Genomic DNA, 72,089 nt, shown 5'->3' with positions numbered 1-72,089 from the left:
AGCGCAGAGAGCCCAAGGCCACGCATGCGCACTATGCTCTGACTTGCTCACTTACCGGGACCCATAGTGGAGGATCCAGGCAGCAGAGGAGGACGGCGAGGGAGCGATCAGTCTGCTGGTATGTGTACATTTTCTTTTTTAAATCATCTCAGGTTTCCTTTAAGCCACCAGCAAGCATAAAAATACTCTGAATAACTTTGGCAGTACTTTTTCACCTACTTTTCGGTACTTTTTCAATTGCTGAGTGCCAAAAAAGTTATTTCAAAGAGAAGATGAAAATTATCTCCTAGGAGAAAACCTAGGGGGAAAAATGTAAACTGAATAAGGTCCAAGGTCTGCTGCTGGTCCATTGTCTGGAGGGGGCAGCAGCAGACCAATGGACATGATGGTCTTATTCATGGCACTTTTCCTCCTAAGTTTTCTCCTAGGAAATAACGTTTCATCTCTTGTTTAAAATACTTCTTCAGCACTCTGCCATTGAAAAAGTACCAGAAAGTAGGTGAAAAAGCACTGCCAAAATTATTCTGAGTACTAAGTATTTCCTTGCTTGCTAAAAAGGCATTTTATTGAAAATATGTGAAAATATCACCTAGGAGAAAATGTATGATGCTCATTCACCGTACAATAAAAACGTTCGATTTTACCGTTTATTCAACCAAAACGATCAAATCGAAAATAATCTTTTTTTTTTCGATGAAAAAAAATGAACGATTATCCCTTTTTTTCAATAAAAATCCAATCGGACTTGTTGGAAAAATCTTTATATTTGATCAAATGGAATAATCAAACAAAATTATCTAATCGAAAAAAAAATGAAAAAATTGTACCATGTATGGGCACCATTATAAGGAAAAAGGGGATTGAATAAGGTCCCGAAGATGGGACCCGTGCTTTCCTGTGGGCACGTTGCTCTTACACAGCGGTGCTCAGCAAGATTTCGGATATCCGAACTACCCAGATAATCTGAACTTTTCCACTACCCGAACTTCAAATAGCAAGTCACATATTTTTTAAAATCCGAATAGAGTATCCGAGCAAACTCGTATTTCCCATCTGAAATCCGGGCGGATAGTTTCTTCAGATATCCGAGCAGAAGGCAAAATTACTTTGAATTGCAAAGAGAAAGAGAGAGAGAGAGAGAGAGAGCTGTATCATGGGAGACATCATATGCTCACTGTAACCTGAATAATAATAAATATCTTCCGTTTTAAGGGCTGGTTCAGACGGACGTTTGCAGAGCGTTTACTGCCAGCGTTCGGGGCTTGGCGTTAAACGCTCCCATTCAAGTGAATGGGAGCGTTTGTACCAAGCTTTTACGCGCGTTTGCACAAACGCGGCGTTCGGGTCCCGATTTTCACTGGCGTTCAAGGAGCCCCTGGAAGCTACATGTTGCTTCCAGGGGCGGTTAACCGCGACGGGTAATGTCCCTCTAGGGGAAGAAAAAACGCGACCGCAACCGAACGCAATGCGAACGCTGCTGAAAGCCTGAACGCATCACGAACGCAACGCCAACGAACGCGACGCCTCCAAACGTCCGTCTGAACCAGCCCTAAGAAGGCAAACGTATGTTTTGCACAGGCCTGAATTTACCTAATGGGAGCCTATATGCACAGATGTCCTGGTGCTTTAGACTTCATGCTCCATGAACCTACAATCATTCGCCAAACCGCACCACAAGTGTGCTGCCTGGCCCAGCTGTCACATCTCCCTTACTTCCCTTCCCATCACAGGTGTCCCTTAGTATTAGATACACAGAAGTACCCTCAATATTAGGTACCAAGCAGAACCTCAGTATTAAGCAGCTAGAGATGCCCCTGACTGAAGGGAGATCTTGTCGGTGAAAGACAAAGTGCTGGGTGAGTAACCTCTCATTTACACTCTCATTGGGACTCTGCATAGGGAAGAATGGAGGGAGGGACTTAGGGAGGGGAATGAGCCGCCCTTCCATCATCAGGCGCCTGTAGGCACGTGCCTACAGTGCCTTATGTTAAATCCGGCCCTGGTTTTGTATAGCTTTTTAGTAAGAGGGCTTTTTGATCTCTTTCAGCCCATTACACACTCCTAGGAGTTCTGGTTCACCATGAGCTTGCTGGGAAATCTAGTTTAAAAGAATCCAAAAGGAAAATTCCACATTTTCTTACAACATTTTGCTCAAGCACTAGGATGTTAGTTGTGTGGGTAATTTATGCTACTTTTTGTATGCTTCCTTAAGCTTTTTAAACCACTATGCCCCTTGCAGGTGGCTATTGGCCTGAACAACTGAGTTGACCAATGTGGGGCTCTTCCACCTGAATAATACCATTTGATAAGGAACTTCACATTGGAGAATACTCTGAAAGAAGGTGCTGGATTCCCCCTTACCCTTTCTCACACCCAGGGCCGGGCCGAGGCATAGGCTGGAGAGGCTCCAGCCTCAGGGCGCAGAATTCATTCAGCTTTCATTCCTAATTGTGTTTGAAGCAGAAATAAATAAGAAAAGGGCATACATGGCAGTGACTGCAAGCCAGATAACTAGATATTAAGGTGTTGGGGAGGTTGTGGGCCCTGTGGCGCCTCTAAGTCTAATAGCAATCAGTTTGTGATGGCTGGGGTGGCAGGGATGGAGGGGCGCACTTTGGTGTCTCAGCTTTGGGTGCTGGAGGACCTTGTCCCGGCTCTGCCCACACCACCAGCTCCTTGCTTTCAAAGCACCAATGTTTAGTGTTAAGGACAAAGAACAATAACCCCTGGTAGCCAGTGAGAGGTGCACTGGGAGTACACTGCTCAGTATACTGGGTGGAAAGAACCACGTGTCCAAGTTTAATTTATGTGTTGGTGCCCAATGCTGATCTATTCAGCTGTTCTGGTCAAGACCAGCCTGCATAGGGAATAGGGATAAAAAGGTCTGGGGGTTTGTAGGCAAAACATGAAGGTTAAACTCAGTTTGCTGCTGCTGCAAAAAAAAAAAGAAAAAAAGAAAAAAAAAGCATCTTGAGCTGTAGAATAATTCTTAACACCAGGTCAGGTGAAAAAAACAAAAAGACAACTGAGTGAGGGAGGGACAAGTGAGAGGGATATGGAGGCTGCCATAATTATTTCCTTTTAACCTCCTTGCCGGTTATCCCGAGCTGAGCTCGGGGTAACCCGCCGCCCAGGCCCTGGTGGGCCAATTTGCATATTTTTCTTTTTTATACACGCAGCTAGCACTTTGCTAGCTATGTGTATTATGTGATCGCCTCTGCTCGTCGCCGATTCGACGCTACTCGCCACGCAGACCCCCCCCTGCAGACCCCTTGCACAGCCTGGCCAATCACCGCCAGGCTGCGCTATGGGTGGATCGGGACTCCCTCTGATGTCATGACGTCAATGACGTCGATGCCGTCAGGCCGATCGTCGCCATGGCGACGGGGAAGCCCATACAGGAAATCCCGTTCAGAACGGGATTTCCTGTTGGGATTTTGCGCCGGCAGGGATCGGAGGGGTGGGTGGGATAGCGAAGGGAGGGGGGAAGCATGTAGCTAGCGCTAGGCTAGCTACATGCTAAAAAAATTATTAGAAAAAAAAACCCTCCCGCGGCCGTGCAGAATCAAAACGGCAGGGAGGTTAAGCAATACCAGTTCCCTGGCTGTCCTGCCTCTGCCTCTAATACCTTTAGCCATGGCCCCTGAACAAGCATGCAGCAGATCAGGTGTTTCTGACATTATTGTCAGATCTGACAAGATTAACTGCATGCTTGTTTCTGGAGGTGTTCAGGCACTCCTGCAGCCAAATACATCAGCAGGGCTGCAAGGCAACTGGAATTGTTTAAAAGGAAATAAATATGGCAGCCTCCATATTCTTTCCACTTCAGTTGTTTTTTAAAGGGACCCTGAAGCAACAAAAAACTGCCCCAGGGGGTACTTACCTCACGAGTAGGAAGTCTATGGATCCTAAAGAGGCTTCCCTTGTCCTTCAAAAAAGAGCTTTTTGGGGAACCCCCAAAAAAGAGCTTGTCATTGCCTGTTCTTGCTGCTGCACAGGTGCGAGCCATCTGCTCCTGCTCCCGACCAAAGACCAGATCAGGCTCGGCTATTTCTGCTGGAGCCTAAGCAGGACGGTGCTGCTGTGCCGGGATGCCACCCTTTGAGGGTCCCAGCGCTGGAATGGGGCTGAAGTACGTGGAAGTAGTTTCATCCCTGAGTACTTTGTTTCAAAGACCAGCAAGTACTTATTGTGCACATGTGAGTTCGAACTCGCGTAAGGATGGGTCCATCTTTGGAAGCACTCGGGGACATGAGTGCTTCCGAAGCCTTCTCAGGAGGACATGGAGAGAGGACCAGGAGGGCTCTATGAGATCCAGAGCCTTCTCTCTACATAGTTAACTAACTTTTTTTTAGTTTTGCTTCAGATTTGCTGTAACACCTTAAATTGTTGCAACTGAATCAGGCCAATTATGTATTGTAACAACGCTGCATTACGGTGACAGACCTATGATTACTCTGTCTTGTGTTCCATAATATCTCCTCTGAACCTCTCCACATGCTTCACTGGGAAAGATGCTTTGCACAGCTGCAACTGAGAAAAAAGTGAGTAGAGTACACTCATCTGCTATGTATGTGTAGCCAACAGTCCTGTAGATCTGGTGAGCCCTCCCTCCTGTGGAATCAATGTGTCATTGCAGAGAACAATACATTAATATCCTGTACTCATGCAACAGAGAAGGGAAATCTAGGTAGGCAGCTTTAGCACCAAGTTGTACACAGTCGCCATGGTTTTGAGGAAGATTCCTGAAAAAAAAAAAAGTTATAGCAGTTGCAGGCTAAAAGCTAACAAGCAAGATGACTTTTTAGTAATTAATGATATATTACATAGATGTTTGTACTAAGAAATATCTCTGCAGGGCCCTCTCACTGTGGTGGGGTGCGTCGTGGCAATTTACAGCACTGCTACCGCTGGACAATGAAAATCTATGGGTGCTTTCATACTACCTGCGGTGTGGTGTGCCGGAAGTGCACCACTACTACGCAGGTGCAGTACACGCCTGATGACGTGGACGCACAGGCACAGAAGACCCGACCCGCCAACGGGGTCACGATCATCACAGACGGCCAGCGGGACAACGCGGAGGACCGGGGCTGCAGCGAGGGTCTCAGACTGGGGCTGGATGAAGCCCCAGGTGAGTAAGAAATAGATTTTAATGTTGGCCTCTAAAGTCCTTTAACCACTTCGGGACCACAGTCTTTTCGCCCCTTAAGGACCAGAGCCTTTTTCTCCATTCAGACCACTGCAGCTTTCACGGTTTATTGCTCGGTCATACAACCTACCACCTAAATGAATTTTACCTCCTTTTCTTGTCACTAATACAGCTTTCTTTTGATGCTATTTGATTGCTGCTGCGAGTTTTACTTTTTATTATATTCATCAAAAAAGACATGAATTTTGTCAAAAAAATGACTTTTTTAACTTTCTGTGCTGACATTTTTCAAATAAAGTAAAATTTCCTATACATTTGAGCGCGAAAGTTATTCTGCTACATGTCTTTGATAAAAAAAAAAACATTCAGTGTATATTTATTGGATTGGGTAAAAGTTATAGCGTTTACAAACTATGGTGCCAAAAGTGAATTTTCCCATTTTCAAGCATCTCTGACTTTTCTGCGCACCTGTCATGTTTCATGAGGGGCTAAAATTCCAGGATAGTACAAATACCCCCCAAATGACCCCATTTTGGAAAGAAGACATCCCAAAGTATTCAGTGAGAGGCATGGTGAGTTCATAGAAGATTTTATTTTTTGTCACAAGTTAGCGGAAAATGACAGTTTGTGACAAAAAAAAAAAAAAAAAAAAGTTTCCATTTCTTCTAACTTGCGACAAAAAAAAATGAAATCTACCACGGACTCACTATGCTCCTCTCTGAATACCTTGAAGTGTCTACTTTCCAGAATGGGGTCATTTGTGGGGTGTGTTTACTGTCCTGGCATTTGGGGGGTGCCTAATTGTAAGCACCCCTGTAAAGCCTAAAGATGCTCATTGGACTTTGGGCCCCTTAGCGCAGTTAGGCCGCAAAAAAGTGCCACACATGTGGTATTGCCGTACTCAGGAAAAGTAGTATAATGTGTTTTGGGGTGTATTTTTACACATACACATGCTGGGTGGGAGAAATATCTCCGTAAATGACAATTTTTTTATTTTTTTTACACACAATTGTCTATTTATAGAGATATTTCTCCCACTCAGCATGGGTATGTGGAAAAATACACCCCAAAACACATTATACTACTTCTCCTGAGTACGGCGATACCACATGTGTGGCACTTTTTTGCACCCTAACTGCGCTAAGGGGCCCAAAGTCCAATGAGTACCTTTAGGATTTCACAGGTCATTTTGAGAAATTTCGTTTCAAGACTACTCCTCACGGTTTAGGGCCCCTAAAATGCCAGGACAGTATAGGAACCCCACAAATTACCCCATTTTAGAAAGAAGACACCCCAAGGTATTCCGTTAGATGTATGGTGAGTTCATAGAAGATTTTTTTTTTTTGTCACAAGTTAGCGGAAATTGATTGTAATTGTTTTTTTTCACAAAGTGTCATTTTCCGCTAACTTGTGACAAAAAATAAAATCTTCTATGAACTCGCCATTCTCCTAACGGAATACCTTGGGGTGTCTTCTTTCTAAAATGGAGTCATTTGTGGGGTTCCTATACTGCCCTGGCATTTTAGGGGCCCTAAACCGTGAGGAGTAGTCTTGAAACCAAATGTGGCAAAATGACCTGTGAAATCCTAAAGGTACTCATTGGACTTTGGGCCCCTTAGCGCACTTAGGGTGCAAAAAAGTGCCACACATGTGGTACCGCCGTACTCAGGAGAAGTAGTATAATGTGTTTTGGGGTGTATTTTTACACATACCCATGCTGGGTGGGAGAAATATCTCTGTAAATGACAATTATTTGATTTTTTTTACACACAATTGTCCATTTACAGAGAGATTTCTCCCACCCAGCATGGGTATGTATAAAAATACACCCCAAAACACATTATACTACTTCTTCTGAGTACGGCGATACCACATGTGTGACACTTTTTTGCAACCTAGGTGCGCTAAGGGGCCTAACGTCCTATTCACAGGTCATTTTGAGGCATTTGGATTCTAGACTACTCCTCACGGTTTAGGGCCCCTAAAATGCCAGGGCAGTATAGGAACCCCACAAGTGACCCCATTTTAGAAAGAAGACACCCCAAGGTATTCTGTTAGGAGTATGGTGAGTTCATAGAAGATTTTTTTTTTGTCACAAGTTAGCGGAAAATGACACTTTGTGAAAAAAAAAACAATACATATCAATTTCCGCTAACTTGTGACAAAAAATAAAATCTTCTATGAACTCATCATACACCTAAAAGAATACCTTGGGGTGTCTTCTTTCTAAAATGGGGTCACTTGTGGGGTTCCTATACTGCCCTGGCATTTTAGGGGCCCTAAACCGTGAGGAGTAGTCTTGAACCCAAATGTCTCAAAATGACCTGTGAAATCCTAAAGGTACTCATTGGACTTTGGGCCCCTTAGCACAGTTAGGCTGCAAAAAAGTGTCACACATGTGGTATCGCCGTACTCAGAAGAAGTAGTATAATGTGTTTTGTGGTGTATTTTTACATATAACCATGCTGGGTGGGAGAAATATCTCTGTAAATGACACATTTTTGATTTTTTTTACACACAATTGTCCATTTACAGAGAGATTTCTCCCACCCAGCATGGGTATGTGTAAAAATACACCACAAAACACATTATACTACTTCTCCTGAGTATGGCGATACCACATGTGTGACACTTTTTTGCAGCCTAGGTGCGCTAAGGGGCCCAACGTCCTATTCACAGGTCATTTTGAGGCATTTGTTTTCTAGACTACTCCTCACGGTTTAGGGCCCCTAAAATGCCAGGGCAGTATAGGAACCCCACAAGTGACCCCATTTTAGAAAGAAGACACCCCAAGGTATTCCGTTAGGGGTATGGTGAGTTCATAGAAGATTTTATTTTTTCTCACAAGTTAGTGAAAAATGACACTTTGTGAAAAAAACAATAACAATCCAATTTCCGCTAACTTTTGACAAAAAATAAAATATTCTATGAACTCATCATACACCTAACAGAATACCTTGGGGTGTCTTCTTTCTAAAATGGGGTCACTTGTGGGGTTCCTATACTGCCCTGGCATTTTACGGGCCCAAAACTGTGAGTAGTCTGGAAACCAAATTTCTCAAAATGACTGTTCAGGGGTATAAGCATCTGCAAATTTTGATGACAGGTGGTCTATGAGGGGGCAAATTTTGTGGAATCGGTCATAAGCAGGGTGGCCTCTTAGATGACAGGATGTATTGGGCCTGATCTGATGGATAGGAGTGCTAGGGGGGTGACAGGAGGTGATTGATGGGTGTCTCAGGGGGCGGTTAGAGGGGAAAATAGATGCAATCAATGCACTGGGGAGGTGATCGGAAGGGGGTCTGAGGGGGATCTGAGGGTTTGGCCGAGTGATCAGGAGCCCACACGGGGCAAATTAGGGCCTGATCTGATGGGTAGGTGTGCTAGGGGGTGACAGGAGGTGATTGATGGGTGTCTCAAGGTGTGATTAGAGGGGGGAAATAGATGCAAGCAATGCACTGGCGAGGTGATCAGGGCTGGGGTCTGAGGGCGTTCTGAGGTGTGGGCGGGTGATTGGGTGCCCGCAAGGGGCAGATTAGGGTCTAATCTGATGGGTAACAGTGACAGGTGGTGATAGGGGGTGATTGATGGGTAATTAGTGGGTGTTTAGAGGAGAGAATAGATGTAAACAATGGATTTGGGAGGTGATCTGATGTCGGATCTGCGGGCGATCTATTGGTGTGGGTGGGTGATCAGATTGCCCGCAAGGGGCAGGTTAGGGGCTGATTGATGGGTGGCAGTGACAGGGGGTGATTGATGGGTGGCAGTGACAGGGGGTGATTGATGGGTGATTGACAGGTGATCAGTGGGTTATTACCCGGAATAACAGATGTAAATATTGCACGGGCAAATTGATAAGGGGGGGGGTCTGAGGGCAATCTGAGCGTGTGGGCGGGTGATTGGGTGCCCGCAAGGGGCAGATTAGGGTCTAATCTGATGGGTAACAGTGACAGGTGGTGATAGGGGGTGATTGATGGGTAATTAGTGGGTGTTTAGAGGAGAGAATAGATGTAAACAATTGATTTGGGAGGTGATCTGATGTCGGATCTGCGGGCGATCTATTGGTGTGGGTGGGTGATCAGATTGCCCGCAAGGGGCAGGTTAGGGGCTGATTGATGGGTGGCAGTGACAGGGGGTGATTGATGGGTGGCAGTGACAGGGGGTGATTGATGGGTGATTGACAGGTAATCAGTGGGTTATTACAGGGGAGAACAGATGTAAATATTGCACGGGCGAATTGATAAGGGGGGGGTCTGAGGGCAATCTGAGCGTGTGGGCAGGTGATTGGGTGCCCGCAAGGGGCAGATTAGGGTCTAATCTGATGGGTAACAGTGACAGGTGGTGATAGGGGGTGATTGATGGGTAATTAGTGGGTGTTTAGAGGAGAGAATAGATGTAAACAATGGATTTGGGAGGTGATCTGATGTCGGATCTGCGGGCGATCTATTGGTGTGGGTGGGTGATCAGATTGCCCGCAAGGGGCAGGTTAGGGGCTGATTGATGGGTGGCAGTGACAGGGGGTGATTGATGGGTGGCAGTGACAGGGGGTGATTGATGGGTGATTGACAGGTAATCAGTGGGTTATTACAGGGGAGAACAGATGTAAATATTGCACGGGCGAATTGATAAGGGGGGGGTCTGAGGGCAATTGAGCGTGTGGGCAGGTGATTGGGTGCCCGCAAGGGGCAGATTAGGGTCTAATCTGATGGGTAACAGTGACAGGTGGTGATAGGGGGTGATTGATGGGTAATTAGTGGGTGTTTAGAGGAGAGAATAGATGTAAACAATGGATTTGGGAGGTGATCTGATGTCGGATCTGCGGGCGATCTATTGGTGTGGGGGGGTGATCAGATTGCCCGCAAGGGGCAGATCAGGGGCTGATTGATGGGTGGCAGTGACAGGGGGTGATTGACGGGTGATTGACAGGTGATTGACAGGTGATTGACAGGTGATTGACAGGTGATCAGGGGGGATAGATGCATACAGTACACGGGGGGGGGGGGGGGGGGGTCTGGGGGGGGGTCTGGGGAGAATCTGAGGGGTGGGGGGGTGATCAGGAGGGAGTAGGGGGCAGATTAGGGACTTAAAAAAAAAATAGCGTTGACAGATAGTGACAGGGAGTGATTGATGGGTGATTAGGAGGGTGACTGGGTGCAAACAGTGGTCTGGGGGGTGGGCAGGGGGGGGTCTGAGGGGTGCTGTGGGCGATCAGGGGGCAGGGGGGGGGGAAATCAGTGTGCTTGGGTGCAGACTAGGGTGGCTGCAGCCTGCCCTGGTGGTCCCTCGGACACTGGGACCACCAGGGCAGGAGGCAGCCAGTATAATAGGCTTTGTATACATTACAAAGCCTATTATACACTGTTGCAGCGGCGATCCGGATGCCAGTAACCCGCCGGCGCTTCCGAACGGCCGGCGGGTTACGGCGAACGGGGGGCGGAGCCAGTCCCCGGCGGCTGATCGCGTCACGAATGACGCGATCGCCGCATAGCCACTCCCGCAGCCGCCCCCGCCGATGGGCGTATTGCGGTCGTTTGGGACCGGTCTTTGCCGCCGCCCATCGGCTGGGGGCGGTCGGCAAGTGGTTAAAGAGAATCTGTATTGTTAAAATCGCACAAAAGTAAACATACCAGTGCGTTAGGGGACATCTCCTATTGCTCTCTGTCACAATTTCGCTGCTCCTCGCCGCATTAAAAGTGGTTAAAAACAGTTTTAAAAAGTTTGTTTATAAACAAACAAAATGGCCACCAAAACAGGAAGTAGGTTGATGTACAGTATGTCCACACATAGAAAATACATCCATACACAAGCAGGCTGTATACACCCTTCCTTTTGAATCTCAAGAGATCATTTGTGTGTTTCTTTCCCCCTGCAGCTATCTTCCACTGAAGTGTCAGACTGTTTCTTCCTGCAGAGTGCAGACAGCTCTGCCTGTATGTAATTCCTCAGTATGTGAAAGCCCAGCCAGCTCAGAGGAGGCTTTATCCAGCTTGTAAAAGATAAGAGAGAAGAGAGAAGCTGCTCTAATCCTAAATAACACACAGACAGTGTGCATAGAGGGGCCTGGAAGGGGGAGTTCATAGCAGAACCACAACACTGAAGAACTTGGCGGCCTTCCAGACACAGGCCGACAAGTCTGATATGGGAAAGATACATTGATTTATTACAGAGACAGTGATAGTATAAAGTGCTGCAGTAAGCCAGAACACATTAGAATAGCTTTTGGAACTTGTAGGATGATAAAAAACAGGATGCAATTTATGTTACGGAGTCTCTTTAAAGATGACCTAATAGTTATTTACTTATCTCAGTAGTGGAATCTTCCCCGATCTTCCTTTACTCCTCCTGCGCTGGGCTGGGCCACTCAAAGATTGCTCATGGCTGTGCTCCCCTCCATGTACGAGCGCAGGCACAAAGCACGGCCCATGTCTGTGCAGTAGCAAAAAGCTACTCGTACACAGAGGGGAGTGCGTTTACGAAGATGAAGAGAGTTCGAGCTAGTAGGGGAAGGGTCACTAAGGGACAGGGAAGCCTTTAGAGCATCCAAAGACTTCTCCCTAGTGGTTTTTGGGTCACCCCGAGTTGTTTGGGTATTCTGCTGTACTGCTCCAAGCCCTATCCCATAGAGCCATATACCTGCCACGCACTGAGGAGGAGGACCAACAGTCTGAAACAGGCTGTCTGCATGTTGGTTTCATGTGGCTCTGTAACATGTATAAGCTAATGGTTCACTATACACCAGCGGTTCTGGATATAAGCCTGGCTTCAGGGGCATAAAGAGATCATTAGCATATTCAGTAGTGATGCTCAGTGTCGGCTCCAGCTTCAAATTTATTTTTATTTTGGGGGGGCACGATGGCTGGCTGGTGAGGCCCATTTAGGTGATCAAAATCGATGTTTGTATGGCAAGCTTTAAATAATTTTTTTGCCTAACTCAGGTGATAAAATTGGCTACATCATGGCTCATTTGCTTTAATCTTTACTTACTTACTTTACTTACTAGCAAGATGCTCCTGTGTGTACAGATCACAGACAAATCACTCCAGCCCTAAACCTGTGTCTCACGACTCTACCAGCAAGGGGAGGGGGAAGAGGCAGGAGAGAAATAAACACTGTGGGCTTGATTCACAAAAGAGTGCTAACTGTTAGCATGGACGTTTTCGCGGTTTTGCGCGATCGCGAATTTCCGCGTGCAGTTAAACGGTTTCACGTGAAACCGTGAATTTCCACGCAAAATCATTGTTGTTTTAGAGCAAAAATTTGCGTTTGCGCATGAAAACGATAACGATTTTCCGTGAAAATTCGCGTTTGCACACAGAAGCGTTTAATTGCGCGCGAAAATTCGCGATCACGTGAAAACGAAAACGGCCGTGCTAACAGTTAGCACTCTTTTGTGAATCAAGCCCTGTGTGTGCAATTCCTTGTATTAGTAGCTAAGCATTGCTGGAAACTAATCAGTAAGCTTTCAGCTTGTAAGCCTTCTTCAGACTCTATTCCTGTTGACTAACAATGTTAGAGCATACAGTCAGGAGGAGGTAGAGAGATTTATTTTTCAAATATAAGGATCATCCACATACATTAATTACAAGGGATCTTGTAAGGATTGTAAGGTATTTATGGCAAACAGATAACACCCTTGGTTTACTTAACGGCTGCATAGACTCAGGCTGACATGGAGAGTTTTTTACAGACCCAATCCTCTTAACTGTACGCTGTTGGAGCCTGGTAACAGTTAACTGTATGTTACTGAACAGGGGGCACTCAGGGGTGGCACAGTGATTCCCAGGGGGGGGGGGGGGCAGTGCCTCAGCATGCCCCAGTATGCCCCAGTGTAGCGCTGCCCATTGTGATGCTGAATTATCGCAAATACCTTCTGTTTTAAGAAGGCAAACCACGTTGAGTATTGCTTTTAGTAGGAGTGTTTTTCAGTCTCTTTTAGTCCCCTATACATTCCTAGTGGTTCTGGGTCACCCCGAGCTGCTTGGATATTCTGCTCCCTACTGAAATAAGTATGATTTTTGTTTTCTTTTTAAAGTTACATGTTTACTTTAACTTAGATTCGCCATTTAAAAATTAGCAGGTGTTTTATGTGGTCTGTGAAAAAAAAAGCTGTTGCTGTTTGGATGAAGGTCAGTGTCCCTTTATCACCACCCTTTATCCAGCCTATTAAAGCACATTAGGGAATGAGGAAAGGCAGGGGCGTTGCTAGGATCCTAAGAGATCCGGGGCACTTTTGGGCACTCCAGCCAAACAAATGGGTGTGGCTATGCAATGCACCAGAATGTGGGTGTGCTTATGGGTGGAGCCAAATTTACACAAACTTAACAGCGGTCTAAGTAGGCCTGCCCAGCAAAATGTTGGATGAAGCTCCACTCATCCATGCTGGCTGGTCTGGCTTTCTGCTATAAGGGCTGGCCTGCCACTAGGTTGTCTGCCAGTCCACCCATAGCATTCCCTGACCCACCATTAAGGCACCACAGCTCCCTGCATGACCCAATAATGGTATCACAGCACTCAGCATGGCACCAAAGCTCCCAGCATGTCCCCAATTGATTCACCACAGCTGCCAGCTCCCTGACTCTGCCTGGGGGACATCCAGGGCACTGCAGAATAGATCCAGGGCACGTGCCACTGATCTTTGGGTCTAGCAATGCCCCTGAGGAAGAGGATTCCTAGGAGTAAGTGTGGATGCAGGATCCTGCAGACTGGCTCTGGGGCCCACTACAGGGCTTTCTGATTGCCTGCGGTCGAACAGTGGAATCCTAACACAGTGGTTCTGCTTGCAGCAACGTGGTTGAAAAGCACTGCATGCAACCTTTTCAGGTTTGATCCTGCAGTGATCGCATACAATGGCTGCAGGTCCAAATCTTGATCGCTCCTGTAATCGTGTTTAAAGAGAACCAGAGATGAAGCACCCTCTTGAATTTTACCTTATAAATCAGTGGGAACATGACAGTAAACACCTAATCTGCTCTTTGTTTCATTGTTCTCTGTTTAATCTGACTGTTATCACCTCTGATAAGAATCCCCGACTGAGCACTCAGTCTAGCTTTGCTACAGAAAGATTATAGCTGAGTCTGTCTTCTCTGGTGTCTTTTCAAGCCCAAGCCTGCCCCCCTGTGGCTCTGCTGTAATGACTCAGCCATAATTATTCCCTGCAAAGCCAGACTGAATGCTCAGTCCGGGATTCTTATCACACCTGATAACAGACACTTTTAGCAGTGAGGATGAAACAGAGAGCATGGTAAGTGTTTTATCTAATGTTCTTACTGATATATATGGTAAAATACACAAGCGTGCTTCATCTCTGGTTCCCTCTAAGACAGGGGTCTCAAACTCAATTTACCTGGGGGGCCGCAGGAGGCAAAGTCAGGATGAGGCTGGGCTGCATAAGGAATTTCACAATCGCGGTGCATCGCCGCCTCTGCCCACCCCTCTCACTCTTTCTTCACAGAGAGGGGCGGGGAGAGGCGGCGATCTGTGCGGCAATTGACGTCAGGAGGGGCAGAGCTGAAGCTGAAAGCTCTTCCCCTTCCAGGAAATGCCGGCGGATTGCCCCCCGGTGGATTTGGGAGCTCTGCAGCCCTCGTTTAGCGGCGGGGATGCGGCGAATTACTTGGGAGCACTGAAGCGAACTATAAGGAAGCTTTTGCCGGCAAGGGCCACAAAATATTGTATCGAGGGAAGCAAATGGCCCGCGGGCCGCGAGTTTGAGACCCCTGCTCTAAGATCATGGTACTTTGGAGTTTCTTGGGCAAGTCTCCTTAACACTGCTACTGCCTACTGAGTGCGCTCTAGTGGCTGCCTCGCAAGCGCTTTGAGTACGACAGGAGAAAGGCGCTATACAAATACTGCTATTATTATTATTATTACTCTACCTTCACTTCTCTCCCCAGACCTCCAGGTGGTTGTTTAGAGAAGGTATAAATTGTTATAGACTGTATTTTTTGGACTATAAGACTCACTTTTCTCCCCCCAAAATGGGGGAAAAAAGTCACTGTGTTTTATAGTCCAAATGTAGGGAGTCCCTGACTTGTGAACACCTGCCAATATGAACCTCCAACCCGCCGCAATGTCGGGTACTCCCTGTACTGTGCCCATGCTGAGGAGGACACAGGGGGACAAACAGAGGACACAGGGGGCACAAAGAGGCATAGAGGAGGACACAAGGGGGCACAAAGAGGCATAGAGGCGGACACAAGGAGGACAGAGGCGGACACAAGGGGGACAGAGGAGGATACAAGAGGTACAAGGGGGCTTAAGGTACAAAAGGGGCATAATCTGCAAGATGCCCCTTCACCATGGATGCACCAGGTTTAGAATTTTTTTTTTCTCCTGTTTTTTGTCCTCTAAAAACTTAGGTGTGTCAGGAGCATCTTATAGACTGAAAAATATGGAATGCAATTGTACAGTATCACTCTCCACTACCTTCACTACTCTTCCAGGCCTCTGAGAAGCTATAATAGTGTGCCCTGTAAACTTATAATTTCTTTTAACCTCTGTGGGTCAGCATTCCGAAACCCCCATTTATTTCATGTTTTGGGTTTGTCCAGTTGAGTTTGCATACATAATTTCTTATTTAAAGCTCACATTCACTATCTGAATAATTTGAGGTAAAGAGGGCAGACAGGGCCTTTCCAATGCCTTGCACCTTTGTGGCCAGTTAGATGTTGGCAATCAGTAATCTTTCTGTATTAGTCAGGTATAATGTCCAGGCCTAGATTCACAAGAGCCAGGCTTGGGTCCATAGTAATTCTCTAATAAACCGAAAACATTGTGCCCATAGTCTTTTAATAAAGGACTGCTCCACCACACATGCAATAATAGTCCCTGCTTTGGACTTATTCCTCCAACATCTGTCAGAATGAGAGGCAGATATTAATGAGAGTTTCCTTGGGGTAAAATACCATCTCATTAGAACCTTCTGAAAGAGGTCTCTATGGTTAAAGTGTGCCTGAGAGGGGAGGAGGATATAAAAATGTATATATACCTGGAGCTTCCTCCAGCCCCCTCTGGCCTGATCCCTCTGGCCTGATCCCTCCCTTGCCGTTGTCCTCCGCTGCCTGCAGCCATCGCAACTGGCGGTGAGAAGTTACCAGGCAGCAATGAGCCGTTACCAGGCGGCAGTGAGCAGTTGTGAGAGTTTAAAGAGAATCTGTATTGTTAAAATCACACAAAAGTAAACATACCAGTGCGTTAGGGGACATCTCCTATTACCCTCTGTCACAATTTCGCCGCTCCCCGCTGCATTAAAAGTGGTTAAAAACAGTTTTAAAAAGTTTGTTTATAAACAAACAAAATGGCCACCAAAACAGGAAGTAGGTTGATGTACAGTATGTCCACACATAGAAAATACATCCATACACAAGCAGGCTGTATACAGCCTTCCTTTTGAATCTCAAGAGATCATTTGTGTGTTTCTTTCCCCCTGCATCTCTCATGCACTGAAGTTTCAGGCTGCTCTTTTCTTCCTGCAAACAGCTTTGCCCTTGTCTGTAATTCCTCACTATGTGAAAGCCCAGCCAGCTCAGAGGACGATTTATCCAGCTTGTAAAAGATAAGAGAAGAGAGAAGCTGCTCTAATCTAAATAAAACACAGGCAGTGTGCATAGAGGGGCCTGGAAGGGGGAGTTCATAGCAGAACCACAACACTGAAGAACTTGGCAGCCTTCCAGACACAGGATGACAAGTCTGACAAGAGAGAGATAAGTTGATTTATTACAGAGACTGTGATAGTACAAAGTGCTGCAGTAAGCCAGAACACATTAGAATAGCTTTTGGAACTTGTAGGATGATAAAAAACAGGATGCAATTTTTGTTACAGAGTCTCTTTAAGAGGCATTTCACTGCCTATCAACAGTCTGTCGAAAAGAGGCCTGAAGAAGAAGATTAGATAGAACAAGATTAGCTATAGTGGAGTTAGGGCTGGTTAACATGCCGTCAAGCGTTCGGGACTCGTCAGTTAAACGCTCCTATTCAAGTGAATGGGAGCGTTTAGCATCGCGCGGTTACTGTCGATTACCATCGATTGTGCAAACGCGACGTTCCGATCCAATTTACCGCGTCGTTTCAGCTGGCCCTAGAAGCCGCAGGTGGCATCCAGGGTCACCTACCCACCACGGCTTCATGTCCCCTTGCAGGGACGAAAAACGCTGATCGCGACGGGAAGCAAACAATTGCCATACCGCCGCCCCCCGAATGAGACGTCACAGGAATCTGGTATCTTATGTCTGTCTTTTCATGTCTCAAAAGGCACTATCCCTTCTTAATTAAAAAGATGATGAATATGTTTAATTACTTTCTTATACCAGTTAAGTTTTAAACAACACCAGTTGCTTGGCAGTCCTGATTGATTGATGTTGCTGATTGATCTCTCTGATGTCCTGCTGATTGATCTCTCTGGCTGTAGTAGAGTCTGATTCACACCCCAGAAACAAGCATGTAGCTAATCCAGTTAAACTTCAGTCAGAGCAGCTGATCAGCATGCTTGTTCAGGCCCCGTTCACACTCGGGAACGTAAAATCAACATTGCCTAGTGATTGCGATTTTGTGTTGTGCTATTGTACGATTTTTCGGCATCTGTGATTCTCATTCCAGTGAACCGCCAGGAAAATGCTGCATGTAGCATGTTTGCAATCGGCAACAACCGCAAACATGGTACAATCGCTGCAGTGAGTATATCCCCATAGGATTAATTGTGCAGCAAAGTGTTAATTGTGGGAGCAAAGTAGCCGAGTGTGAATGCTCCCTCAGGGTCTATGGCTAAAATTATTAGAGGCAGAGGATCAGCAGAACAGCCATGCAACTGGTATTGCTTAAAAGGAAATAAAAATGGCACCCTCCATATCAGGGCTGGCTTTGCCATAGAGACAAAGGGGGCTTTTCCCCAGGGCCCCCAATCTCTGCAGGGTTCCTGTGCCGCAGACCCTGCCAAATGCTGCTCGCACTGCTCCCCGGGGCCCTTGCTCCCTTCTCTGACTCCTTCTCTGTGACCAGGTGCATGTTTAAACATAACACGTGCCGGGTCAAAGTAGGAGTACAGAGTGGCTAGAGTGCCCACACTGTGCAGCCGCTGCCCGCCGGGAGAAGTGAGTATTTACTGCTGCTACTTCACTCGCAAGGGCCCCGAGTGCATTTAGGTAATAGCTGCGGGGGTGCAGATCCGGTTTAAGCAACAATGGGGCCCCAGGGCAAAATAAACCTGGGGGGCCCCCTCAACAGATACCCCGGAGCAAAAATTGGCATTAAGGGACCTTTTTTGCAGCTGGTATAGTCAGTCGGTCGGAGCTCCACATTCTGGCTACCCCAGCCTGCATGGGGGACAAGGGGTTAAAAAGTTTCAGGAGGGGGGACCCCACATAATTTTTAAAAAAAAATTCCCACACTCTAAAAAAAATAAATTGGGAAAATAGGAAAAAAATGCCAGGGATCTTCATACAGCCATATTGCGGCTGTATAGCGATCCCCGGCCAAAGCGCTGCGGCTGCGTATGGACTAGAGTTGGGCCGAACGGTTCGCCGGCGAACGGGGTTCGCGCGAACTTAGGTGGTTCGCGTGCGGGTACCGCACGCGAACCTTTTGCGGAAGAAGTTCGGTTCGCCCCATAATGCACCTGAGGGTCAACTTTGACCCTCTACATCACAGTCAGCAGGCCCAGTGTAGCCAATTAGGCTACACTAGCCCCTGGAGCCCCACCCCCCCTTATATAAGGCAGGCAGCGGCGGCCATTACGGCCACTCGTGTGCCTGCATTAGTCAGAGTAGGGCGAGCTGCTGCAGACTGTCTCTCAGGGAAAGATTAGTTAGGCTTAACTTCTTCCTGGCTGCATACCTGTTCTGTTCAGTGAGCCCTCAGCCCACTGCATACCTGTACTGTGATCCTGCCACTGCATAGCTGTTCAGTGATCCTGCCACAGCATACCTGTTCTGTTCAGTGAGCCCTCAGCCCACTGCATACCTGTACTGTGATCCTGCCACTGCATAGCTGTTCAGTGATCCTGCCACAGCATACCTGTTCTGTTCAGTGAGCCCTCAGCCCACTGCATACCTGTACTGTGATCCTGCCACTGCATACCTGTTCAGTGATCCTGCCACAGCATACCTGTTCTGTTCAGTGAGCCCTCAGCCCACTGCATACCTGTACTGTGATCCTGCCACTGCATAGCTGTTCAGTGATCCTGCCACAGCATACCTGTTCTGTTCAGTGAGCCCTCAGCCCACTGCATACCTGTACTGTGATCCTGCCACTGCATAGCTGTTCAGTGATCCTGCCACAGCATACCTGTTCTGTTCAGTGAGCCCTCAGCCCACTGCATACCTGTACTGTGATCCTGCCACTGCATACCTGTTCAGTGATCCTGCCACAGCATACCTGTTCTGTTCAGTGAGCCCTCAGCCCACTGCATACCTGTACTGTGATCCTGCCACTGCATAGCTGTTCAGTGATCCTGCCACAGCATACCTGTTCTGTTCAGTGAGCCCTCAGCCCACTGCATACCTGTACTGTGATCCTGCCACTGCATACCTGTTCAGTGATCCTGCCACAGCATACCTGTTCTGTTCAGTGAGCCCTCAGCCCACTGCATACCTGTACTGTGATCCTGCCACTGCATACCTGTTCAGTGATCCTGCCACAGCATACCTGTTCTGTTCAGTGAGCCCTCAGCCCACTGCATACCTGTACTGTGATCCTGCCACTGCATAGCTGTTCAGTGATCCTGCCACAGCATACCTGTTCTGTTCAGTGAGCCCTCAGCCCACTGCATACCTGTACTGTGATCCTGCCACTGCATACCTGTTCAGTGATCCTGCCACAGCATACCTGTTCTGTTCAGTGAGCCCTCAGCCCACTGCATACCTGTACTGTGATCCTGCCACTGCATAGCTGTTCAGTGATCCTGCCACAGCATACCTGTTCTGTTCAGTGAGCCCTCAGCCCACTGCATACCTGTACTGTGATCCTGCCACTGCATAGCTGTTCAGTGATCCTGCCACAGCATACCTGTTCTGTTCAGTGAGCCCTCAGCCCACTGCATACCTGTACTGTGATCCTGCCACTGCATACCTGTTCAGTGATCCTGCCACAGCATACCTGTTCTGTTCAGTGAGCCCTCAGCCCACTGCATACCTGTACTGTGATCCTGCCACTGCATAGCTGTTCAGTGATCCTGCCACAGCATACCTGTTCTGTTCAGTGAGCCCTCAGCCCACTGCATACCTGTACTGTGATCCTGCCACTGCATAGCTGTTCAGTGATCCTGCCGCAGCATACCTGTTCTGTTCAGTGAGCCCTCAGCCCACTGCATACCTGTACTGTGATCCTGCCACTGCATACCTGTTCAGTGATCCTGCCACAGCATACCTGTTCTGTTCAGTGAGCCCTCAGCCCACTGCATACCTGTACTGTGATCCTGCCACTGCATAGCTGTTCAGTGATCCTGCCACAGCATACCTGTTCTGTTCAGTGAGCCCTCAGCCCACTGCATACCTGTACTGTGATCCTGCCACTGCATACCTGTTCAGTGATCCTGCCACAGCATACCTGTTCTGTTCAGTGAGCCCCCAGCCCACTGCATACCTGTACTGTGATCCTGCCACTGCATACCTGTTCAGTGATCCTGCCACAGCATACCTGTTCTGTTCAGTGAGCCCTCAGCCCACTGCATACCTGTACTGTGATCCTGCCACTGCATAGCTGTTCAGTGATCCTGCCACAGCATACCTGTTCTGTTCAGTGAGCCCTCAGCCCACTGCATACCTGTACTGTGATCCTGCCACTGCATACCTGTTCAGTGATCCTGCCACTGTATACCTGTTCTGTGAACCCGCCACTGTATACCTGTTCTGTTCAGTGGACCCGCCACTGTATACCTGTTCTGTGAACCCGCCACTGTATACCTGTTCTGTTCAGTGGACCCGCCACTGTATACCTGTTCTGTGAACCCGCCACTGTATACCTGTTCTGTTCAGTGGACCCGCCACTGTATACCTGTTCTGTGAACCCGCCACTGTATACCTGTTCTGTTCAGTGGACCTGCCACTGTATACCTGTTTAGTGAACACGCCACTGCATACCTGTTGTGTTCAGTGAACCTGCCACTGCATACCTGTTCTGTGAACCCGCCACTGTATACCTGTTCTGTTCAGTGGACCCGCCACTGTATACCTGTTCTGTGAACCCGCCACTGTATACCTGTTCTGTTCAGTGGACCTGCCACTGTATACCTGTTTAGTGAACACGCCACTGCATACCTGTTGTGTTCAGTGAACCTGCCACTGCATACCTGTTCTGTGAACCCGCCACTGTATACCTGTTCTGTTCAGTGGACCCGCCACTGTATACCTGTTCTGTTCAGTGGACCTGCCACTGTATACCTGTTCTGTTCAGTGGACCTGCCACTGTATACCTGTTTAGTGAACACGCCACTGCATACCTGTTGTGTTCAGTGAACCCGCCACTGTATACCTGTACTGTTCAGTGAACCCACCGCATCAGTGCGCATACCTGTGCAGTTAAGTGAACCCACCTACCTACGTGAGTGCACGCAGTGTGATATACCACTCCGTGCATACCCGATATGGACAAAACAGGTAGAGGAAGAGGTAGTGCCAGAGCCAGAGGAAGGCCACCCGGCAGGTCTGCGCGAGGTCGTGTAAATGTAATTTCGTGTGGACCTGGCCCACAGTACAGTGCTCGGAAGAAGGCACGTCCCATCACCTCCCAAGATTGTCAGGACGTGGTTGAGTATTTAGCGACACAGAACACCTCATCTTGCTCAGCCACCAGCGCTACTACTAGCACCACTTCCGCTGCATTTGACACTTCGCAAGAATTATTTAGTGGTGGTGAAATCACTGATGCACAGCCATTGTTACAGCCAGATGAATTTTCACCAGCTCATATGTCTGCGTTACGCGACAACACTATGGATGTAACGTGTAAGGAGGATGAAGGACCTACACATTTGGATTTTTCTGAGGCAAGCGAAGCTGGGCAGGATGATTACGATGATGACGATGATAGGGATCCTCTGTATGTTCCCAATAGAGGAGATGAAGAGGGGGACAGTTCAGAGGGGGAGTCAGAGAGTAGTAGGAGGATAGAAGTTGCTGAAAGAAGCTGGGGCAGCTCTTCGTCAGAAACAGCTGGTGGCAGAGTCCGGCACCATGTATCGCCAGATTCGCCACCTATGTACAGCCAGCCAACTTGCCCTTCAGCATCAGCTGCTGAGGTGCCCACATCCCAGGGTGGCTCAGCGGTGTGGAAATTTTTTAATGTGTGTGCCTCAGATCGGACCAAAGCCATCTGTTCGCTCTGCCAACAAAAATTGAGCCGTGGAAAGGCCAACACTCACGTAGGGACAAGTGCCTTACGAAGGCACCTGCAGAAAAGGCACAAACAGCAATGGGATGGCCACCTGAGCAAAAGCAGCAGCAGCACACAAAAGCAAAGTCACCCTCCTTCTCCTCTTCCTCCTTCAGGTGCATCATCTGCTTATGCCGCTCTCTCCCTTGCACCTTCACAGGCACCCTCCTCCACTCCGCCTCTGCCCTTGAGCGGTTCCTGCTCCTCTGCCCACAGCAGCAGTCAGGTGTCCGTGAAGGAAATGTTTGAGCGGAAGAAGCCACTTTTGGCCAGTCACCCCCTTGCCCGGCGTCTGACAGCTGGCGTGGCGGAACTGTTAGCTCGCCAGCTGTTACCATACCGGCTGGTGGACTCTGAGGCCTTCCGTAAATTTGTGGCCATCGGAACACCGCAGTGGAAGATGCCAGGCCGCACTTATTTTTCCAGAAAGGCCATACCCCAACTGCACCGTGAAGTTGAGAGGCAAGTGGTGTCATCTCTTGCGAAGAGCGTTGGGTCAAGGGTACACCTGACCACGGATGCCTGGTCTGCCAAGCACGGGCAGGGCCGCTACATTACCTACACAGCCCATTGGGTGAACCTGGTGGTGAACGATGGCAAGCAGAAAGCGGCGGACCAAATTGTGACACCTCCACGGCTTGCAGGCAGGCCTCCTGCCACCTCCTCTCCTCCTGCTACATGCTCTTCGCTGTCCTCCTCCTCCTCCTTGGCTGAGTGGCAGTTCTCCTCTCCAGCTACACAGCCCCAGCTCCGCAGGGCCTATGCTGCATGCCAGGTACGACGGTGTCACGCCATCTTAGACATGGCTTGTCTCAAAGCGGAGAGTCACACTGGAGCAGCTCTCCTGGCTGCTCTTAAGAAACAGGTGGATGAGTGGCTGACCCCGCACCACCTGGAGATAGGCAACGTGGTGTGCGACAACGGCAGCAATCTGCTTGCCGCTTTGCATATGGGGAAGCTGACACACATACCCTGCATGGCACATGTCATGAATCTGGTGGTTCAAAGATTTGTGGCAAAGTACCCTGGCTTAGCGGATGTCCTGAAGCAGGCCAGGAAGTTCTGTGGGCATTTGAGGCGCTCTTACACAGCCATGGCACGATTTGCAGAAATTCAGCGTAAAAACAACATGCCGGTGAGACGCCTCATTTGCGATAGCCCCACTCGCTGGAACTCGACCCTCCTCATGTTCTCCCGCCTGCTAGAACAGAAGAAAGCCGTCACCCAGTACCTCTACAACTGGAGTAGAACGAAACAGTCTGGGAAGATGGGGATGTTCTGGCCCGACAACTGGACAATGATGAAAAATGCATGCAGGCTCATGCGGCCGTTTGAGGAGGTGACCAACCTGGTGAGCCGCAGTGAGGGCACCATCAGCGACTTAATTCCCTACGCGTACTTCTTGGAGCGTGCTGTGCGTAGAGTGGCGGATGAAGCTGCGAATGAGCGTGACCAGGAACCGTTACGGCAGGAACAGGCATGGGACCAATTTTCATCAGACCCAGCTGTTTCCTCAACACCTGCGGCAGCACAGAGGGGGGAGGAGGAGGAAGAAGAGAGGTCATGTGCAGAAGATGAGTCAGACTCAGAGGATGATGAGCAAGGTGTTTCTTTGGGGGAGGAGGAGGAGGAGGAGGGGACAGCGGCAGGAGAACAACCGCAGCAGGCGTCGCAGGGGGCTTGTGCTGCGCAACCTTCCCGTGGTATTGTTCGCGGCTGGGGGGAGGAGGTTGACTTACCTGACGTCACTGAGGAAGAGCAAGAGGAGATGGAGGGTACTGGATCCGACTTTGTGCAGATGTCGTCTTTTATGCTGTCCTGCCTGTTGAGGGACCCCCGTATAAAAAACCTCAAGGGGAATGAGCTGTACTGGGTGGCCACACTACTAGACCCTCGGTACAGGCACAAAGTGGCGGACCTGTTACCAACTCACCGGAAGGTGGAAAGGATGCAGCACATGCAGAACCAGCTGTCAACTATGCTTTACAATGCCTTTAAGGGTGATGTGACGGCACAACGCCAGCAAGGTACCACTGCCACTAATCCTCCTCCCGTGTCCACGCAGTCAAAGACAGGACGCTCCAGCGATCTCATGGTGATGTCGGACATGCGGACGTTCTTTAGTCCAACGCCTCGCCGTAGCCCTTCCGGATCCACCCTCCACCAACGCCTGGAACGGCAGGTAGCCGACTACCTGGCCTTAAGTGTGGATGTAGACACTGCTGTGAACAGCGATGAGGAACCCTTGAACTACTGGGTGCGCAGGCTTGACCTGTGGCCAGAGCTGTCCCAATTTGCCATCCAACTTCTCTCCTGCCCTGCCGCAAGCGTCCTCTCAGAAAGGACCTTCAGCGCAGCTGGAGGCATTGTCACAGAGAAGAGAAGTCGCCTAAGTCACAAAAGTGTTAAGTACCTCACCTTTATAAAAATGAATGAGGCATGGATCCCGGAGGGCTGCTGCCCGCCCCAAGACTAAGTCAGTCCCCGCACATACAGCATCTCTGCCTGCACGCCGTGTGACTGGCTGCCTGGCCTGCCCCAAGAAGACTAAGTCGCTCCCAGTCCCTCCACACAGCATGTCTGCCTGCAGGCCGCTTCACTACCTTCTCCGCCACCACCAACAGGGTCCGGGACTCCAGGCGGATTGCTGAATTTTTTAGGCCGCTGCTAGCAGCGGCCGCTGTAATAATTTTTCGGGTGCGTGTACATGACTGCCTAATTTTTCTGGCTGCACTGCGGGCAGCTGCAACAACAAAAGAAAAGGCATGAACATGCGTCATGCGCCCATTCCCCTTCGTGATCATTACCTTGCCGTGGTGAAGGGGCTTGCGTATCACAATGGAGCAATGACCGGCGCCTAGATGAGTGTCTCAGGGGGCACACCCACGATAATAAGGTCGTTGCCTCATTGTGGTCAGACCAAATTTGATCAGCTGGACAGTCACTGTTCTGTCATTCAGCTACATTAGCCAGGTGACAGACCATATGGGCTGTAAAGCCACCAAAACCTGCACTCTCGCCATGGTGCGCACCAGTCCAGCACGGCCGTCACTACACAAACAGCTGTTTGCGGTGCGTTACACGATGAGTTTGGTGCGTCAGTGTGAAGCAGTACCTTAATTACACTACCTGATTGATGTATACACATGCAAGATGTTTGAAAGCACTTTAGGCCTGTCATTTAACATTCAATGTGATTTCTGCCCTTAAAACGCTGCTTTGCGTCAAATCCAGATTTTTCCCGGGGACTTTTGGCATGTATCCCACTCCGCCATCCCCCCCTCCAGGTGTTAGACCCCTTGAAACATCTTTTCCATCACTTTTGTGGCCAGCATAATTAATTTTTTTTTTCAAAGTTCGCATCCCCATTGAAGTCTATTGCGGTTCGCGAACTTTAACGCGAACCGAACCTTTCGCGAAAGTTCGCGAACCCGGTTCGCGAACCGAAAATCGGAGGTTCGGCCCAACTCTAGTATGGACCCCCTGGAAACCCTGTCAGGAAATGTATTGCTCTTTCTTTTGATACATGTAAAATTACACTACCGTTAGGTACTAAAAGTGACATTTACCGCATTTAAAAGTATACTTTTTTCCTTCGAAACTTTAAAATCGATTTTCTCAAAAACTATAAACTCTTTTTGAAAAATCGTTTTTTCCTCTTATTCCCAATGATCTCCTTAACATATCCTGCAAATTTAGGGTTTCTAGCATTCAAGGTAGATTTGCTATTAACCATTAAATTCGGCTGGTTTTTAAATGTGTATTTTTTTTCCTTTGAAAGTTTAAAATCGATTTTCTCAGGAACTATAAGGTTGATTTGAATTTTTTTTTTCCTCTTGTAGCCACTGGGGGCCTCTAAAAGCTCTGGGGCCCTGGGGCAGCTGCCTTTGCCTCTATGGTAGCATCTGCCCTGCGGGGGTGGGGGGTTTGGAGGTGTTTCAGTTTGCCCCAGGGCCCCGTCGTAGCCCCTTAAACCGGTGCTTCTCCATATCCCTGTCACTACAGTGCCTCTTTAAATCCCCACAATGTACTGTATATAGCGGACCTGCAATGTACTGTTTATTTAGGGAATCTGCAGTTACACTTTAAATGGGCTTGTCATGTCAGAGTCTTTCTGTACTGCAGCCACACTGGGAACATATCATAATAAGGTTAATGAAACAACTTGCCGTCGCAAGGCGTTTAGCCTTTTGAGCATATCGTTTAATCTCAATTAGCAGCCAGAGTACAGTAGATGGACGTCATCCAATAAGCGTTCTCATAATCCAATCACAGAGCGGGGAAAGGCTCTTGTTTTATATTCTGGGGGGATAAGATGTGGCGGTCCTGAGGTTTGCCAGAGATGTTGGGTATCAGGAGATGTAATATAAGAAGACCGAGATACGATACGCAATCTGTAAACAGGAATTAATGCAGCGATCCGATTCCCGGGAAATATCTCACTAGAGGCTCGCTAACTGTGTTCGGGATGACCGCCTTGGGCTCGGACGCCTCCCTTATCGCTGCAGATAAGATTAGGAAGCTGAAACCGACCAGCTTCTGCCACCAGGGCCCTATGCTTTCTTACACTATAAAGAGAGGTTAATAAAACATGAGGCTGCGGTCCCGGGGCGAGTGATTATGTGTGTGTTCTTTGGCTTACACCAATCCTGCAGACAGAAAGTGCAAGTGTCGGAATGGAGGAGAGCAGAGCTGGTATTGCACTATTCGCACATTAGCTGTACAAGGCGTGTCACCCGGAAAGGGAATCAGGATTGAGCCCTCGCGGGACATTGCAAGGCCATGGCTGTACAAACGTGTACAAATTGTGTCAGGCCAAGCGATTGGGGAGAACAATGCTCTGCTGGATTTTGGGGGGCATCGAGGGCTGTTGTATATAGCGTTAGGTTCTTGGCAGAGGCGGCTGAGTTTAGATAGGAACTGTAGTAAAAATAACGTAATGAACAGGCACAGGGATAGCCTGTGCCTGCATGGTAGAAGCCAGCCCCTGGAGGGTTAATCTTCCTCCCGTACTGGCTCTCTGTCTAATTTTTGCAGGTGCGTACCCAGGTGACTGGGAGAAGAAGGGAGAGGGGCGCCGCTGATTGGCCACAGGTTCGCGGGCCCCCGCTGGACAGCCTATCGGGGCCAAGCAGGAGGGATAAAAGGGCCGGCTGCATGACGCAGATAGCCGGCTGAAGAAAGAAGCTCCTACCTTCCCCCCCCCCCCCCCTTTTCGTTTTTCCCGTCATGGTCATTAGTGGGGTACCAGTCATGGGTAATGTCACCCTGTGGGCGGACATTGTGTTTATATTGTTATTATGTTTACAAAGTCTTCTGGTGTGTGTTAACTTCAATAAAATTTATCATTATATGATTTATTTAATGTCTGAATGAGGTAATTCAGACCCCCCTTATTTTGGTGTACCCCAATAAATGGCCGCGGCCTTTTGCCAAATAAAAGTTTGTGATTATTATTAGATAAGTTATGTAGTAGATAAGTAATAGTATGGTTAAATTCTGGTAAGTGCTTATCCGATTAGGGGGTGTGCAATACCATGAATAAAATTGCTTCTACTTTTTATTTTTTTTACAATACATATTTATAAATGATTTAGCCAGCGTTTGCCCATTGTAATATCTTTCTTCACCCCAATTTACATTCTGAAATTCAGGGCAGGTGCTAGGTTAAATAGCTCCCAGGGCGAGGGTGTAAAAATGATACCCCCCCCCCCCCAAACATTATTTGCGATGCGGTATTTAAGCCACCAGTATAGGGATCCAGGCGTAGGTGCCCCAGTATAGATAGAAAGGTATTTGCCCCAGTATTGGTAGCCAGGTATATGTGTCCCCAGTATAGGTAGCCAGGTATATGTGTCCCCAGTATAGGTAGCCAGCTATAGGTGCCCTAGTATAGGTAGCCAGCTATAGGTGCCCTAGTATAGGTGGCCAGCTATAGGTGGCCAGCTATAGGTGCCCCGGTATAGGTAGCCAGCTATAGGTGCCCCAGTATAGGTAGCCAGCTATAGGTGCCCCGGTATAGGTGGCCAGCTATAGGTTCCCCGGTATAGGTGGCCAGCTATAGGTGCCCCGGTATAGGTGGCCAGCTGTAGGTGCCCCGGTATAGGTAGCCAGCTATAGGTGCCCCGGTATAGGTGGCCAGCTATAGGTGCCCCAGTATAGGTGGCCAGCTATAGGTGCCCCAGTATAGGTGGCCAGCTATAGGTGCCCCGGTATAGGTGGCCAGCTATAGGTGCCCCGGTATAGGTGGCCAGCTATAGGTGCCCCAGTATTGGTAGCCAGGTATATGTGTCCCCAGTATAAGTAGCTAGGTGTAGGTGCCCCAGTATAGGTAGCCAGCTATAGGTGCCCCGGTATAGGTGGCCAGCTATAGGTGCCGCAGTCAGAGCTGGGACAAGGTCCTTTGGCACCCAAGGCTGAGACACCAAAGCACGCCCCTCCATCCCTCCCACCCCAGATGTCACACACTGATTGCTATTAGACTAAGAGGCGCCCCAGGGCCCCCAACACCTTACTCTCTAGTTAGCTGGCTGTAGTCACTGCCATGTATCCTCTTATCTTATTTATCTCTGCTTCAAACACAATAAGGGAATGATATCTGAGTGAGTTATGTGCCCCCTCCTACACTGCGCCCTGAGGCTGGAGCCTCTCCCACTTTCACCATACCAGCAGGTCTATGGCTGTAAAGTGCGCCGTTCCATAGGGCACCGTGCTGCGATCCGGCGGGAGGGCAGAGGGGGGTGGCGAAGCACACCACAGCGCGTGACGCAGGCCTATGCCAACACGTTTCACCCCGCCCAGGGACTTCCTCAGGACGTACTGCGCAGTCTGTCGGATCGACGGAGGAGGTGGTAACTATAATAAAGAGTAATACTTAAGCAGACTTTACAATCTTGCAATCTATACATATGACCAGCTGGTCCAAAGATGGGACCAGAATGTCATTTGCAGTGAGTTTCCATCGTTGAGATACACGGCTTAGATAAGCGACAAGCTGTGTTAAGAGGTCTCATATAAGCAAGACAAACCGTGATTAAATAATAAGGAGACCTTGTGAACTTTGGCTTTTGTTGCCTTGGAAGGAGAGACTGTTGAAATCTTTCATCTGGAAGGAATGTATTGTTTCCTCTGTTTGGAACTTTGTTTTTCTCTCTTATGACCACTGGATATAGTATAGCCTGCTAAACTTTTGCGCATTACATTAATAATTTTTTCATTACGTTTTTTGAGTGCCACTCACATCGATCTGGCTCTGCCATATTGGGGTGACGACCCCTTTAGATCAGGGGTCAGGAACCTTTTTGGCTGAGAGAGCCATAAACGCTACATATTTTAAGATGTATTTCCCTGAGAGCCATACAATATGTTTCAAACTGGGACAGCAGAGGGCTCACGTCCCTGTTGCTATGGTGATGGGTATACAGTTGATCTGCCGGGCAGCGTAAGTGTCAGACACGTTCTTCAGCTTCTCTTGGGTTTCAGGAGCTTTAGCAATTTCCCCGAGAGCCAGACATGGGAAATACCAACGAACAGCTTGTACAATTAGCTAACTGACTTGGGGATTGATTCACTTTGTAGAACGAACGAGATCCCCGAACTTTGGCCTAATAGGCTGCCTGTCAAGTGACAGGCAGCCTATTGGGCCAATCAAAGTGCAGGGATCTCATCCTACAAAGTCACTGAACCTGACAGAGCCCAGGGTAGGACAATTGGAGCGGCCATTGGCTTTGGGGGAGCAGGATTAAGTTAGTAGTGTACGCTACAGCAGTAGCATGCCCACTTTGAAAATTTGACTTGCGCTGCCACACTAAGCTGCGCTGCTTGAGCAGTGTAGCTTAGTGAATCAACCCCTACTGATTTGGCTAAGAGCCAGATGCAGCCATCAAAAGAGCCACATTGAGAAGATTTGTGTATATTAGGGGCATGGCGTTGTGATTGCGTGGGGGCATAGGGGGGTGGGGGAGTGCATTTTTAAGTGTCTGATGACCACCATTACCGCTTGCACATGGGGGATAGTGGGAGCATGGAGTAGTAAGTGGCATGATAGGTGTCCTTATGTTTTTCTAAGGTGGACCATGTCCACTTTTTCCTCTGTGCAACCCTAGTATATGTATAATTATTAATCTTGTAACTAATTTTGTATTGTGCATGATTGTCTTGAATATTTACAGCTAAGATAAGTTAGGGCATCGCCTGTTCAGTGATAACCCATGTGCATATATAAGTCGAAAGCTCACTGTTTATCCATCTCTAAGTTAGCCAATAAATGGTATCATCCTGATTCAAAACTTCTTGCATATAAATATATGTAACAGTTATGGTCCAATAATAAGCTTTTTTACAACCTTTAAGCAATACTATTTACTAAAATAATAAATAACAGGTGGTTGAACAGCATATACTGGTAGTATGTTGATTTTTGTAATCTGAGAACCAGCACTGCGTAATATGTTGCCACTTTATAAATGCAATAAATAAATAAATGTACTCAATTGGCTAGTGCACACTTGAATGTGTTTTCCCCATGCAGCTATAAACTGACAGCAGTGAAGCCCTGCACGCATTTTCTCTATCATTTACATTAGTTTCTGTGATAAAACATGCATGTTTTCACACATAGACACACATTGGGCTTGATTCACAAAGCGGTGCTGTTAGCACACATGTGAAAAGCCCCTTAGCAAGCCTAAACATACTTTGCGCGCGCTAAGTTTTGCGTTCGCACGCTAAGTTTCGCGCTGCCCAGCGCGCAAGAAAACGGCGCACCCGATGCGCTCAAACGGCGCATTAAATGCGCCCTAAACGGCGCACCCATGCGACGTTTAGGGCGTATCCAATGTGCCGTTTTGGGTGCATCGGGTGCACCATTTCGTTTCGCGCACCGCAGGCAAGTAACGCTAAACTTAGTGCGCGAACGCGAAACTTAGCCGGCGCTGTATACAAGAGCCTGCTAAACACTGAATAGGGACTGTCCACAAATATTTGTCTGCAAAACTTTTGTATGATTTCTTATTAGTGACTGAGCAGATACAGTCATTAGAACAATTGTTCAGAGAACAGAACGTTTTTTCTCTCCGTGCCCTTACTTGTCAGTCTCTCAGGACAGGGCCCCCTTTGACTTCTGCCCCCCCTCCACGGCTGCATCCCTTGCAGGGTCTATTGTTACGTCCCAGCGAGGGACCAAGAGGACTACAGGGGGCTATAAGAAGCCCTAAGTAAGTTAAAGGACATACGAGGTGAACGTTTAAATCTATCTTTACTTACCTGTGGCTTCTTCCAACCTTCAGGCCCCATTCACACTTACAAAACGCAAAACGCCGGCGATTTTTGCCGGCGTTTTGCAGGAGTGATTTTTAATGCGGAAAAATCACTGAACACTGCGCGGATTTTGCCGCGATCGTGTTTAGCGCTTCTATAGCACTGGAACGCGATCGCTGGGAAATTGCCTGAAAATGGTACAGTCGATGTGTTTGCGTTTCACGTTTTTGCCCGGTTTTGGGCGATTTGTGGCAATTAGCGCAAATCGCCCAAGTAAGAACGGGCCCATAGGGTTTCATTACGCTAGCGCTTTTAAAAAGCGCTAGCGTTTGAGCATTTTGCAGAAATCATGGCAAAACGCTCTAGTGTGAATGGGGCACCACACCACAGCTCTGGTCCTCCCTGGTGTCCGCAGGCCGCCCATAAGGCACGCCGACTCAACGGCGAATCAGCACTTGCGAGCGACATTACGTAATCGGGCGCGTGCTGCACCTGCGCAGACTGCTCCCAGCCAGGGAACATGATAGAGGACGCATGCGGCATGGGGCTGCGCATCCAGCGTTGGAAAAGGACACTGGAGGAACGCAGGATGCAGGATGATGGCGGAGGACCAGGAAAGCTTCAGGGGCCTGGAAGAAGCCCCAGGTCAGGTGAGTAAAAGAGCAATTATTTTTTTCAATTTAGGTTTCCTTTAAAAACTTGGGACATATTTTCGGAGTGCCTTTTATGGGAAAGAAAAGTGAAAGGAAAGCTTCTTCCATAGAGATGGATGGAGCAGCAGCGCCCCCGTGTGGGGGATGGTGTTACTGCAGCGTGTGCGGAACTCTATGCGCTGTGTGTGTGGCAGAAGCTGCCGCTTTGCATGCTGGGAGGAGCACATGGCGCCTCAGACTGCTGTATGCTGGTGACAGAAGAGTCCGCAGAGCTGCCGCTGTGCGTCCCCGTGCAGAGGGCTGGGAGCCCGGGTGATGTGCGATCTGAGCTGGTTTGGCCCCTCCCGGCAGCCGTAGTCATTAGTTCAGAGGAACCTGAGAAAGTTGAGAACACTTTTCAGATCAGCTGAAATGGAGCCTCCGATCTCCCTCAGTGCTGGTGAGCCCCTCCCCATCATCCTAATCTCCCCAGTGCTGGTGAGCCCCCTCCCTGCCATCCTAATCTCCCCCAGTGCTGGTGAGCCCCCTCCCTGTCATCCTGATCCCCTCAGTGCTGGTGAGCTCCTCCCCCTATCATCCTGATCTCCCCCCCCACCATCCTGATCCCCCACAGTGCTGGTGAGCCCCCTCCCTGTCATCCTGATCCCCTCAGTGCTGGTGAGCCCCCTCCCTGTCATTCTGATCCCCCTCAGTTCCGGTGAGCTGTCACCCTGATCCCCTCAGTGCCGATGAAATAATTCGGCTTCCAGCGATTGCTGGAGGCCGAATTATTATGTTTTTAAGCAACCTCGGCTCCATCTTCTGACGGCTCCTACGTTACTGAGCGCTGCAATAGGAGTGATACCTATTGAAGTCTATGGAGGCGCCGGCTGCGCCCAAATCTAGCAGCGCTGAAAAGCACTGCTCCGCATCCTGATCCCCCTCAGTGCTGTTGAACTCCCTCTCTGTCATCCTAATCCCCCTCAGTGCTGTTGAGCTCCCTCCCTGTCATCCTCATCCCCCACAGTGCTGGTGAGCCCCCTCCCTGTCATCCTGATCCCCCTTAGTTCTGGTGAGCCCCCTCCCTGTCATCGTGATCTCCCCCAGTGCTGGTGAGCCCCTGTTCCAACATTTTAGCATACCCGACAGAATAGCATACAAATGCTACTGAGCATGTGCAAAGTCATGCAGGGCAGACATTAACCCCATAATACCCATCAGCAGCATTAACCTTTTCAACCCCAGTTAGCTGCCTGTGTGCTGATGTGCAATCTCCACTATCCAAGTGGACATAGAGTTAGAATAAAAAGTTGTCCGAGCGAAGCGAGGACCGAGCCCGCAGCCCAGCGAGCGAAGCGAGCGGGCAAGGGGACACTGATTCTACTAACAAGGGGTATATCACTTTAAATGTATGCTATTCTGTCAATGTATGCTAGTTAGTTGGAACACCCCCTCCCTGTCATTCTGATCCCCCTCAGTTCTGGTGAGCCCTTTCCCTGTCATCGTGATCTCTCCTAGTGCTGGTGAGTCCCCTCCCTGTCATCCTGATCCCCATCAGTGCCGGTGAGCCCCCCTCATCATTCTATTCCCCCCCAGTGCTGGTGAGCCCCCCTGGTTCACCCCTGATTTTGCATCTGGTCTAACATCCGATTTGATAATTATCAAATATCAAATCGGATCAAAATGTGACCTACAAAATGCATGCCTCATTGATGATTCAATCGATTTCAGGCTGCAATTGGTCTAATGTGTTGATTGGAAATGCTGGAAAATATCAGACCAATGTGGTAGACTGGAAGCGCAGTGGCCGTGCGTGTGATGCAGTACCCCCATACCGTTGCCCCCCCCCCCCCCCCGACAAATGTTATATGAGACCCCTGATGCCCGTAGATTAAAATATCTCTCCTGTCCGCTGTGCCTCCACATTTGTGGCCCATGTGCTGCCGGGAAATAGCATGTGGGGTGCGTGTGGCAAGAGCCACGTGGGGCGCCAAGGCAGAAGTACAGCAGACACTAGCAGTGTAACAGGTATTTTAATACAAGGCACTGGGGGCACATATAACATTTAGGGGGACAGCGGGCAAGCCGGCGTCACAAGGCCGATTCCCGAAAGATTTTATACTGAAGTCCATCAGGAATTGGCCTGTGGTGTATGGGCAGCCGACAGATCTCTCACTGATCCTAAAGGTGGCCATACACTGGTCGATTTGCCATCAGATTTGACCAACAGATAGATCCCTCTCTGATTGAATCTGATCAGAGAGGGCTCGTATGGCCACCTTTACTGCAAACAGATTGTGAATCGATTTCAGCCTGAAACCCCCCCCCCCCCGCATACATTACCTGTTCCGGCCGGCGCGAGTCCCCTGGTCTCAGCTGTCTTCTTCTCCGCTCCGGGCTCAAGACCGTTCCTGCAGCTACTGAACTTCCTGTCCAGGGGAAGTTTAAACAGTAGAGGGCGCTCTACTGCTTAAACTTCCTGCCGGGACAGGAAGTTCTGTGTAGCTGCAGCAGGTCCGGAACCCAGCGCGGAAAGAAGACAGCAGGGTCCAGGGGACTCACGCAGGCCGGAACAGGTAATGTATACCCGCTGTATTGCGTCGGTCGTCGGGCATTCGAACGCTGCTATCGACGCACTCCCGACCCGCTGGCGGTCAAGAAAAATCTTCCGCACGGACAGCTCGACGGGAACAATCGATTTCGGACGGAAATCGATCGTTTTGTCAGCGGTGTGTGCGACGATTTCACAGCCGATTCGATCACTGTGATCGAATCGGCCGTATATCGGCGGGAAAATCGTTAGGTGTATGGGCCCCTTTAGTCCGGGTGAGTCCATCCTGACGTATATTCAGTGGGCTGCTTGTGCAGTTGAGGGGACCCAGTGAGAACACCTATGAGAAGGGAAGACCAGGAGGACAGCCTGGCAGCTTCAGGGCCTGTTTCCACTACATAGACGCATCACACCGCAGTTTCCATTGTGTGCTGGTTATGCGGAGCGATCAGAGAACCTGCAGCATGCACGGCCGCATCTGCCTGCCATCTCCTCCTATAAACTTCCAAATCAGGAGAGGCAGAAGTGATGCGACACAACACAATAGTCGCATCTCAATTCTTCTGCCAGTGGAAAAGGGCCCATAGAAGGGACAGTCTCACATTTTGGGGAGCAGGACAACAGCTGCTCATCAAACACTTCATGGACTGGCTGTAGAAAATTTACACTTAATCAGATGCTCTCAGTAGTAACTGAAAGAAAACTGTTTTTCAAAGTAATGCCCATGTTTTCCAATGGCACAGTTCCCACAATATTTGTTTTAACTGAAAGCTTTTTCAGAATGCGCTGCTATGTAAAAAAAAACAGCGTACGAACGCATTAGGTGTAAAAAAAGGCCCTTACAAGTCCATCCTTGCAGCCATTCCAGAGGAATATTGAATAACGGTAGGTCCGTATCTGCGGCAAGATTTCATCAGTCAAAATAACCGATGAATGATTGTTCCAACCGACGTTGTGTATATTTTGGTTACTTTTTGGCACCCAAAATGTAAGACGTTTGTAAATGGAGCTATTTCTATTCAATGCGAATTTCTGGACCCGATGTAAAAATCTGACTGGTATGCTGCAATTTTTCGCATTCCGTGGCAATCTGTATGCGAATCGCGGCTAATGTAAGTCAGTGGGGCCGCGTATAATTGTGCTACAAATGCGGAAATTTGCATTCCGAATGCAAATGTACCCAGCATGCACAGCTTAATTTCCTTGCTTTCTACACAGGAAAGGCCTACACAGGAAGTTAATGCTAATGCGTTGCTGGGCATGTGATGTTGCTAGGCGGTTTTAAAATCACAACGTGATTCACGCGTTTACTGATGCAATTCACAATGCCCTAAATCTATGGGGGAACTTCGGCCTAAACAAACACACTGGCCTCAATTCACTAAGCTTATCTCCTGTCTTTAATAACTCTTCTAGAGTTGTTACCATGGTGATAAGGCATGTAGTATTCAGGAAACATTTTACCTCAGGCAAACCTAAAGTTAACTCTTCTGTCTTTAAGTTAACTCTTTAATCCTTAAAATAACTCCAGAGTTAAAGACAGGCTGTTCATTAACTGTGTGTAAAAATAACTACAGAGGAGGTAACGTAACTACAGAGGAGGTAACTTAACTACAGAAGAGGTAACGTAAGGAATGAAGAGATAAGATAACTCTCTTACTAGTGGAGGTAAGTTTTCTCTTGCCTTATTATCTCCAGCATGATCTTAGTGAATTGAGGCCATTGTCATTAAGTTACATTAGCTATATTAATTAAAATAGATAGGTAATAAATTCTCTTACCCACCCTGTTTTAAAAGAACAGGCAAATGTTTGTGATTTCATGGGGGCAGCCATCTTTTTGGTTGAAAGGAGGTGACATGGAGCATATGACACCGTTCCAACTGTCCTGTGTCTTGATCACCCATCCCAGCTGCCCGCACTAGGCTTCAAATCTCAAATTTAAAAAAAAAAAATTTGCACCAAACCAGCAGAACGAGAACAACAATATCAGAAATCCCATCATGCTTTGCACAGCATCAGGGGAAAAATGCCTGGGCAGCTTTCTTCTGTGCAGCTAAAAATGAGTTTTAGATAAGAAAAACAAAGTTCTAATGCTGTGAAACTGTCCTGATCTGAAGACCGGTTATTAACCCTTCTTTGTCTTCTTTTTAGGCTGCAGTAAGCAGGACATCAGGCAAAAAGTTTGGGATTACATAGAGGACAATAATCTTGCGAATTTCCCCAGACCAGTCCATCACCGCATCCCCAACTTCAAGGCAAGTTTCCCATTGGTGATTTTCTGGTCTGTCCCTTTTTATGTGGCTTGTGACCTGTGAAATACCTATAACTACATCACTGCTTTACAGCAAGCTTTCTGCTTTATCTCGGAATTGGGGACTTAGGCCTCTTGCACACTGCAAGCGATTCCGTTTCAGATTCCGCTTTTTAATCAGTTTTTACCTCCGATTCAGATTCCGATTTGCAGTGTGCAAGGAGCAAACTGCAAATCGGAATCGGAAGTAAAAACAGATTAAAAAGCGGAATCTGAATCTGAATCACTTGCAGTGTGCAAGAGGCCTTAAAGTGGAACTGCCTTGAAAACTGTCTATCAGAAATCAGTGTGTTAAATGACATGTGCCTTGCAACACTGGGTCCCCGGTTCAAATCCCAGCCAGGTCAACATCTGCAAGGAGTTTGTATGTTCTCCCCGTGTCTGTGTGGGTTTCCCCTGGGCACACCAGTATCCCAAAAACATACAGATAAGTTAATTGGTTTTCCCCTAAATTGGCCCTAGACTATGATACATACACTACACCATAGGTTCTCAACGTGTGGTACGCGTACTCCAGGGGGTACTTCTGAGGGTTCTAGGGGGTACTCGGGCTTGATATACTTAACCAAAAATAACAAATTTAGAGTTTTAAAAAATGATAAATCTTATTTAAACACCACCAAATTAGTATTTTAGCTAATTAAAAGCAATAGTAAATGTTTGGAAATTGTTTAGAGCCAGTTATAATGTACTAGGATTAAATCTATATTTGTCAAGGGGTACGTGTGATAATGTTTACCATGCTAGGGGGTACTTGGTGAGTACAGGGTTTTAAAAGGGGTACATACCAATAAAATGTTGAGAAACACTGCACTACACTATACATACATAGACATATGACTATGGTAGGGATTAGACTGTGAGCCCCTCTGAGGGGCAGTTAGTGACAAGACAATATACTCTGTACAGTGCTGCGTAATATGTCGGGACTATAGAAGTTCTAAATAATAATAATGTGCATCCTATCTAATAATAGGCAAGTGCCTCTGCGTCCCATGTCCCTGTGTGCGTTTTATTGTGCATGTGCAGAGACACCTAGCTGAGTTTTTAAACGGACAAAGCTCACTAGTGTTTATATAAAATGCTTTGGAAAATTGCTGGAAGCATTTCGGCTGTAGAAAACACCAGAAGCATGAGGCGTTAAAACAATCAGTTATTTCCAGGCCACCCCCCCCCCCCCCCCCCTTCCTAAGGTGCGTACACATATCCAATTTTGACTGCATCACGCCAGACCGGTTACAAGTGAAGGACAGTCTCTGTGTGGAAGCTGGGATTTTATGCCAGTTCCTACTATACTTCCTGCTCCCCCCCCCCCCCCCCCTCATATATAGTAGATTTCTATTCGGATACATTACAACCAAAGTGCCCGTTTCCACTACACGCGTTGCTGTGCGGAAACCGCAGCACAAATAAACTGCAACCAATTCACATCAATGGAGTAGTTTCCATTGACGTGAATTGACCTACGCGATCCGGCATGATGCGACGCGGGGGAATTAATGGATAGCATGCTGCAGTTTTCCGCAGCACGCATCCAATTCCCCATAGCCACCGACGGGAAACAGCATGACGCCGCATCTTGTTGTATGGAAGACAACCGGAAGCACCTGCCCGATGTGGAGATCGTCTCGCTTCAACAACGCTAGTGGAAAGGTGCCCTTAGGGATACCTCCAGTAACGAGGGGGAGAAGATTGGGATGTTTTCAGGCTACACATACAATTTTGTTCTACACAACTGGCCATTCTATATTGGTTTAGCTTTATGTCTAAGGTAGATGGTTTATTTATTAATTAAGCACTTATGAGACTATATGATCGTTAAACAAGAACTTTGGGTTTCTCTGAAATACCCGGAGTGGAAATAATAATTTATCTATATGTCAAGAGCCGAACAACTCCTGAAGACGTGAGGTGTTCCCAAAACGCGTCGAGCCAAGTGCTCTCACAATACGATATTGTACTATGTCTGATGACTGTATGAAGTGTATATACCTCTAATCATTTAGACAACGATTGTATTCAACCTGATAGGCTGATAAGCTGTAACCGTTCATTAATATTTCATGGTACATGTTATATGCAATAAGCAATTAATAATTGGAACCGTGGGTTCTATTTTTTTTTTTTTTTTTAAATGTGTGTTATTTATATATTTTAATGGTGAAATAAAATATGTTTTTTTATACGTTGAACAATGACATGTAACTATCTGTTCATTTGATTCAATATTTGTCCCCATTAAAGAGAACCCGAGGTGGGATTTAATTATGTTACTGGAGCACCGAGGTTGGTTGTGCACACTAAGACCAGCCTCCGTTGCCCCATGGTGTGCCTCCATGTCCCCCCTGCGCGCCGCTATACCCCCCGCAGTGCTGGCGACATGCAGCGCGTCGCCAGCACAATGTTTACCTAAGCGCTGTCTGTAAGCGCCGCTCCCCTCCTCCTCCGCATCGGCGCTACCCGCCTGTGTCCCTTTCCTCCCGCTGATAGGAGGGAAGTGACGTGGGCGGGTAGCGCCGAGGCGGGGAAGCGGCGCTGACAGACAGCACTTAGGTAAACATTGTGCTGGCGACGCGCTGCGTGTCGCCAGCACTGCGGGGGTATAGCGGCGCGCAGGGGGGACATGGAGGCACACCATGGGGCAACGGAGGCTGGTCTTAGTGTGCACAACCAGCCTCGGTGCTCCAGTAACATAATTAAATCCCACCTCGGGTTCACTTTAAACTCCCATAGAGTCCTCTATTCGTTATTTCATATACAAGGGAGGTGGGGCAATTAAAAGTTATTGGGCTTAGCCCAGGGGTCTCAAACTCAATTTACCTAGGGGCCGCAGGAGGCAAAGTCAGGATGAGGCTGGGCCGCATAAGGGATTTCACAAAAAAAGTCAATCAGCAGCACTAGCCCCCAAACCCCCCCCCCCCCCCCCCCATCCCCCCGTTCCTTGCATTGATTTTTATTTCAAAATCAAATTCACACTGAAGCGAACTATTTTGCCTATTTTACCTTCTAGTTCGCTTCAGTGCATTCAGTGCTCCCATTACAAGTAATCCGCCATGTCCCTGCCGCGAAACGAGGGCTGCAGACCCACCAAATCGCCCAGGGGGCAATCCGACAGCATTTCCTGGAAGGGGCAGAGCTTTCAGCTTCAGCTCTCCTGACGTCAATCGCAGCGCATCGCCGCCTCTCCCCGCCCCTCTCTGTGAAGGAAGAGTGAGAGGGGCGGGCAGAGGCGGCGATGCGCTGCGATTGACGTCAGGAGGGGCAGAGCTGAAGCTGAAAGCTCTGCCCCTTCCAGGAAATGCCGGCGGATTGCCCCCCCCCCCGGGCGATTTGGGGGCTCTGCAGCCCTCGTTTAGCGGCGGGGATGCGGCGGATTACTTGGGAGCACTGAAGCGAACTATAAGGAAGCTTTTGCCGGCGAGGGCCACAAAATATTGTATCGAGGGCCGCAAATGGCCCGCGGGCCGCGAGTTTGAGACCCCTGGGCCTTAGCCGATTTACTAGTGCCTGATCATTCATGAGTCTCCAATTTGAATAGTCACTTTCTGCTCTGTAATCTGAACTTTTGCTCAGCTATTAGAAAAACAATTAGCTTATAACCAACACAAAATCTTCCCTTTGTTTACCTATGCTAAACATGGAAAACGAGTGAATTCATGAGCTGATAACAGAGTTCATCTGTGCCTAAAAAAGAAAATACACACCATTTGAGTACCTCAACGTGAAATTCCTTAACTTCGCATCTGGCTTCCTGTTCAGTGCACAGTGACAGAGCCGGGACACCGTTAAATGTATATTACTCAGGGAAGGGGATGGACCCCAATCACTGCGGGCCCCTTACAGGGCTACTGGTTGTGATGCCCTGTCAGCAGCTCTGGTTGAGAAGCAGGGTTGCTAATAATTCCAAGTAATTATTTTTTTTTTGGGGGGGGGGGGGGGGGGTTCATGTCTGCAAATTGATGGACTTTGAAATGGACCAATTAAAGTATACCTGAGACGGAGGGAAAACGTTCTATTTTACTTACATTGGGCTTTTCCCAGCCATCTAGTGCTGAAATCCTGAAAATTACTGTAAAATTGGGTTCCTGAATAATACTGCTTTCTGCTATTCACTACAGTGCTTCTTTAAGAGAAACCGTGACCAAGGATTGAACTTCATCCCAATCAGTAGCTGATACCCCCTTTCCCATGAGAAATCTATTCCTTTTCACAAACGGATCATCAGGGGGTTCTTTATGGCTGATATTGTGGTGAAACCCCTCCCACAGTGTGATGTCAGCACCATGGTTCTGACCTCACTCTGTGGGAGCCTTGTTGCATTGTGGGAAATAACAGCTGTTTCCAATTGCCAAAAAAACAAGCAGCATCACCTGCCAGCAGTATAAATGTCACCATATGATAAATGTCAGAATGTAAATCAGGGAGAGGAAAGATTTTTACAATGGGCAAACACTGACTAAATCATTTATACATAATTATCTTAAAAAGTAAGCACTTTTTTATTACATTATTTACACTGGAGTTCCTCTTGAAGTCTTTTTTAACAGAGTTTCATGTTTTATGTTGGCATTGATGTCAGTTTTGCTGTAGTACTGTGTCTCTGACCTCCCCCCCCCCCCCCCCTCTCTCGGTGTGCAGGGAGCCGGACAGGCATGTGACAGGCTTATGTCCTTGGAGGAGTTCCAGCGGGCCGCCACCGTTAAGATAAACCCTGACACGCCGCAGAAGAACGCGCGCTTCCTCACTCTGGACGTAAGTAACCCTTTCTACTTCTCTGTTTAGAACGCCCACCAGGCCTGCCAGAATATCTCCTCCCTGGAGGTCTTCCGCACAGCGCCGGAGGTGAAAGTGGACCCTGACAAACCCTTGGAAGGCGTGAGGCTGGCGGCATTGCAGGTATTGTGAACCCCTCCTTGGCAGCAATATGTTAAGTGTCACGCTGCATGTGCACACTGTAACCCAAAACAAACATTCATGATTGTTATTGGTGACAGTTTAGGAATGATCGCTGTACGGATATACTACTCTGCTACAGCGGAGCAGCCTGCTTGTTTTACGGAAAGGGAAGTTGGGAGGATGGGCGAGTGGTTACCCTCTGCACTTACGTTCATTATGAATAAACATGGCTCCTAAATAGAGTCATGTTCATTCATTCCTAGGCACTTCGATTGGCTCGAGAAACACATGTTCCCCTTCACTAATCCCTGAAACCGTGAATTGATTGACAGGATGTACCAGTAGGTCCTGTTTGTGTTAGTGAAGCAGAATATGGACATACCGGTATGTCCAAATTGCGGAAATGGGTTAATTTTTAAAAAAAATGTTTTTTTTGCTCACCCCTTGAGGTCACGGGAGGCTGCTTGCTCTCCTTTTGGGGCATAGGCGTGTTTGATTAGGAAAGGATCCCATCCATGGTCTGCTGGTGATGGGTGTTGCATGTGCAATTGTTTTTGGATTTTTTGTTTTCTATTGACACTATCTGATTTTATTATACTGTTGCTATTGTGTATCTTAATGTTATCTTACATTTTTCAAATAAACACAATTTTTAGGGCCGGTTCACACAGCTGGCAGCTGATTTTGGTTGCATAAAAGCGTTTGGCACAGTTTCCTGATGATTCGTTGTCAGGTTTTGGACCCCAAGGGAGGGAGGGGGAGGTATGCGGAGCCGCAAATGCAGCCATCACTTGAAGCTACTAACAGCATCTCAGAAAATTCAATTGACCGTGCTTCTGGTCTAATAATAAATGCGCATAAATATATCTAGACAGCGCTAGTATAGTATTGAAAACTATTTCATTAGCAATCCTATAATAGTATTAAAAACATATAATTGCACAATAATGATATTGTATGATTCTATTCAGGACATATACAATTCCCATCCAAGACACTACTGCAGTAGGTAAAAATAAAAATCTCAATATAAAAATATGAAAATATATAAAAAAAAAGTATCCTTGCATGTTTATTTTGACTTTTTATTTTCAGTTCAGGTTCTCTTTAACCCTCCCGGCGGTCTGTTAAAACCGCCAGGGGGCAGCGCATTTTTACATTTTTTTTTTTTAATCATGTAGCGAGCCCAGGGCTCACTACATGATAGCCGCTGTGCAACGGCATCCCCCCACCCGCTTCGATCGCCGCCGGCGATCTGCGATCAGGAAATCCCGTTCTAAGAACGGGATTTCTTGGAGGGCTTCCCCCGTCGCCATGGCGACAGGCGGGATGACGTCATCGGCGTCGTGACGTCATTTGGAGTCCCGATCCACCCCTCAGCGCTGGCTGGCACTGATTGGCCAGGCAGCGCACAGGGTCTGGGGGGGGGGGGGGGGGGCACGGCGAGCAGCGGCGATCGGAGTGCACACGCAGCTAGCGAAGTGCTAGCTGCATGTTGCAAAAAAGAAAATTATGCAAATCGGCCCAGCAGGGCCTGAGAAATCCTCCTGTGTTGCTTACCCCGAACGTATACCGCCAGGAAGGTTAAGGGATGGAGCCAGTGCAGTACACATATCGTATTCTGGTCATATACAGCTTAATAACAGCTGATCTTGCAAGAGATGGATGACTCCCTGATGAGATGAGCAGCAATGATCGATGTACCTCACTTGATCTCAGTCCGATTTCAACACTAATCTGATCAAACCATTTACTCTGGTGTTGTACAATTGATGCAGTACAGCCTAGGTTCTCAACGTGTGTTATGTGTACCCCCGGGGGTACTTCTGATGGTTCTGGGGGATACTCGGGCTTGATATATTTTAAATAAGAATAACAAATTTAGAGTTTTAGAAAATGATAAATCTTATTTAAACAACACCAAATTAGTGTTTTAGCTAATTAAAAGCAATAGTAAATGCTTGGAAATTGTGTAGCACCAATTACCATGTACTATGATTTAAATATAGATTTATCAAGGGATACTTGTGATAATGTTTACTATGCTGGGGGTACTTGGTGAGTACAGAGTTTTAAAAAGGGGTACATACCAATAAAATGTTGAGAAACACAGCATTATGTGGTCACTCATATGCTTTTTCTCCCCCCACCATCGAATTGTGGAAAATGTGTTGCCACACCCAGTCACCCTTTCAAGTTGATACACTGTCTCAAACTGATCAGAAGTTGATTGATTGGTCATGTTGGGGGCAATAGATCACCGGAGTAACCAAATCTGCTGTAAAAAAAAATTAAGCCACAGGTGGCCAGCTTAAAGAGTCACTGAAGCGAAAAAAAATATATGATATAATGAATTGGTTGTGTACTATGAATAATTACTAGAAGATTAGCAGCAAAGAAAATATTCTCATATTTTTATTTTCAGGTATATAGTGTGTTTTCTAACATTGCATCATTCTCTAATATGTGCAGATTACACAACACTCAGCATTCAAAATGATTCTTTCAGAGCAGTCTGTGAACTAATGACCTCTCCTCTGGCAGAGGAAAAGTAAATAGTTAACTAACAGTTGAGATAATAAAAGTCAGATAACAGCCCTCTCCACACTTTGAAAGTCGTAGAGATAATGGCTTTTTTGCATAGAGATAACAACTGTAGTTTCTTAACTCTTCCTGTACTGGAAACAGTTAGACTGATGTATCTGATCTTAATGTTTTATTTCTTAGCTGTCCTACACATACATGTCATAATATCATAGTTTTTTTTCGCTTCAGTGTCTCTTTAAAGGACATCTGAAGTGTGAGGGTTACAAAGGCTGCAATATTTATTTACTTTTAAACCATGCACATTGCCTGATGTCCTACTGATCCTCTGCCTCTGATATTTTTAGCCATTACCTCTGATCTGACTGAAGTGTGGCTGCGTGCTTGTTTCAGATGTGTGATTCAGACACTACTGCAGCTAAATAGATCAGCAGGACTGCCTGGGAACTAGTATTGTTTAATAGGAAATAAATATGGCAGCCTCCATATCACTCTCACTTCAGGTGTCCTTTAATGATTAAATGGCCAGTCGTGCATCCATTTTCTGAGACTAGGTTTTTCTTTCTATGGCATTCTTTGCATCTTCTGCATCCTAACCTCTGACGATACCCGACATGGCTGTGTGTATTATAACATTATCACAGCTTCAATGGGGCAGCAGGGCCGGATTTACCATAAGGCACTGTAGGCACGTGCCTTCAGGCACCTGATGAGGGAAAGGCGGCTTACTCCCCTCCTTGAGCGCCTCCCTCCTTCCCTATGCAGAATCTCTAGCAGAGTGTAAATGAGGTTACTCACCCGGCTCTCAGCATTACACTAATAAGCACTCAGTCAGGAGCACTTCTAACTGCTTAATACTTAGTGCACCTCTGACTACCTAATACTAAGGGACACCTGTAGCTGTCTGTGATGGGGAAGGGAGAAGTGACAGTTGGGCTATCCAGCAGACTTGTGGTGCGGTTGGGCCGGGATTTGTAGGTTGTTGTGGCTGGATAGTGTACTGGTTAAGGGTTCTGCCTTTGACATGGGAGACCAGGGTTCGAATCCTGGCTTGGTCAAGTACCTATTCAGTAAGGAGTTCAAGGCAAGACTCCCTAACACTGCAGAGGGGCCTCTTGAGCGCGTCCCAGTGGCTGCAGCTCTTGAGCGCTTTGAGTCCAACAGGAGAAAAGCGCTATACAAATGTTCGGATTATTATTATAGGTTTATGGAGAGCAAAGTGTAGGGTGCCAGAACATTTGTGCCTATAGGCTCCTTTGATGTAAATCCGGGCCTGGTAGGCAGTGCAAGTTTAGAAATGTACATTTCATAAGGTTGTACTATACAGATACAGAGATGAGAAGATGTTCATAAACAGGGTTGAAATAGTTTCCCATGTGGGGATCAGAAATAAACAGGTATGAATAATATTAACAAACCACTATTACATTGTACAATGTTTAGGTTGATTTGAAGGGTAAAGCAGTGGAGGAGAGGCACAAGGGGGATGCAGGCTTCTGCCAATCAAGCTTAGGGGTCTGTGGGGAGGAAGAGAAGTTTAAAAGATTAAGGTAGAACAGTAAAGGTACCCACACATCAGATGATGTATGGGCAGATCAGCCAAGAGACAGATCTCTCTCTGATCGAGTCTGATTGGAGAGAGAGAGAGAGAGAGAGAGAGATCTGCCAGCTGTCCATACACCGCAGGCTGATTCCCAATCAATTTCATGTTGAAATCGATCCGGCCCATACACATGCCCCACATGGTTGCGGAAGTAACGTGTGTGTGTGTGTGTGTGTGTGTGTGTGTGTGTGTGTGTGTGTGTGTGTGTGTGTGTGTGTGTGTGTGTGTGTGTGTGTGTGTGTGTGTGTGTGTGTGTTATGTCACATGCGCTCACGTGTATGGCGGCAACCACATGGGGTGCGTGTATGGATGGAGGACACAGCTCTGAGCCAGCAGCTGATGGACGCAGACAGGTAATGTATAGTGCACTGGCCACGGATGGAGGCAAATTGAACATTAGGGAGGACAGCATTGGGGTGTTCGTCGCTCGTCCCAAAATCGTTCGCCACACACCCGACTGACCACGGCAGCCCGACATCTTGCAGCATGTCCGATCCAGATGCTCGGCCCAAAAGTGGTTGCATCGTCGATCGTGCGTGCACTTGGTGGCACCGATTGTCATCAGATTTTCTAATTGTTGAATCGGATGGTCGATCGGCTGCCAAGTAGCTAGATGTACAGTATGGGTAACTTAAGACCTCAGTAGTGCCAGCTTAGAGTTTTCTGTGTCAGAGCTGAGAACAGAAATGGTGTGTTCCTCCCATGGGGGGGCATAGACAGAAATAAAAATTTGACTAGCTGTCTCGAACTTATCCTATATAATAATCTGCCTGTTTCCTCCTGTGTGCCTGTGTCCGTGCGTTTAGGCCAGCACACATGCACGGCACGTGGGCAGATTTTAGATAGCACAGGAGGACGGATGCAGGGGGCTTGCATGCACTTTGTGGCAGGCGTGCGCATCGTGACGGTGTGTTGTGCGAGCATGTATGCATAGTGGCCACGTACGCGCAGGGCCGGGCCGAGGCATAGGCTGGAGAGGCTCCAGCCTCAGGGCGCAGTGTAGGAGGGGGCGCACAATTCATTCAGCTGTCATTCCTAATTGTGTATGAAGCAGAAATAAATAAGAAAAGGGGATACATAGCAGTGACTGCAAGCCAGATAACTAGATATTAAGGTGTTGGGGAGGTTGTGGGCCCTGTGGCCCTCTTAGTCTAATAGCAATCAGTGTGTGACAGCTGGGGTGGGAGGGATGGAGGGGCGCACTTTGGTGTCTCAGCCTTGGGTGCTGGAGGACCTTTTCCCTGCTCTGCGTACGCGTTGCGGGTGTGCGCATGCATGCTGACCATCCGGGTGATGTTGCAGCAGCGGAGGCGACGGGGGGAGGGGGTTTGAAGGGCGTGACGGCCAAGCCCTAGCGCCCGTTATTGTAACGGGCCTAAAGTCTAGTATTTTTATATTAATGGTGGGAGTTTCTTGCATTTGACTTAACATTTTTGAGGCACACAGTATTCATATCTTGGACAATGTTTGTGTTTGTAGCACCCGTCTCATTAGGGATTGTGTCTTGTTTTTGGTAGGCCAAGAAAACCTTGCTGGTTCCCACACCTCGCCTCCGCAGCGGACTTTTCAACAAGGTCACGCCTCCTCCAGGCGCCAGCAAGGAGGTCCTGAGGATCTGCTCCACCTCTCAGGTCAGTCCTCCGAAATCTCCTGAAATCCAGGTGGTGTTCCAGCCCAAGAATTAATGACATTGAAGTCAATACCACTGACATTTTGTTGCAAAACATCACCAAATTTGCAGGGTATGTTGAGGACAGGTGAGAACAAGTCAAAAAATGTTTTTTTTTCAAAAATGATCTTATTAAGGCTTCCAAAGCTAAACATGTTTCAAAAAGTATTTTATTACGAAGTGTACCACGGCCAAATGTCCCTTTACCCGGTCAAAAAGCATTTTTTCTTTGAACTTTTTAAAATGTATTTTTTTAAACTACACGGTCTTCTTGAACAAAATGTTTTTCACTTGTTCCCACTATTCTCCCTAACATACCGTGCAAATTTGGTGACGTTAGAATGTATGGGGGGTGGGGCTTTGCAGTTCCACGGAATATCGCATTCTGCCATTATGAATTCCTAAATCCGATTTGGAATGACGAATTCTGATGCAAAACTTGAAATTCGGAACCCCACAGAATTGGATTGCTCATCCCAATGTACACGTACCACACGTTTATGTACATGTAGCTTTACAATACATTCTTCCCTACAAGATCCCAATGTATTTGTGTACATGCAGCTATACACTACTTTCTTCCCTACACGACAGAAAATGTTGGGATTGTTTTCCCTTTACTCTGCTTTTCTTCTCCTAAATTTGTACTGTGTGATTCCTTTGTCTGCAGGGAGTGAGGGATTTCAGCGCCCCCTTGGGACTGGATGCCGCAGTGCAGGTGGATCTAGTAGTTGTTGGTTCAGTGGCTGTATCAGAAAAAGGTATTTTGCTTTACATTTCAGTAATGTGTTCTTATGGTGTAATCTACTCATTTAGACAGTAAAGGACGCCTGAGGTGAGAGGGATATGGAGGCTTCTATATTTCCTGTTAAACAATGCCAGTTGCCTGGCATCCTGCTATGTGTTTGTATGTTCTTCCCATGTTTTGGATTCTTCTGTGCACTCTATCTTTCCTTCCCACAACCTAAACGCATTGCAGTGAGTATAACCCCTAAATCTAGGCAAGTAAGGCAAACCTTTTTACATATCCTGACAGATTCCTTCACCTATGGCAAACACTTCAGTTGTAATAAAGCAGCTTCATACCTTATTGATCAGGTCACACAAGCTCAGTTTTCCGTTTTGCCAAATGATGCTATCTAGGAGGAGATGGACTGTGTGTGCAGCCAGCAGGCAGCTCCTGCATCTGTTTCAGTCTGGGAATGGGGCCGAATTTTCAGGCTGCTATATACTGTCAGTCACAAAACTGATTCATAAGCAACTGCCCCCTGTCCTCTAGATATCCCAGTGTTTTCCCCAGGCACTGTAAGCAGAGTTGCACACAGAAGCACCGGCCCTGCATTCTCTCATCTCACCTCACCCGGCTACTTTTTTATGCCACTCGGCTACTATTTCATTCCACCTGGCTGGAAAAATTGTCTGGGTGAGAACACTGTATCCCACTCCTATTATGGTTTGCAATGCAACAACAGTGTGACACCGCTACAGTAAATTCAGGTTTCACAAGTCTTGGAGTTGTGGAGAGGGAATGGTTGAGACATCGAGGAAACCTTAACCTTTGTAATTCAAGCAAGTTTGACACTCTTATTTGGCCCGCAGAGCCATCAGATTAGGCTCAGAAGTGGTTTCTCCACTTTGCATTATGTTTGTCCCACTGTAGACCACCAGGGAAGCTATATTAGAGAAGAAGTCCTAGATCACCAGGGAAGCAATGTGAGGGAGGGGTAAATCACTAGACAACAGGAATCAGTATAGGGGAAGGAGGGGTGTCACTAGACACGAGGGAATTTTCAGTGGTACGAAGGGAGATCACTAGGCATTAGGAACTGTATAGGGAAGAGAAAGGAACACTAGAAACCAGGAAACTGTATGGAGAGGGATGGGGGTTAATACACCAGGATCTGTTTCGGGTTGGGAGGACCACAAGACACCAGGAAACTGTATGGTGCAGGGAGGGGGACCATTGACACTAGGGAACTTGTAAAGGGAGGGAGGAGGCCACTAGACACCAGGAACTGTATAAGGAAGATAAAGGACCACATAACACCAGGAAATTGTATGAAAAAAAAAGTGGGATCAGCGCATCACCAGGCCGCCTCTGAATGGCCCCAGCTCAGAGATGCGCTGAGCCCCCCCAGAAACTGCAAACGCACCTTGAACCCAAACAGAGGCTCTGCATATACACCAAAGGAAAACTATTAAGTGGGAGCAGCTGACCAGAAATAAATCAATCAAACATAGCAAAGAAATGAACAGCGCTACTTAAAAACAGATGAGTGCTTACCTACAAAAAAGTGCACACCCCACTCATGGGATTCAAATACACAATGAGCATACACATGACCTGTCTACCACTTGGAGGATGTTAGTTTCACTAACAATTTGCAATTTGTTAGGTACTTGTCCCTCCCACTGTCGAAGAAGTCTTTCCTCCATGGGAGGGGACCTAACACTAACTAAATTCTACCTATGCATATGCATAGCCTGGGCGCGCTACCAGTAAAATTGAGAATTGCGCAAAAAAAAGTGGGATCAGCGCATCACCAGGCCGCCTCTGAATGGCCCCAGCTCAGAGATGCGCTGAGCCCCCCCAGAAACTGCAAACGCACCTTGAACCCAAACAGAGGCTCTGCATATACACCAAAGGAAAACTATTAAGTGGGAGCAGCTGACCAGAAATAAATCAATCAAACATAGCAAAGAAATGAACAGCGCTACTTAAAAACAGATGAGTGCTTACCTGCAAAAAAGTGCACACCCCACTCATGGGATTCAAATACACAATGAGCATACACATGACCTGTCTACCACTTGGAGGATGTTAGTTTCACTAACAATTTGCAATTTGTTAGGTACTTGTCCCTCCCACTGTCGAAGAAGTCTTTCCTCCATGGGAGGGGACCTAACACTAACTAAATTCTACCTATGCATATGCATAGCCTGGGCGCGCTACCAGTAAAATTGAGAATTGCGCAAAAAAAAGTGGGATCAGCGCATCACCAGGCCGCCTCTGAATGGCCCCAGCTCAGAGATGCGCTGAGCCCCCCCAGAAACTGCAAACGCACCTTGAACCCAAACAGAGGCTCTGCATATACACCAAAGGAAAACTATTAAGTGGGAGCAGCTGACCAGAAATAAATCAATCAAACATAGCAAAGAAATGAACAGCGCTACTTAAAAACAGATGAGTGCTTACCTGCAAAAAAGTGCACACCCCACTCATGGGATTCAAATACACAATGAGCATACACATGACCTGTCTACCACTTGGAGGATGTTAGTTTCACTAACAATTTGCAATTTGTTAGGTACTTGTCCCTCCCACTGTCGAAGAAGTCTTTCCTCCATGGGAGGGGACCTAACACTAACTAAATTCTACCTATGCATATGCATAGCCTGGGCGCGCTACCAGTAAAATTGAGAATTGCGCAAAAACAAAAAATCTTCCAAGTGGTAGACAGGTCATGTGTATGCTCATTGTGTATTTGAATCCCATGAGTGGGGTGTGCACTTTTTTGCAGGTAAGCACTCATCTGTTTTTAAGTAGCGCTGTTCATTTCTTTGCTAGGAAATTGTATGAGGAGTGAAGGGGGGCTTTTAGACAGCAGGATCTGTATAGGGGAGGGAGGACCACTAAGCACCAGGGAAATGTATGGTGAAGGGAGGAGGGCAATTGACACTAGGGAACTTTTAAAGGGTGGGAGGAGGCCAGGACATCGATGTTGGCCTGTGACATGGTCCCAGTATTTAGTTTCAGCACACTTTGAATTTGAGCCTGACACCCCTGCTCTGTTAGGTTCGTATTGCTGTTGTGTCACTCTTGGGGTGATTTTTCTTGTCCTCTTTGGCACCGTCATGGACAGGACATGAGGAAAATTTACTTGGTTGAGACACAAACTGAAATAAAGATCTGTCATATAGTCTGATCCTTTTCCCACTCTATCCAGAGTTTTTTTTAAAAATAAGGTTTTAAGTATCTCTTAAAGGGACTTGTGGCCTCCTGTGTCTTCTTTAGGGTGGCGGATTGGAAAAGGAGAAGGATTTGCAGACATGGAATACGCCATGATGGTAGCTATGGGGGCGGTGACGGATCACACCACCGTTGTCACTGTTGTCCATGACTGTCAGGTATGTTGAACGGAAAACAAAAGGGAAAACTACTTCTAACCCTCTGCTGTGAATAGAACTGCCGGGCAAGTCCATAATGTTATTCTGTTAATTTGATTCTGTATTTGTAGGTCTTGGATTTCCCAGAGGAACTGTTGGATGACCATGATCTGACAGTAGACTACATTCTGACGCCCACACGGGTCATAAAAACAGGCTGCACTCGCCCCAAGCCAAAAGGGATCATATGGTCTAAGGTGAGTATGCCATGTATTTCTGAAAACTGACTTGTGTCATCCAAATAATGTCCACAGGTTAGCACAGGGGTTGGCAAAATTTCTGGCCCATGGGCCACAAAAGGATCTTAAATTTGACAGAGGGGCTGGACTAGTTGGTGGCTGATGTGCTCCCCAGTACTGGAAGCCAAATGTGCCCCTAGTCTTCGTTTGGCCCCCAGTTCAGGTAGCTGATGAGCTTCACCCTTAGTATAAGACGCCAGGTGTGCCCCAGTATTAGGCAGCCCAACTCCCCAGTATAGATAGCCAGATGTGCCCCCAGTATTAGCCCATTCCACAGTTAGGTATCCAGATGTGCTCCCAGTATTAGGCAGCCAACCTCCCCCGTATAAATAGCCAGATGTGGCCCAAGTATAAGGCAGCCTCCTCCCCACTATAAGTAGCCAGATGTGTTCCCTGTATAAGGAAGGCTTCCCCCCCTCTGTTTATATAGCCAAATGTGCCTCCAGTATTAGGTAGCACCCCCTCATCCAGTACAGATAAACCAGGTGTGTTCCCAGTCCTAGGCAGCCCCATCCCTAGTTAGGTAAGGCAGATGTGCCGCCAGTATTAGGCAACCACTCTCCCCAGTATAGATAGCCAGATGTGCCCCCAGAATGCACTTTTGTGGACAAGTTGATATGTTTCTCACATAGCTTATGGTGGTAACACGTCTGCCCCGTGCTCCAACCTGACCACAAACGGACCATCAGAGCAGACACTTTCCTCTGGCCATTGGGTTCCGGCTGAAGTAGGATCTGAGCCTCATACAGTACCCTCTGCACTGTCACTAGTTTCATTTTACACTCCCAGGATAACGTGTTTCACAGGCAAATTTCCAGCTTCCTCAAGTCTTTCCATGGTTATTGCTGGTCACATCAGTAGTTGGAGCACTTCTGGCAAAGAGCTAGTATACTTTTCTGTAAATTGTCTTTATCTTCTTTCCATTTAGATAAGTCTGGAGATGATGCAGAGAATTCCGATCCTGAAAAAACTCAGAGAGAAAGAAAGTCAATCAGGGAAGGATGTGACTCTAAAAGATGAGGGGGAATCTTCATCTAAGACCTCAGTTCTAGGTGGAGAGACTTCCACTGTTCCACGTACTAAGAAAGATGTTCAGAATGTGCCCACACAGTTTAAACCAGCAGCTAGTGGCCCTAAAGAGTCTAGCACCCTCTACATCGGGAACATCCCCCCTGCTACACGGGTCAGAGACTTGAAGACTATCTTAAGAGATCATAGTGCCTTACCTCTCAATCTCGACTGGCAAGGAGACCGGCATAGAGCCTTCCTTACTTATAAAGACCATTCGGAAGCAAGTCTCGTTTTGACCAAACTGGAGTCCTTAAATATAGGAGGGCACCCGGTACGGGTGGAGCTGGCTCGAGCCTCACGGGGCAGAGGAAATGCCCCATATTTAAAAAGCAGAGAGGATAAACAAGACATAAAGGACTCGGCCAGTGACTTGCTGTAGTTTGCGCTCCTCAGAATGTTGTTGTTCATATTTGTTTTCTTGATCTCCTGTATTGGCCAACTATGGGTAAAACGTAAAAAAAAATGACTATCGTGCAAAAGTCCATTTATTTCAGTAATTTAAAAGGTGAAACTAATCTATGAAATAGACTCACTACATGCATAACAAGATATTCCAAGCCTTTATTTGTTATGATTTTGATGATTATGGCTTACAGCTTATGAGAACCCCAAAATCTCAGACCATTAGAATAATGTGAAAATGTTCAGTATTCTAGGCTCAAAGTGTCAGACTCTAATCAGCTAATTCAGCGCTGTCCAACTGGCGGCCCGCGGGCCGCATCCGGCCCGCCAGGCCACCTGCTGCGGCCCGCTCGTCTTCCTGGGATGCAGGCATGACTTGCGCTATGGGCGCCATGCCTGCTCCCTCTTATTGTGGCCTCTCCTGTGTCCCCGCTGGCCTCTCCTGTGTCCCCGCTGCCGCTGCTGCCCCACAGCTCAGACCTCAGATCGCGGCGACTGAGGTAAACAGAGTGCGCATGGTACCCGCACGGAGTACATCACATGCGGAAGTAACATCATTAGTCACTCCCGCATGTGACGTTCTGCCGCGCGGGTGTCATGCGCGCGCTCTGCTTGCTTCTTCAGTCGCCGCGATCTGTGAGGTCTGAGCTCTGTGGGGCAGCGGCAGCGGGGACACAGGAGAGGCCAGCGGGGACACAGGAGAGAGAGGTAATGGGTAACTGGTGGGGGCACCTGTCACTAGCTGGGGGCGCACCTGTCACTATCTAGCTGGGGGGGGGCACCTGTCACTACCTAACTGGGGGGGCACCTGTCACTAGCTTGGGGGGCACCTGTCACTATCTAGCTGGGGGGGCACCTGTCACTACCTAACTGGGGGGGCACCTGTCACTACCTAACTGGGGGGGCACCTGTCACTACCTAACTGGGGGGGCACCTGTCACTATCTAACTGGGGGGGGCACCTGTCACTAGCTTGGGGGGCCCCTGTCTATCTAGCTGGGGGGGACACCTGTCACTATCTAGCTGGGGGGCACCTGTCACTATCTAACTGGGGGGGCACCTGTCTATCTAGCTGGGGGGGCACCTGTCACTATCTAACTGGGGGGGCACCTGTCACTAGCTGGGGGGCACCTGTCTATCTAGCTGGGGGGGGGGCACCTGTCACTATCTAGCTGGGCAGGCACCTGTCTCTATCTAACTGGAGGGGGGCACCTGTCACTATCTAACTGGGGGGGGCACTTGTCACTAACTGGGGGGACACCTGTCACTATCTAGCTGGGTGGGACACCTGTCACTATCTAGCTGGGGGACACACCTGTCACTATATAGCTGGGTGGACACCTGTCACTATAGCTGGGGGGACACCTGTCACTATAGCTGGGGGGACACCTGTCACTATCTAGCTGGGGAGGGGCACCTGTCACTATCTAGCTGGGGAGGGGCACCTGTCACTATCTAGCTGGGGGGGGGGGGGGCACCTGTCACTATCTAGCTGGGGGGGCACCTGTCACTATCTAGCTGGGGGGGCACCTGTCACTAGCTGGGGGGGGCACCTGTCACTATCTAGCTGGGGAGGGGCACCTGTCACTATCTAGCTGGGGAGGGGCACCTGTCACTATCTAGCTGTGGAAGGGCCACCTGTCACTATCTAGCTGGGGGGGGGCACCTGTCACTATCTAGCTGGGGGGGGGGCACCTGGCACTATCTAGCTGGGGGGGGCACCTGTCACTATCTAGCTGGGGGGACACCTGTCACTATCTAGCTGGGGGGGGGGACACCTGTCACTACCTCAACTGGGGGGGCACCTGTCACTACCTCACCCGGCCACAGCATCACCGGCAGCGCGGCCACAGCAGCACCGCAAGGCATTTCAGCCCACACATCATCCCCAATCCGGCCCAAAACACTATTGCCAGGCACAGCAGCCAGTAGAGGAGAATTTAGAAGCCAGGTGAGAGGTGTCTACCATATTAAAGGGGCATTCTGCTTATTTATGTGGAATGCTGTCTATTTATGTGCCTCATGACTGCTGAATTTGTCATGTTGGGGGCCTCATGGTTACTGGATTTGTCTTGTTGGGGGCCTCATGATTTGTTGGGGGCATCACGATTGCTGAATTTGTCTTGTTGGGGGCCTCAAGATTGCTGAATGTGTCTTGTTGGGGGGCCTCATGATTTTTTGGGGGCCTCATGATTGCTAAATTTGTCTTGTTGGGGGCATCATGATTGCTGAATGTGTCTTGTTGGGGGGCCTCATGATTTTTTGGGGGCCTCATGATTGCTGAATTTGTCTTGTTGGTGGTCGCATGATTGCGAACTGCGAGACTATGGAAAAGCTAAATCATTATCATGAAACAATAGCGTTAAACCTACTTTTTTAGCTTTTTAAAACGGAAAATAAAACTAGGAGGTTCTAAAAAAAAAACCACATTTTTAGGAGTAGGATGGATGAAATTGTTTATCTTCACAGTTTATTTTCAACTTGGATTTTCCATAATGTTCATGTATGAGTGAAAACGTTTGTATGTAGTTTAAATTTCTGTTGCCACTTTGCGATAGATAAGGGACTTTTGGGTTGCAGTTTGGACACTCGGCCTCCAAAAGGTTCCCCACCACTGTCCTAATCTAATGTCCCACATTGCTAAATTCATGTAAATTTGTCTCCACCCGTGCCCACACCTGCATTCTGGTCCATGGCCACACCCATTTTTCGGCGCGGCGGAACCCCTGTGGTTTTTGGCGCGCATAACTTCCCTGACGTCTTAAATTGCATTTTGTGGTAAGTGCTGCCAATCTAATTGTCCTTTAATTGCATTTTTTTTCCTGGGGGGGGGGTAGGGGGGGGCTGCGACTCTAGCAAGAACCTTCGGCCCTCCACCATGGGGTCTGAAAAAAAAAATGGCCCTCCATGCCCATGAAGTTGGACAGCACTGAGCTGATTAATACAAAACACCCACAAAGAGTTCCTGAGCCTTTAAACGGTCAGACTGGTTCAGTAGGAATCACAATCTTAGGAAAGACTGCTGACCTTTGATCTTGTGACACCAGATTGTGATAAACTAACTTAAAGGGAACCTTAAAGTGGATACGAGATAAACTTTTACTCGTTGCATAATTGTGTTCCTTTCATATAGTTTATAGGGCATTCCTCAAGCTAAATACTTTTTTTTGTTTTGTTTTAATACTCGAATTCCCTATAAACTAAACCAGCCTCGCCCACAGCTCCTTTTGTGTCTTGGCACTGTAGCAAGGGCTTATGGGAGCTCAGTCTGGGCAGAAGGAGGAGGTTACTAGCCATTGATTTCAGAGGCAGAGGGGAGGAGGAGAGGGGACTGAATTACACACAGGCAAGCTGATAGCATCTCCAGCCCTTAGCCTGTGACAAACAGAACATGGCTGCCCTCACTGTATCACAGGAATAAATAATCATAAACTTTTGAAGCTTTTTGCAGCTAGATATGCTGTGTAAATCATCTAAACTTCAGATAAGATATATAGACAAGTTACTTGTTATAGTTAGTTTTTCATCTCGGATCCGCTTTAAAGCGGTTTTAAACTCTGACAAAATATTCAACAAAAATGTGTTTTCCTACTTATTATAACCCAAACAATTATCATATTTGCTTTTGTGCACAAGTATTATTATTCATTTAGAAATTATAAGTTCCCAAAGTTCAGTTTATTTACTTTTAAAGCTGCTGGTGCATTTTATTCATAACTGTGGTATTTCTATTGTAAATGCACCCAGTAATGATTGCTGAGCAGTGTTTCAGTTCAGGACTCATTAGCAGAAGTTTCTGCACAGTCAGAGAATGTTTACTTAATTGTATCAAGTGAAGAATGTAAACACAAAATAAGGTTATCACCAGTTTGGATGTGGCTGTGCTGCAGGAGAAAAAGTCAGTCCTGTGATTTAACCCTTTGAATGCTGTTTTGCTAAGAAAAAAAAAATTGTTAGTATATTATATGCTGTAAATAATCTTGTAGAGCAAAGAAGAAATGCTGGGTTTCATGCCACTTTAACTGAGTTTAAAAAAAAAATTCACTTACCTGGGGCTTCCCCCAGCTCCCTGCAGACGTCCCGAGCCCCCACCATCACTCACCAAACATCCGGTCCCCCGTCGTGGCTTAGTTTCGTTTTCGGCAAAACAGTGCGGTCCTGGCGTCCTGCATCCTCGATTGCGCTCCCGTCCCTGTACCCCTGTAGCCATCTACTGCTTGCACAGTACACGTATGTACATTGTACTACGCATATGTACGTGTGTATTACATGTACTTCGCAGGCACAACACGGGGACGGGAACGCAATCAAGGACACGCACTGCTGAAAATGAAATTGAGCTACGGCGGGGAACAGGATGATCGGTGAGTGACGGCGCATGCACAGGAGTCTGCAGTGAAGCCTTTTCTTTTTTTTTTACTTGGTTACCTTTAAGCTAATTATTAGTTGTTGGAGTAACTAAGGTGGTAGTTACTTTTTCAGAAGAGAGATGTGATAAGATCATTTTATTCCTTAAAGTGATGTTCCACTCACCTTGGAGATGTCACCAGGCTTTCCCCCATAGTGCATTCAACAAAGGATTTTCTACATTACCTCTCCGTCCAGTGTTGTGCAGTGCCTAGGCTGAGACAAGACATTGTATTCCACCAGTCCAAGTAGTGGGTAACGTCACTCAATCCACACAAAAAGGAGGTTCTATGTCCCAGAGAGGCAAACCAGTAAGATTCAGATTCCTGATGGACCGTGTAAGAGCCAAACACAAAAGAAAAAGATTTTCCCTCTACTTGGAGTAAAAGATAACTGGTATAGCACAATGGCCCATATGCAATTAGATTTTTCTCCTGAGTTATTTCCTAGGAGATAATTTTTGTCTTCTCTACAAAAAATAACTTTTAAACATTTTACAATAGAAAAAATACCCAAACGTTGGTAAGAAAGTACTATCAAAATTATTTTGAGCATTTGTATTGCTTGCTGGTGCTATAAAATACCTTTTATGACAAAGGCCTCAATTTATAATGTGGGAAAATATCACCTTGGAGAAAACTTAGGAGAAAAAGTTAATTGCATATGGCCCAACCTGCTAATTAACGTTGTTAAAATCAATTTAAAGCATGGCCACCAGATCCAAAAAGGCAAAGAATCTCCAGATCTAAATGTCATTCTCATGTTCAAAATTTTGGTCTAAAAAAGGGAGTTGTTTTGTGTTCACCTCAAAAATGTATAGTAACAGATTGCCAAGCAAAGCTCATGGTGAACCAGAACTCCTAGGAGTGTGCGAAGGGCTGAAAAGGACCAAAAACAGTCCTCTTACTAAAATGCTATGCAAAACAGACGTTTGCCTTATTAAAGTGTAACTGTTGGGCATAAAATAAAAAAATCTATTCTTAATTGATCTGGTAAACTAGTAATAAGGATGCTAACCAGGCAATCTAAAAGATAAAATCCCTATTACTTTTCTTGTTGTTAATCATTCCCCAGTTTTCCTGACTCTTATTTGGTACACACAAAAAGGAAGTTGCAGGGCATGCTGGGTTGTCCTTTTTTGCTTCCCTACTTCCCCCTCAGACTTAACTAATACAACCTGATTGGCTGAAGCCTCTTTCCCTCCTGTTTTCCCCTCCCACACCTCTGTTCCTCTCTGATTGGTCAATATTTCTCATGCTGAGACAATGCACTTTCTATAGTGAAGGGCGGGCAAATCAGGCAGAGGCGAGTAAGGGAGGAAATTACATCAGGGATTGGCTTCAAAATAGCCACAGTTAAAATGGGAAATGCTAAGAAGGATTTTCTCTTTTTACTGTAGAAAAATCACTAAAATCAAAACATGGACAGTGCAATACATATGTTATGTAAGTAGAGCAAGTATTTATCTACTTATATATGCGTTTTGTTTTTTTCTGAGTTAGTATGGCTGAGAGCTCCTCTTTAAAACATAAGGTATTTGCGATAATTCATGTTGGAGTGAGCATAGGAGGTCTCCCACAATGCATCATTGCTGAATATGCAAATCATCCCTTGTCTCTGTAAGCTAACCACACCTCCAGATCCTCTTGAATGCAGTGATGTGTTGGCTTATTTGTACAGAGCCACAATAATCTAACATGCATACAGACTGTTTCAGGCTAGTTGATCCTCATCAGTGCATGGTATGGCTTAATGTGGCTCTATATGGTAGGACTTGAAATGTATAAAATGTAAAGGTAACAAGGAAATTACACTAGCAAATGAAATAGTGTATAAATTGTACTATATACTGTAGTCCAGAGCTGTGCAGAAGTGCAAATACAATATATTTCTAGTGTGTATACAACTCTGAATATTTCTCACTGAATTGTACAAGCGAGAGACTTGTATAAATTGTACTGTATACTGATATGCAAATTGCTAAACAGTAGTCAAGAAGAGCTGCTCAAAAAGTGCAAAAGCAATACATCTCTAATGTGTATACAGCTCTGGATATCTTTCTCGTGCAAACTTTCAGTCCAGAAAGGGTTCACCTCAAAAATGTATCAGCTGTGAAGCTAATGAGGGGATGGGCCACTAGATTGCACAAACAAGAGCAATCTGGTATCCATTATGTATCATACTGGTAGGCGAATTGCTAGACACTAATCATAAATTGTGCAAAAAACATCAAAAATGTGTAAGTGCGTTATCACAGTTTATAAAGGGTTGAGACCTGAATGTCATAATTTCATTTAGAAAAAGTGCTATGTGCATTCATAGTCCTGAAAGTGATTATAATATATTTATCAACTGCAAAACGTATTATAAAAGTATTAAATCACCAGAAAGATGAATCGAGTAAGAGAAGAAGCAGCCAGAAAGCCACGTGCAATATGATGAAATGAGATGAAACAATTGGTGGGCTGCTGAACATAGATAAAATCCCCAATCCCAGACGGAAACGCGTGAAAAGCAGTTAGGAGGCCGGACATAAGGATGTGAGTCAGAATGTAGGGCATACTGAGGTGGCCAGCGCTGCTGCTCACTGTGCTAGTCCACTAGTTTTGTCAAAGAAGCTACATCAGGGACTGCTCAATAGATGCAGGAAGTGGTTTAAATAGTTTGTGGGGCTAAACAAGTCTGGCACAGCCATGCCTAAGGCGTAGCCCCGCAAGCTGTCGCCATAGTGACTGTATGATGAAGCATGTCCCCCTCCACAACATAAGTGGATCTGTGCAATTGTCCAGCAGAAAAAGAGCAAAGAAACACAACAGTGGTTATCAAAATCGGAGCAGGATTATCCACCAGGCAACTTAGGCAGGTGCCTGGGGCCTAGTGGGTGTCAATGGGCCCACCTGCCACCTTTTCTGATCTCTCTTCCCTTTGTGGCCTTAACACTGGTCAACTGACAACTTCTTTTATTCAGTATAACTCTCAACACAAATATACACTTTCCTTGCACATCACAGGTTAGAAAAAGTAATCTTCTCCTCATCACAGCCGATGCACCGGTAAAAGCTGCGGAATAAAGGTTAGGTTACTCAAAATACTGTTACGTACATTGAGCTACAACAGGTCTTCTTTTCTTACAATCATCAACCACTTTGCAACACGGTACCATTTACTGAGGTATAGGGGCTTGAGTCAACTGATCAAATTTGAGAAATAAAAATAAAATAACAAAATGCACCCAGCTGTGCCACCAATAACTCTCTCTATACTGTATACGGAATAGCTCTAACCACTGTCATTGTAACACTGGTTCACCAACTTTGTTGACTCTTTTCTCTGTCAGATGTCACTCTGCTTTCACTGTAGTTCTCTTAGTAGCATTGGATGCAATGTGATTCCACCACCAATCGTCTCCTTTACTGTTGACAGGTTAACAGATCTAGTTAAGTTTCACTGACAGGTTCTCTTTATCTCAAAGGCTCTTACTCTCCCTCTCTCTTAGGCCTTGCACTCAGGTAACACAAAAATAACACTTTGGTTCACTTCTCATATCAGGCTTTTAGTAAATAACTGAAGAACAAATCAACTGATGAACTGTTACAGGCTGACAGGCACATGTCTCTGGGTCACTATCACTGCTTGCGGCTGGGCTATATATCGCTGAGGGGTTTATCAGAGACTATTCACTTTTCTGGTGACAAAATTCACTCACACTTAATATACTGGATCACAGTTTCTGTTTCTTTGGCCATACAGTGTTTTATGGCATAAATCACTATTTGTAATCACAAGGTTACTGCTTCTTCAAGGCTCTATCAGACAGGCAGATTCTTGTCACACCACCTTAACCTCCCTGGCGGTAAGCCCGAGCTGAGCTCGGGCTATGCCGCCGGGAGGCACCACTCAGGCCCTGCTGGGCCGATTTGTATAATTTTTTTTTTGTTACACGCAGCTAGCACTTTGCTAGCTGCGTGTAACCTCCGATCGCCGCCGCTGCCCGCCGATCCGCGGCTATACCCGTTGCCGCAGCCGCCCCCCCCCCCAGACCCCGTGCGCTGCCTGGCCAATCAGTGCCAGGCAGCGCCGTGGGGTGGATCGGATTCCCCTTTGACGTCATGACGTCGGTGACGTCATCCCGCCCCGTCGCCATGGCGACGGGGGAAGCCCTCCAAGAGATCCCGTTCTTTGAACGGGATCTCTTGATCTCCGTTCGCCGGCGGCGATCGGAGGGGCTGGGGGGATGCCGCTCAGCAGCGGCTATCATGTAGCGAGACATTGTCTCGCTACATGAAAAAAAAAAAAAAAAAGGTATTTGCTGCCCCCTGGCGGATTTTAACAAACCGCCAGGGAGGTTAATCAGAGGATACTAATCAGTATGCTGGTGTTAACTGTCACTATTCTCAGACAACCTCCACTGATTCTGGCCCCCACTGATCACAACCTGTGGCTTGATGCTGGCTCAATGCCTATACTCATCTGCGGGAAGCGTATTTCTCTCCTCTTATGCGCGTCCGCTCTGGCCTGCTGTCACTTTTAAGTGGTCTCCGGTTGCTGCTGGACTCTGTCGCTATTGCCCACTGTCTCTCACTTGGGTAGTCTGGTTGCTGCCGCCGTGCACCCGCTTACCTCATGGGGTAGCTGCTATGGCTGCTCCACTGGCCTCTGCCTCCCGCGCTCACCGCCGCTGACTGACTGAACTGCTCTCTGTGAGAACTGGTTTCAACCAGTTCCCTCAGCCTGTATCTCGCACGCTCAGCCCTACTGTGCCTGCGCTGTGCCTTGCTCTGCTCGCACGGGGCTTCTGGAAGGTTCCCCCGCTCTGTGTATGCGGTTGCCTAGCAACACTATCTGGCCGCGTTAGACCTAATGCTAATTAAAGCAAAGTTTAGCCTAACATGCTAAGTTTACCTTACACATGTCCATTACACTGTGACTCCCGCATAAAATACCCTTTTTAAGGGTTACACATGTTACAACAGCGCCATCTGGTGCTAGGTTGGAGAAAATATTGTTGAATGCATATCCGAGAAGCAAGTTGCACAGCAAGCTCATGGTGAACCAGTACTGGATGGAGGCGCCCCAAAATAGGTAATGTAATGAAACAAAAAATAAGAAGGGGAAGGGAGGTGTCTTTACAACTCCAGATAGAAGAACCCAAATCACAGGGTTAATATAAAAAAATTAAATTATTTATTCAGCACGATTAAAAGGACGTGTTTCACGGGTCTCAGTCCGCTTCTTTAGATCAATACAAGTGCCTTTAAAATATGGTCACACGCATGGACGCTTGTGCACAGTTTTATATGTATAAGAAAAGTGCTTGTGCATTGTTATTTCATACTATCTGCTAAAGTCAGCTTAGCCCAGTGTTTCTCAAATCTGTCCTCGTGACTCCCCAGCGGTGCATGTTTTGCAGGTAACCTCACCTATGCACAGGTGGGCTAATTAGTGTCTCAGCTACATGGAATCCACCTAGCTGAGCCAATAATGACCCCACCTGTGCATAGGGGAAGCTGCCTGCAAAACATGCAAAGCTGGGGAGTCACCAGGATAGGTTTGAGAAACACTGGCTTAGCCCATTGTATAGTATTAGCTCCTTAGCCCTTTTTTTTTTTCTTGCACATAGTATATTGGAATGTGAATGTTGTGCAATGCGGACAAAGGCAAATCTAGATAGCTGGAGATGGACAGTTTTGAAAGGGTGCCAAAAACTTTGTCCAGCCCATTTTTGGAGTTTTGTGTGACATTATGTCCAATATGATTTTTTTTATCCTTTTTTGATTTGTTCCATTACACACAACAGGAATAAACGTGTGTATAGCAAAACATTTGTTCCTGCAATACTTTTCTGTGAGAAATGCTTCTGGAAACATTTCTGGGGTGCCAACAATTTCGGCCATGACTGTATTATGTGCATCCCATAACCATCAGAATAGGGCTTTAGTTATTTTAAGTTAATCTTTTTAGCCTCTCACTTAAAGGGAACCTGAAGGGAGGAAAATTATTTAAAATAAACATATGACGTAGCTGCAAATGAATATTACATACTAACCTCGCCATCAGTTCCTCTGAGGCTCACCATTTTTTTCTTACAGCGATCCCTTCCAGTTCTGACAAGATTTTGTCAGAATTGAAAAATACCAGTTGCTTTTATATCAGCAGCTGTCAGTTACAACTGAATGTGCAAGGTAATGTCCATGTTTCCCTATGGCTCAAGTGGGAGATATTACAGTTTAACAGTGTGCTGACTAGGAAGCAGTTATGGGGTAATGGGCATTTTTAAAATGGAGGACAGATAATTCCATTGATCACAGTGGACAAACAGGACACAGGAGAGGAGAAAGAGATTGAGGAGTAGACTACACAGGAGGTAAGTATGACCTGTGTATGGTTATTTTGACTTCTTATTTTCAGTTCAGGTTCTCTTTAACTCAGGGATGCTCCAACTGGTTTCAGTCCTAGCACTGGCATTACACCATATTATCATAATGCCCCCTGCTGGTTTAAGTCCTAGCACCAATAAACTGTCATTACACTGCATGCATACGATAACGACATGCATGATGTCTATGTATAGTCACTATGGTATTTGGAGGGACTGCTGATTTTTCATTGGCCACTTCTGGTCATTTGCTGTCTGAAGGCTGTCAGTGGTTTTGAGAAACGACACTCGGACGTTCCTTTTATTGCACAGAAATAATAACAGCAGCTAGTGAATGAAGTGAGGACTATCCATCGGATTTACTAACTAGCTGGTGTAACGGGAACACCGGTGTCTGATGCTCTCCAGAGTAGTTGTTTGTCCTGGTTTAGTTAAAAGTTAAAATTCATGGGGATTACTACAACTGTGTTTTGCGTTCATTCATGTTCCTATTACATGTTCGATAAGAAACCGTTCAGTATGAAATCTATGCAGTAACTGGGGAAATCAGGAAGATGGCCAATATTTGTTCACATCATTCTATATACGCTTTATTTCTTTCCCCAGTCAGCTGAATACAGAAAGTATAACTAGTATTATCTATTTTAGATTTTATTGTTTTGACCAAAAGTTTGCTTCTGAGGAGTCCCTGGAATGTCCCGGCCGGTTGAATGCGAACTATGAACTGAGGAGTCGGACTGCACTTATAGTGCTCCTGAAGTGAGAGGGATATGGAGGCTGCCATATTTATTTCCTTTTTAACAATACCAGTTGCCCAGCAAGGATCTTCTAGAATCAGTAGTGCATGAGTCACAAACTTGAAATGGTCTATGGCTAAAAGGATTAGAGGCAGAGGATCAGCAGGACAGCCAGGCAATCTGCGTTGTTTAAAGGGAACCAGAGAGGTTGGGGGGAAGCTTTTATACATACCTGGGGCTTCCTCCAGCCCCATACGCATGGATCGCTCCCACGCTGCCGTCCTCTGCTGCCTGGATCTGCCGGTACCGGGTCCCAACATTGCCGCCAGTCGGCCAGCAGACGCGGCCAAATGTCCGCATCACATGGGGACTCCCTTCTTACACATACGCATGAGGCTCCTTACACATACGCACGAGTATGGAGGGAGCCCCTGTGATGCGGACAATTGTCAGCATCTGCCGGAAGTGACGGGACCTGGTACCGCCGATCCAGGAAGCGGAGGATGGCGGCGTGGGAGCGATCCAGGCTTATGGGGCTGGAAGAAGCCCCAGGTATGTATAAAATCTTGTTCTATTTTTTCAGCCCGTTCCTCTCTGGTTCCCTTTAACAGGAAAGTAATATGGCAGCCTTCATATCCCTCTCACTTTAGGTGTCCTTTAATGGAAATATATGCAGCTTGGAACTTCAGGCCGTTATGCTGCCTCCTGATATTGACTGGCCCAATTCCAAGATGCTTACAATTTGCATTCAAACTGGAAAAAAAATGAGCATTTGGTTGAGCATTGCCGTCCTTGAGGTCGTATTGGGTTTTTGATGAAAAATGTGACATTCATGTTTCAGCCACTAGGTGTCACTTTAGTCACAACTTTAGTTACCTGTTTTCTTACATCTAAAAATGTTGTTGGTTTTCAATCACAAACCTTATTATTAAAGAGACTCTGTACTTAAATAAAAGAACTCTGGGGTATACTTACCTCGGGAGGGGGAACCCTCAGGGTCCCAATGAGGCTTCCCCATCCCCTGTAGCTGCAGGCAATCCAGCGCGGTATATTAACTCTCTGGGATCCAGTGCAGGCGCACTAGCGGCTCTTCGTTTGGGTAAGGCGGAAATAGCATAACCGGATCGTATCCGTCCTCCTGCGCATGCGTAAAAGACTAGCGCCTGCGCAGTAGATCCGATCGGGTTTGGCTATTTCCGCTTTACCTGAACGTAGAGCTGCTAGTGTGCCTGTGCAGGATCGCGGTAGGTAAATATTTACCTTGCCGAGGTTCGTGGGGGATGGACGACAGCGCTGGATTGCTGGGCCACCGAAGGACGTGGGAAGCCTCATTCGGATCCAGAGGCTTCCCCTCCCGAGGTCAGTATCCCCCAGAGGTTTTTTTTTTAAATTATCAGTCCATGCAAGAGACCAGAGAAATGCTCTGGTATTCTGTTTACTACCATCCTTTTCATGTATGCACTGTGCACACAAATATCTGCAGATCTCATACACCTCTTGATGATGATCATCGGCAGAACCGATCTGCCGAGCTGGGATTGAGAGACAATTTTATAACGATTATCGGCATATCATTCCTTTTCCAAAGAGTTTTATCTTGTGTGTATGCAGGCTAAGAAAATAAACAGGCATAATTGGTTTTTCAAAAGCTACATGTTATTTTGGGCCAATATGGAAAATCATTGATCCCTCCATGACCATAAACGTCAATTGTGTTTGTGACTGATTCTATCAGACTTGATCCCAGATTTCGCCATAAATCTGCTTGAGGCTAGGAGCGCACTAGGCAGAATTCTTAGCGTTGTGGAAAACTGCCCAGCCTACAGTGTACATTCTTCAAAAGGCACAACTTACTGCATATTTTGTAAGAACTTGTAAAACGCACATAATGTATTTCAGTCGAGACACAGAGGACTGCGCTTTTGTGTGTTTTTGGTGCGCTTTTATTTAATGAATGTGATGCTGTATTTCTCTTCGTTGAAAAAGGAAATCTACACCACTCTCCAAATTATTATGCAAATGGGTACTTATCCGTTAGCCGGGCGCATCCGGCAGGTGGCGGTAATTACTATTCCCCCTCCAGGCCGACATGGATAGTAGGGAAAGATGTAACTCTGGTGGAGTTTTGTCGCCACCTAGAGGATGCGCCCGGCTAACGGATAAGTACCTGCAAATGATATTTCCCTCTAATTTCCCTAAATAGTGGATGCAAGTGGCAGTCAGCTTTTAGTCATCAACCAATAGAGCATACCGGTAATTTAAATGTTACTGAACAAACCTGCTCATGCTGACATTTTTACAAAAATAAAAATAAAAAACTTAAAATGCCTTGTTCCAAATTACGAGTTTAAAAACATTTTGTAGGCTATAAAGATCTGAAAATGGTCATTTATTGAATTTTGGTGAATGGTCATTTTGTTGAATCAAAAGCTATTTCAATCAAAAACATCTTAATAGGTCAAGTTAAATATGATTTTTGAATAGTTTCTGCTTGAATTTCTTTGAAAGATGGCAGAATCGTCTCTCGGAGCTGCTGAGATATTCTTGTAGTTCTGGGCCCACTGCAGCCATTTCTGCTTGTGAGCATGGACTAGGGGAGGCTGAATAGATGGTTTATGCATAACTGCAATCCTATGGAGGATCCTGCACCTTGATGTTCACAGGACTCCAGAGGCATCAGCAGCTTCAAATACCTGTTTGCTGCTTTGTTATGGCATTTTAGCAGCTGCTCTCTTAATCTGATGTATTTGTTTGGCAGTACCCTTCCTCATTTTGCTTTTATCTGCACAAACCCCTCTGTGCTCTGAGTCGGCCACAAATCTTTTATCTGCTTGAAGTTTGTATGTTCTCCCAGTGTCTGTGTGGGTTTCCCCTGGGCACTGTGATTTCCTCCCAAAAAGCATACAGATACGTTTATTGACTTCCCCTTAAAATGTCCCTAGACTATGATACATATACTACACGATAGATACATACATACATACATACAGTGGTGTGAAAAACTATTTGCCCCCTTCCTGATTTCTTATTATTTTGCATGTTTGTCACACTTAAATGTTTCTTCTCATCAAAAACCGTTAACTATTAGTCAAAGATAACATAATTGAACACAAAATGCAGTTTTAAATGATGGTTTTTATTATTTAGTGAGGAAAAAAAACTCCAAATTTACATGGCCCTGTGTGAAAAAGTGATTGCCCCCCTTGTTAAAAAAAATAACTTAACTGTGGTTTATCACACCTGAGTTCAATTTCTGTAGTCACCCCCAGGCCTGATTACTGCCACACCTGTTTCAATCAAGAAATCACTTAAATGGGAGCTATCTGACACAGAGAAGTAGACCAAAAGCACCTCAAAAGCTAGACATCATGCCAAGATCCAAAGAAATTCAGGTACAAATGAGAACAAAGTACTGTAATTGAGATCTATCAGTCTGGTAAAGGTTATAAAGCCATTTCTAAAGCTTTGGGACTCCAGCGAACCACAAATGGCAAAAACATGGAACAGTGATGAACCTTCCCAGGAGTGGCTGGCCGACCAAAATTACCCCAAGAGCACAGAGAAAACTCATCCGAGAGGCCACAAAAGACCCCAGGACAAAATCTAAAGAACTGCAGGCCTCACTTGCCTCAATTAAGGTCATTGTTCATGACTCCACCATAAGAAAGAGACTGGGCAAAAATGGTCTGCATGGCAGATATCCAAGGCGCAAACCACTTTTAAGCAAAAAGAACATTAAGGCTCGTCTCAATTTTTCTAAAAAAACATCTCAATGATTGACAAGACTTTTGGGAAAATACCTTGTGGGCCGATGAGACAAAAGTTGAACTTTTTGGAAGGCGCGTGTCCCGTTACATCTAGCCTAGAAGTAATACAGCATTTCAGCAAAAGAACATCATACCAATAGTAAAATATGGTGGTGGTAGTGTGATGGTCTGGGGTTGTTTTGCTGCTTCAGGACCTGGAAGGCTTGCTGTGATAGACGGAACCATGAATTCTACTGTCTACCAAAAAATCCTGAAGGAGAATGTCCGGCCATCTGTTTGTCAACTCAAGCTGAAGCGATCTTGGGTGCTGCAGCAGGACAATGACCCCAAACACACCAGCAAATCCACCTCTAAATGGCTGAAGAAAAACAAAATGAAGACTTTGGAGTGGCCTAGTCAAAGTCCTGACCTCAATCCTATTGAGATGTTGTGGCATGACCTTAAAAAGGCGGTTCATGCTAGAAAACCCTCAAATAAAGCTGAATTACAACAATTCTGCAAAGATGAGTGGGCCAAAATTCCTCCAGAGCGCTGTAAAAGACTCATTGCAAGTTATCGCAAACGCTTGATTGCAGTTATTGCTGCTAAGGGTGGCCTAACCAGTTATTAGGTTCAGGGGGCAATTTCTTTTTCACACAGGGCCATGTAGGTTTTGAGTTATTTTTCTCACTAAATAATAAAAACCAACATTTAAAACTGCATTTTGTGTTCAATTATGTTATCTTTGACTAATAGTTAACGGTTTTTGATGAGCAGAAACATTTAAGTGTGACAAACATGCAAAAGAATACGAAATCAGGCAGGGGGCACATAGTTTTTCACACCACTGTACATATATGACTATGGTAGAGATTAGATTGTGAGCACCTCTGAGGGACAATTAGGTGACGAGACAATATACTTTGTACAGAGCTGCAGAAGATGTCAGCACTATATAAATATTAAATAATAAAAATGATCTTGATTTAAGTGATCAAAAGAGCCCTGAGACACGATATAATCCATGAGTTTAATTGAAAAGTAAAATATTATTCTTTATGACACTTAAATACAATTTGCATAATAATTTGGAGTGTAGTAAAAAAAGTGAATGCACCAAAAACGCATGAAAAACATAATCGAATATAAAAAGGCAAAATGCAGAAAACGCATGGTTTTTCTGTACTGCCTAGTGTGCTCGCAAACTGAGAATTACTATTGCATGGCTTAGGCCTGGTTCACATTAGCGTTTTTTTGTGGATCGGAACCGGACCGTATACTGTACAAACGGAACGGACGCGAACGGATCCAATGTTAATCTATGGGACCATACACATCCTTCCGTTCGTATGGATACGTTACGTACGTTCCGGTCCCCGGATCGAAAAAATGCCGCAGGCCCTAATTTTCCGGACCGTTACTCCCTGCGGACCAGAAGCGGAAGGTAGAAACCAATAGAAAACGGAGCTTACCAACACACTGGCTATAAAAACTGACCTTTTGTAGCTTCTTTCTGAGTACTCTCTATGGTACAGCTCTATGGTACATTGGCTATCTTGGCTAATTTGTTTGCCACATGGGCCTAGAAGTGCTGCAGGTGTGGGATCCACCCAGTTTGTGGGTTTCTGGAAAGAGATGGAAGACATCAGGCCATAAAGCATCGAGGACCTGATTGTGCAAGTGCAGGGGCAACCTGCCCTTTGGGACAAGGGAAACCTAGACCACAGTAACGCCAAGAAGTGCAGAAGGTTGTGGGAGGAGATCTGCAAAACGTATGTACAGGGATTCGATGAACTGAAGCGGAAAACTGCTCAAGGTATGCTTACAATAAATGTTGGGAGGGTGTGATGTGTTGCCGCTGTGTGATTTCTTGGTGTGGGGGTTGTTTCATAGTGAATATGTAGCACGCAGGCCTTGTCTCAACCACGTGTCTGGGCCGCAGGCGCACGACTGCTTGCCTGACCCAATGGCGCAGTGTACGCGATGCCTATGTCAAGGATCTGAGAATTGAGCATAAAGAACAAAGGAGTGGAAGCGGATCCTCCAAAAGGACACCCTATTGTTACGTGCGTCAGATGGCATTCTTGAAAACTTCTGTGGAGGCAAGAGTGTAAGTTCAACTTCTTTTACCTTTCGTAAAAACACGGTATATTATGATAACAACACGCGGTATATGATGGCAACATTTTCCTTTGTATTCTCTACAGGACTGAAGATAATTTTCAGGAGGATGAGGACCTCGACACGGATCGGGAGGTTGTTGATATTGGGGATAGTGACGACGATAGGTTTCAGGACATTGGTGATGACCCTGTGCTGGAGGCGGACTATTTGCCGCCACCTGCCAGTAGGCAGATTTCCGTGACTCCAGGCGGTCCGAACTGAGGACTTGACACTCCCTCCTCAGGACCCTGGTCCTAATCCTACCCCAAACCGCCACTGTCCAGGAAACTCCCCGTAGAGTCCCAACCTCAGAGGTAGAAACACCTCCAGCTCCAAGGAGGCGGAGAGCTGCTCCTGTACTGTACCCACAAGAAGGGAGACTGAGGGAGAGATGTCGGGTGCAGTGTCAGGCCTTCTTGGCATCCTCAGAAGCCAAGAATCCATCATTACCAGGCAAATGCAGGATGGAGACAGAAGCAACCTGATAGAGGGCTATCGGCTCCATATCGAGTCGCGGTGGTGCGCAAGCACTACCAGAAGTCAAACTGCTGCATGATCAATATTGTGCACAGTTTGACCAAATCGAACAGCAGCACCACAACCAAGTATCGCAATTGCAGCAGCAGATACATCAAATGCAAACCCATAGTGCAGAAGTCATGCGACATCAAGGGCACCCAGCCTACCACACCCTCATGTCCCTTCTTCCCTTGGTGGATAAAGTCCCAAGTGGCAGTATGCTGTCGTGCCACTACAGCCTTTTAGAGGCTGTCAAAGCACACATGGAACCACAGCTTCAGGCC

General features: G+C 46.8%; 1 protein-coding gene across 2 annotated transcripts; it reads left to right on the top strand.

Annotated features, from left to right (window-relative positions):
- Positions 1-32,617: 32,617 nt before the first annotated feature.
- MTHFSD (methenyltetrahydrofolate synthetase domain containing) lies at positions 32,618-53,922 on the top strand. Of its 2 annotated transcripts, none has more exons than XM_068260112.1 (8): positions 32,618-32,863; positions 37,108-37,211; positions 42,050-42,163; positions 47,828-47,941; positions 48,650-48,740; positions 51,995-52,107; positions 52,218-52,343; positions 53,314-53,922. In XM_068260112.1, exons 1-8 carry the CDS (start codon positions 32,836-32,838, stop codon positions 53,833-53,835), a joined length of 1,212 nt encoding a protein of 403 aa, XP_068116213.1. In that variant the 5' UTR covers positions 32,618-32,835; the 3' UTR covers positions 53,836-53,922. The 2 variants fall into 2 exon arrangements, with proteins under 2 accessions (XP_068116213.1, XP_068116214.1); XM_068260113.1 differs by lacking the exon at positions 42,050-42,163 and adding an exon at positions 41,906-42,019.
- The last annotated feature ends 18,167 nt before the right edge of the window (positions 53,923-72,089 follow it).

The sequence above is a fragment of the Hyperolius riggenbachi genome, chromosome 11, assembly GCF_040937935.1.
Source record: "Hyperolius riggenbachi isolate aHypRig1 chromosome 11, aHypRig1.pri, whole genome shotgun sequence".
Classification (NCBI taxonomy): domain Eukaryota; kingdom Metazoa; phylum Chordata; class Amphibia; order Anura; family Hyperoliidae; genus Hyperolius; species Hyperolius riggenbachi.
This window is presented reverse-complemented; position numbering and strand designations above follow the sequence as displayed.

Coding starts and splice junctions, on each gene's coding strand:
- MTHFSD (XM_068260112.1), top strand. CDS start 32,836: ATGGAGCCTCCGATCTCCCTCAGTGCTG. Junction 37,212..42,049: donor ACCGCATCCCCAACTTCAAG/GCAAGTTTCCCA, acceptor TTCTCTGTTTAG/AACGCCCACCAGGCCTGCCA. Junction 42,164..47,827: donor TGAGGCTGGCGGCATTGCAG/GTATTGTGAACC, acceptor TGTTTTTGGTAG/GCCAAGAAAACCTTGCTGGT.